Source organism: Zootoca vivipara, chromosome 12 (assembly GCF_963506605.1).
Source record: "Zootoca vivipara chromosome 12, rZooViv1.1, whole genome shotgun sequence".
In the NCBI taxonomy this organism is placed as follows: Eukaryota; Metazoa; Chordata; class Lepidosauria; order Squamata; family Lacertidae; genus Zootoca; species Zootoca vivipara.
In genome coordinates, this window is record NC_083287.1 from 53506085 (window position 1) to 53576141 (window position 70057).

General features: G+C 46.4%; 4 protein-coding genes across 6 annotated transcripts in view; 2 read left to right on the forward strand and 2 right to left on the reverse strand.

The window, feature by feature from the left end:
- Positions 1 to 675: 675 nt before the first annotated feature.
- On the reverse strand, positions 676 to 18563 carry GUK1 (guanylate kinase 1). Of its 2 annotated transcripts, none has more exons than XM_035129952.2 (8): positions 18400 to 18563; positions 6693 to 6806; positions 5759 to 5800; positions 5144 to 5240; positions 3726 to 3864; positions 2447 to 2531; positions 1707 to 1792; positions 676 to 854 (listed from the first exon to the last, which is right to left on the reverse strand). In XM_035129952.2, exons 1-8 carry the CDS (start codon positions 18434 to 18436, stop codon positions 819 to 821), a joined length of 636 nt encoding a protein of 211 aa, XP_034985843.1. In that variant the 5' UTR covers positions 18437 to 18563; the 3' UTR covers positions 676 to 818. The 2 variants fall into 2 exon arrangements, with proteins under 2 accessions (XP_034985843.1, XP_060136976.1); XM_060280993.1 differs by having other exon boundaries at positions 6689 to 6806; positions 18400 to 18544.
- Positions 16609 to 26074, forward strand: MRPL55 (mitochondrial ribosomal protein L55). 2 transcript variants are annotated; one of them, XM_035129954.2, is made up of 4 exons: positions 16609 to 16725; positions 19622 to 19800; positions 23365 to 23566; positions 25828 to 26074. In XM_035129954.2, the coding sequence occupies exons 2-4, from the start codon at positions 19775 to 19777 to the stop codon at positions 25975 to 25977; spliced, it is 378 nt and encodes a 125-aa protein (XP_034985845.1). In that variant the 5' UTR covers positions 16609 to 16725; positions 19622 to 19774; the 3' UTR covers positions 25978 to 26074. The 2 variants fall into 2 exon arrangements, with proteins under 2 accessions (XP_034985845.1, XP_034985844.1); XM_035129953.2 differs by lacking the exon at positions 16609 to 16725 and adding an exon at positions 18569 to 18684.
- A 2320-nt stretch (positions 26075 to 28394) lies between these two features.
- On the forward strand, positions 28395 to 47617 carry C12H1orf35 (chromosome 12 C1orf35 homolog). Its single transcript, XM_060280994.1, has 9 exons — positions 28395 to 28513; positions 31259 to 31456; positions 33221 to 33371; positions 33595 to 33640; positions 37057 to 37139; positions 38836 to 38908; positions 39736 to 39815; positions 40288 to 40437; positions 42154 to 47617. Exons 2-9 carry the CDS (start codon positions 31363 to 31365, stop codon positions 42482 to 42484), a joined length of 1008 nt encoding a protein of 335 aa, XP_060136977.1. The 5' UTR covers positions 28395 to 28513; positions 31259 to 31362; the 3' UTR covers positions 42485 to 47617.
- An 11336-nt stretch (positions 47618 to 58953) lies between these two features.
- The window catches only part of ARF1 (ADP ribosylation factor 1), a 19849-nt gene continuing 8745 nt past the window's right edge, over positions 58954 to 70057 (reverse strand). The window contains exons 2-5 of the mRNA XM_035129283.2: positions 64630 to 64812; positions 63363 to 63473; positions 61360 to 61484; positions 58954 to 60555 (exon numbers count right to left, since the gene is read on the reverse strand). Coding sequence (XP_034985174.1) covers positions 60394 to 60555; positions 61360 to 61484; positions 63363 to 63473; positions 64630 to 64777 — 546 coding nt within the window. The 5' untranslated portion in view covers positions 64778 to 64812 and the 3' untranslated portion in view covers positions 58954 to 60393. The remainder of the gene's footprint in view (positions 60556 to 61359; positions 61485 to 63362; positions 63474 to 64629; positions 64813 to 70057) is intronic.

The window sequence follows — 70057 nt, forward strand, 5'->3', positions numbered from 1 at the left end:
AGTCAGACTGCCAACCCCCAGCTGGCTTTCTTCTTCCTTTGTGCTGCATCACCCTGGTGCTGAAACTGTCGTTTTCAATTAGTGCAAGACACTGAAAGAGTCCGAAGTTTGCTAAAAATAACTTACTTAGCTGGGGCGACTTCAAGGAGATCTTGGCACAAGAGGCGGCATTTGATGGCGCTTGCTGATAGATCAATTAGCAGAATTCCCCTTTTAGCTCCTGTCCTACGATGTGGAACAGCCTTCTTATGACTGACTTGTTATAGTACTCAGCGTTGTCTAAGCACAAAATTGCCTGCCCACGCCAGACGTTACTGCCTGGATCATGCAAGGCAAAGCTTTTCTGCTCTAAAGTCCATTAAGGGCAAACATATGAAAATAAACGCCGGCCTGCTGGATAAGGTGGTCAGTGACCCACCTAGCCCAGCATCCTGATCTCACAGCAGCCAGCCAGATGCCTGTGGGAAGCACTCTGCTCACCTATGATTCCTGGCAAGAGGAATTCGGAAGCATTGCTGCCTCTGAAAGTGGAGGCAGAACATAGCCATTGTGGGACACCAATCTTTGCTACTATTTTCAGAGTACAGTAGTGGTCCATGCTGCAGCATAAGCATCTCGGCAGACTTGGAAAGCTTGCCTAAATTACACACGGAAAGTATGAAAACGCACAAAGACTGGGTTTGATATTTTCTTCTTTAATAGAAAGTGCCCTAAAAGAATTCCGTTATCAGGCTAAAAGGGAATGTGTGCGTGTCTGTTTCTAATTCACAAGCAGCAAAAAGACATCAGGAATGGTCTGCAAAGGTTCCAGCGGCTATTCATGATTTCTTGGATCCCTGCGCCTTCTGGATTTCCTATGAGGAGAACGAGGAGAAATGGTTACACGGGGATTTGTATGAACCTACACCGACATCATCTTCTGAGGCCTTTCTCCATGTGCCTCCTCCAAGAGAGGTCCGGAGGGTGGCAACACGAGAACGGGCCTTTTCTGCGGTGGCTCCCCGTTTGTGAAATGCTCTCCCCAGAAAGGTTTGTCTGGCCCCTTCATTATACATCTTTAGGTGCCAGGTGAAAACGTTTCTCTTCAACTAGGCTAATTGACATCCAATGCCTTTTAAAAATTGGTTGGGGAGGAGCGGGATAATTGGGTTGTACTTGTTCTTACTTTTATTATGTATGTTGTGTTTTTATATTGTGATTTTATGCTGTAAATTGCCTACTGCCCTGAGACTTGTAGGTATAGGCAGTACTATTTTAATAATAATAAATAATATATAATAAATGTTCAAATGCCTTTATCACTTTGGTCAAGGGACATAAAATAGGGAGAAGCATAACATACTGCAGCCATCACATGCTTCAAGCTAAAGGAAGCTGCTGGCCGGCCCTGCAGAGAAAATAGGCACTGCGAAGGAGGAAGGGTGTTGGGTTGGGTGGTGAAGGGGTGGAGAACCTGACACAGGACTTTAAAGCAAGTGAGCCATGAGCTGAGACAAGGAAACCCTTTCCAAAGGAGTAGGCAGTGTTTGTCTCTGGCAGCTAAAACAGAAGAGAATCTTGTGGCACCTTAAATACCTAATGTACAAAAGATTTAGTGGGCTGTAGCCCACTTCATCAGATGCAAGAAAACGGATCATTCCATGACCCAGGAAATATCCGTACAATTCAGACAGAGAACTGTGTTCCGAAGAAGTGAAATAGCTTACCACTGCAAGAATATTTTTCAGCTCGGTATATGCTTCTTCCAAATCATTGTTAATGATGATCAAGTCGAAAAGCCCAGGCTCCTTACCTGGCAAATTGAAATGCACACACACACACACACACACACCATTAAACCAGAAGTCAGAAGATCAGAGACAGGCAAACCAGACAGACCCTTTCCTGTCTTTGCTCCCTTCCAGATGCAATAACAAAAGTGACTAAGCCAGTTCAGCATCCCAGAAGGGCCCTTTCCCCAGACACTGGGCAATATAGATTCTGCCTCTTTGTGAATCGGAGACTGACTTCTTGCTGCCAGCTGCCATGGACTGCTTTCACCATTTGGCATTTTCCAGAGGAAAGGCACTGCTGTTGCCTAGTAAGACAATTCCAAACCACTTCCGGTGGACCTGTGTTAAGATGTTAAGCCCTTGCAAGGCACCCCCCATTCCCCTCCAGCAGATCCCGTAAAAATGTACAGGGGAGGGGAGGGGAGGGGGGATCTGGGGCACAAAAGGCCCCTATCCACCAAACACAGCTCAACTCCGCCCTCATGCCTTCATTACTCTCCCTCTTGCAATCTCTCTCCATCGTATATGAGCGCCGCTGGTTCAGGCTAAAGGCCCATCTAGACGAACATCCAATTTCCCACATTGGTTAACCACGGATGCTGGTGGGAAGCACACAAACAGGACGCCAGACTAGGACAACAATGCACATGCACACCAAACTCTAGTGTACTCACTAAGTTCCATATCGATGCGAGCTGCGTTCAGCCGCTTCTGTAAACTATCCTCCGTTTCCGTCTGTCGGTCCCGTAACCTTTTTTCCTAAAGGTTTCCAAAGGGGGAGGAACAAGAACGAAATTTATACCCTTATAATGAACGGGGTGGGTCCATTCTTCTCACCTCTCAGGGCTCCGTGTTGGCACAAATCCCTCTAGGTCTTAGGCAGGGAAGAAACAGTGCCACGGAGCCGCTGCTTAAATGCCATGTGGTGCACTTTGGTCCTGCCTTCTGTTTACATCAGTGGCCTGCCCGATGCTTCCAGGAACCTTGCAAGCAGGGCACGGAGGCAGCCGACTCCCCCATTATTGGCTTCCAGTGTCCAGTGGTCTTTAGAAGCCCACAGACAAGGAAGTCCCATTTCACTGTCTTAAATCAGTGGCCACTGTGGATTAATTTAACAGCCTACGAAAGCTACCCAAGACAGCGGCCCTCACCGCATTTTGCCTTTCTCACAGAATTCGTATTAGGATATAAAACCAGAATTCAGAGCCGGCCCTACTATTAGGCTGAGTGCCCTGCTTCACTTAACGTTCAGCCTGATGCAGAGTTCTGTGGAGCTCAAGAGCGTGGTTGCTATTCAGTGACGCTTCGCTTGGCCCTAGAAAAGGTGATGGCCAAATGTGGATTTTGGAATTGTTGCTTGGACCCAGGTGGCGCTGTGGGTTAAACCACAGAGTCTAGGGCTTGCTGATCAGAAGGTCGGCAGTTTGAATCCCTGCAACGGGGTGAGCTCCTGTTGCTCGGTCCCAGCTCCTGCCCACCTAGCAGTTCGAAAGCACATCAAAGTGCAAGTAGATAAATAGGGACCGCTCCGGCGGGAAGGTAAACGGCGTTTCCGTGTGCTGCTCTGGTTCGCCAGAAACAGCTTTGTCATGCTGGCCACATGACCCGGAAGCTGTCTGCGGACAAACGCCGGCTCCCTCGGCCTATAGAGCGAGATGAGTGCCGCAACCCCAGAGTCGGACACGACTGGACCTGATGGTCAGGGGCCCCTTTACCTTTAGTTGTTGCTTATTTTACTACGTAAAACTCTGTGCACGCGGACTTTACATCACATCGGGGGTCACCACTGCAGTGCCTGCCAAATGCTGTTGGGACTCCAGCTCCCATCAGCCCCCGCTAGCGTTGGCAACACTAAAAGATGGCGGGAGTTGCAGTTTGGAGGGCACCCTGTTGCCGACTCCCAACCAGGTATCAGTTGCAGAGAACTGTAGCTCACCCCCAAGCCACACTCACCAAGACTTCTATGGACGGGGCTTGGACAGAGATGTAGATGGGATTAAGGTCAGTTCTCTTGATGTTCTTCACACCCTGCATGTCTATGTCCAAAACGCAGATCTGGTTCTGCGCTTGCACAGCCTGGATAGCTGCTTTGCTGAGAGGGAGGGAGGGAGGGAGGGAGAGAAGGTGGTTAATGATCACAAAGTGGAGGTGCCTTTTTTTAAAAAAAAAATCCAAGAACGGTCTCGCAACAAAAGAGGCAGCTTTGAGGATCAGCACCTTGAGCTCGTTGGTGTGTTTCAACCACCTCTAAGAGTCTCAAGGACATCTGGCTGCAATGATCAGCCTCACCTACATTACATTCTAATGGGGATTAAATGGGATGGGGAAGGAGCTCTTTGAAGAATAAGGCAGGATATAAATGCAAGAAGGAGGAGGAGGAGAAGGAGGAGGAGAAGGAGAAGGAGGAGAAGAAGGAGAAGTAGTAGTGCAGGAATAAACATATGGAAGGTGGGGTAATGGGTGGGAGATCCTGTTCACAGCTTACTCTCTTTCTCACGACGCTAGTTTAACTCTAAAGCTTTAGCTCCAAATAATAAAATCTGGTTCTTTTCACCATCAGTGCAGGGCAGCCTTCTCCATCTTGCTGCGCTGATGGGAATTGTAGTCCAAAACATCTGTTGGGCATCAAGTTGGGGAAGGCTGGTAAAGGTCCTCAATTTTTTTTTAAAAAAAATCCTTCCAGTAGCACCTTAAGAGACCAACTAGGTTTGTCATAGGTATGAGCTTTCGTGTGCCTGCACACTTCTTCAGATACACTGCATGCCCACGAAAGCTCATACCTATGACAAACCTAGTTGGTCTCTAAGGCGCTACTGGAAGGATTTTTTTTTCCTTTTGTTTTGACTGCGTCAGACCAACACGGCTACCTACCTGTAACTAGTACTATGAAAGGTCCTCAGAAATTAGATGACCCTTGGGTGGAGCTTCAGACAGGGGGATTTTCTTTTGTCAGGAAGAGGCCCAGTCACAGCTCACAGTCACAATCTTTGCTTTCTGTCTCAACCCACTGGGGACAAGCCATGACGCAGCATTTGACGCATGTGAGATGTCTCCAAAGCCAATCAGATTCCCATCACCCTCAGTTTGGACAAGCTGTGAATATCCATCTTGTCCAACAAAAACACTGGTTTCAAGGTTCATTGTGCCCCTCCGGACAATCTACTTTCACTAGGAAGGTGGAAAAACGGGCAACAGCAATGGGGGGGGGGGTGTCCTATGTTCAGGACACTCGGGTCCCTTTTTGTTGTTGAAATTCATAGTTTCTTGTTTTGTTTCTAGCCATTGTGGTTGCCGAAATTGAAAACAGGGTAGCAAAGAAGAACAAAAGAGCAAAATCTGACAACTATTCCTGCCCAACCCAAATCACATACCTTGTTCCGTACAAGTTCCCAGAAAATTCTGCATTTTCAATGAACCCTCCAGCGTCAATTTGCTTCTGCATCTCTTCCCTGGTCACAAAATGGTAATCTGTGGGGGATGAGGGGGAGAGGAAAATGAGGTTTCTACATGCCAATTTTGTTAGTGCATGCACACCTGCCCCCAGAGACGCCGCACCCCAAGCAGTGTTAGAAATTAGCCAGGCGCATTTTGCGACTGGGCATGGGTCCAATTGCGACCACACGGAGATCTCTGGGTGGCGGGTTGGCGACTGGGGGAAGCAAAATGTCACTTAGAGAAGGATCTAATATATCTGTTTTATTCTGGGTTGTTTTATTTGAGGTTTCAATGTGTTGCAAACCGTTTTGAGATTTGTTCTCTGAAATATAAAGTGGTATAGAAATGAAAATCATCATCATCCCATGTGTGTGTGGGGGGGGGGGGGGGGACGGCACCTAGACATTCCATTGTGGCAACCGCAACCTCTGGTAGGCCTAACCCACCCAGCCCCACCCCTAACCAGCCTAGAACCAGTCGTTTCGTTAGAGGAACGCTTTTGCTAATCTCCCGTTTCCTGTGACGGTGGTGACTAGGACCTGGGCACTGACCTTTTCCATTCACTTCTCCGGGTCTCGGTTGCCTTGTGGTATCTGCAAGCAATAAATATTTTTAAAAACGCACCATTAACACACGTTGCATGTTTCGCCAAGTGGTTGGGAAACCCAAAAAAGAAAGGAACGTGCCTCTCCCTCTATGGCCCCTGCAATGATCGAAAGAGCCTTCTCTCTGTTTAACTGAAGGCTTTGACTTCTTTTAAAAATACAAACTGCCAGGCCAAGGGACTGACGTTGCTAGTTCCTCTGCCCCACTTTTTAAAGCAGACAAACAGGCAAGAGAGCTTCAAAGGAGAAGGTGGTGGGCTCTTTTCAGCGGAGATTTTTAAACAGAGGTTGGATGGCCATCTGCCAGGGATTCTTCAGCTGCAATTCCTGCTTTGGAGGGATCAGAGAAGCTTCCTCTGAAGCACAAAGCGGTATATATATTAAAGGTAAAGGGACCCCTGACCATTAGGTCCAGTCGTGACCGACTCTGGGGTTGTGGCGCTCATCTCGCATTATTGGCCGAGGGAGCCGGCGTATAGCTTCCAGGTCATGTGGCCAGCATGACAAAGCCGCTTCTGGCAAACCAGAGCAGCACATGGAAACGCCGTTTACCTTCCTGCTGTAGCAGTTCCTATTTATCTACTTGCATTTTGATGTGCTTTCGAACTGCTAGGTTGGCAGGAGCTGGGACCAAGCAACGGGAGCTCACCCCGTCACAGGGATTCGAACTGCCGACCTTCTGATCAGCAAGCCCTAGGCTCAGTGGTTTAACCCACAGCGCCACCTGGGTCCCAGGTATATACATTACCTTAAAACTAATCATAGTAAGCGCTGGCTTACTATGGGGGGCAAAGCTCGAGGACCTGCCAGTCTTCCTTGGGACAACCCTGATGTGAACACACTGCTTCACCACCAGCCCAGCAGAAATGAACTCACTCACGGGAGACGCTGAAGCCGAAGACGTTCTCATAATCCTTCAGGAGTCTCTTCAGCAGGGTGCTTTTCCCCGCACCGGACGGCCCGCTCAGGACAACTGGCCTTGGTCCCGTCATAACTGCAGGGAAGTTGTTTCATCGTTAGAAATGTATGCTTTCGGTTACTTGGGAGATTGCTTATGGATGCATAGCACTAGAACTTGTGGACATCCAAGGAAGCTGAAGGTTAAAAGATCCAGGACAGAGAAAAGAAGCCAATAAACTAGGGAACTAGGCAACGGCCACCATCTTGGATGGCTTCAAAAGAGGACTGGACTCATTCCTGGTGGACAAGGCTATCAGGGGCTATCAACCATGATGGCTAAGCTGTCTCCATGGTCAGAGACGGCCATGCTTTTGAATACCAGTTGCTGGAAACCACAGGAGGGGACAGCGCTCATGTGCTTGTGGCTTCCTACGCGCATCTTGGTTGGCCATTGTGAGAAAAGGTTGCTGGACTAGGTGGGCCATTGCCCTTATCCTGCAGGCTCTTATTACCCTCTTATGTATTCCTGTAGCCTCCCCGAATGATTATGTAGAAATGTGGGATTATAAAAGCGCTCTGCGTGGGTCTACCTTTGAAAGTGACTCGGAAGCTACAACTACTCCAGAACGCAGCTGCCAGACTGGTGATTGGGAGCGGCTGCCAGGACTATATAACACTGGATCTACTTTGGCTCCCCGTATGTTTCCAAGCACAATTCAAAGTGTTAGTGTTGACCTTTAAAGCCCTAAACGGCCTTGGCCCTATATACCTGAAGGAGCGTCCCTACCCCGTCATTAAGCCTCAACACTGAGGTCCAGTTCTGAGGGCCTTCTGGCGGTTCCCTCACTGCGAGAAGTAAAGATACAGGGAACCAGGCAGAGGGCCTTCTCGGTAGTTGCACCCACCCTGTGGAATGTCCTCCCCTCAGAGATGTCAAAGAGTTAAACAACTATATAATTTTCCGTGGACATCTGAAGGCAGCTCTGTTTTGAGAAGCTTTCAATGTTTGAAGCTGTATTTTTTTGGAAGCTGCTGGGGTTGGGGAAACCCAGTGGTTGGGGTATCCTATATAATAAAGTGCAAGTGTCTCTGCGTCCAGATTCCCTGTGTCCCTGTGTCCGCGCTACTGCGCATGTGCCCCACGGACACAGGGATTGGATGCAGAGACTGCACGCACACACACACGCTCTCCCCACCTCCCCACCTACCGTTTCCCTGTGGCCGCCAACCGCTGCTCCCAGCCGAACTGAGCGTTGGCAGGGGGGGGGGGGAGAGCGTGTGTGTGCGTCCAGCAAGGAGAGATCCCGCAAGCGCTTCTCCGAACCCCGGGATGTCTCCTTCCTATCGGCAGCTGGGGGAGAGGAAGGAAGGAGGAGAAAGGGCTGCTTTCTCCTCCTTCGTTCCTGTCCCCCTGCCGCCGACAACAAGGACAGGTCCCGGGGTTCGGAGAAGCGTTGCGCAAGTGCTTCTCCGAACCCCGGGATGTTCTAGCGCCCGTTTATTCAACGGGCTGAATTACACTAGTAATCATCATAATCATCATTTATTAAAGATAAGTGCATGGTAATAATAATCGATGATTTATTATAACGCCTCACATCTCTCCATGTCTAAGTTCTTCTGCACAACAGACAACCCTTCTAAAGAGGTACCACCTAAACCAGCTTCCCCCAACCTGGTGCTCTCTGGGTGTTTCAGCGCTACAGCTCCCACCAGCTGCAGTCAATGCAGAGGGAGGGGAAAGTAATATATTTTGAATACTGGGGAGATTTTCCCCACCCAACCCTGGCCATCTTCCTAGGAACTGCTTTGGGGAATATCAACATGTTATCCAGCTTTGGAGAGCCCACCAGTGCCTTTGGGACCTCAGCAGCCAGTACTCCAACCCCTGCCCTCCCCTCAGACCTATTCTCATGCTTAGCAACCACCAAACTTCATATTCAGGGCAGGAGCAAAAAGGGGAGGGTGGAGGCATAGAGACATGGGAAGATTGAGAGGTATGTTCTGACCGGAACAGTTAGCATCTGAAAACACAACCAAGGGTAGGGCATGGAAAAGAGGTGAGATGGTCTTGCTCTCTCACACATGCACATACAACTCATTTCGGAAGGCAACTCTCAGTCCGGAAAATATAGGAGCTCAAGAATGTAAGAGCCTGGCTGCTGCACCAGAACAAAGACCTATCTCATCTGTCCTTCTAATCTCACAGTGGCTAGCCAGATGCCAACATGATCCCCCCACAACTGGTGGCACCCAGGGGCGAAATGACTGAGCAGATAGAGACTGTGTTCATGCTCTTAATTTGCCATTGTACTATCCATCCATGCTCTACAGCCCTTTGCTTACCTGGTGCATTTTTAAAGGAAACACAGATGTCCCAAGAGCTATAGCTTAGCTGATGGAGCTTAAAGTCAAAGTGTATTAGCCTGAACGATTCAGCCATAAAGAATGCCCATCCAGTGCATTCTCCATGCAAAGCTGAAGTCGGAAAGCAAAACAACAACAACCTCACAGTGCTGCTTTCTGCCTTGCGAACAAACTGGATATTTTTATCTAGCATTTCCAATGCTTTGTTGCCACCCCCTCGCTTCACTACAAAAACCCTGGGAAACAGATTACAGCATTAGTACCATTTTACAGATGGGAAGCTAAGGCTCAGGAAAAGGATTTGCCCAAGGGCACTCATTTTGTTGGAATCTGTCTGCCTTGAGAGACAATGGAAGAGTGTGCCATCGGGAGTAAAGTCAACACTGTGGATAAATTGAGCCTTTGAACACTAAATTCTAGATTGCATCTAATATCCTACTCTTCCTCCCCAAAGAGCTCTTGGGGGGGGGCAGCATATTCCAGCTTGATATCTTAACAACCACCCTGTGAGGTAGGTTAGCATCGTTTTCCACATATTGTAGCTGGAGGATGAGGGCAAGAGAGGTTTCCCCTGGAAAACTGCATGCTTGCCATAATTTTAAAGCAATTTTAAACATATTCCCCTGACAAACTATCATAGGAACTGTGGTTTGTAAATGGAGCTGGACTTCAAACTGTGGGGATAAACTACAGTCCCCAGGATGAGGTGTGCAATGTGCTTTAGATACATGTACAGTGGTACCTCTGGTTACAAACACTTCAGGTTACAGACTCCGCTAACCCAGAAATAGTACCTCGGGTTAAGAACTTTGCTTCAGGATGAGAACAGAAATTGTGCTCCGGCTGCACAGCGGCAGCGGGCGGCCCCATTAGTTAAAGTGGTGCTTCAGGTTAAGAGCAATTTCAGGTTAAGAACGGACCTGCGGAAGAAAAAAATTTCTTAACCAGAGGTAATGCTGTATACTGCCCGAGTGAAAACTGGGATTGGGCCTTTTTGCCAACCAATTTTTTAAAATTGCTGTATGAGCACATCTCTCATTGTACAGGCATTACTACGAGCCTCATTACACCGTAAAGTCTTAACAAGTTTATTACAACGCAAGCTTTCATGGATTCAAGACCAGCATATGCCGCAATAAAAATCTGTTAGTCCTTAAGGCACCACAAGACTCTGTTGCTTTTGCGACAACAGACCAGCACAGTTACCCCACTCTGTATTTTTTTATAGCTTGCAACCTAGAAGCAGAACGTGGCAGCATTAAGTAACAGGCACAATATACTCTTATAGCAGAATGTCAATTTCCTAAGCACAAAATTCAGATTGGGGCATGGGGGCTCCGATCACAGACTGCAGAGAATCAGAGTGGGACTCTGCCCTTGGCATGTTAACTCTCTTCCCACTGTCACAGAGAAAGAGGCGTTAGCTGCCTTTTCACCCATTTGCTGAAGTTTAATATGCATTTAACTGCACACAGCCGCCCTAACGCTTCCAGAACAGAAAGACAACCTCACCACAAACAACATTCAGCAAATCGAACTAAGACTCAACAGCTACCACAATATGGAATATCTGTTTTAACACAGTCTTTCCCAACCTGGTGCCCTCCAGATATTTTGGACTACAATTCCCATCAGCTAGAGCTTCTCTCTTTCCCATTTTAGCACACCAAACATACTTTTATAGACCTCTATCGCATCCTTTCCTGGGTAATCTTTCCTAATTTTGTTTAACCCACAAGCAAATGTGTTAGCAATTCCTCTTAAAGGGTAAGCTCCACATCCTCAATCTTTTTTGTCGCTTGAGATCAAAGCTATAGAAAAGAGGAAGCAGTTGCCTCAACCCCCATCGTCCTGGATTTTTTATTTTTTTAAGAATTCTGTTTTTTAAACTTCAAATTGGCCCTTTACTCAGAAGCCAGACAAAGGTGAATGAAAGTGAGTCAGATGCTGCTGTCTTTTGGGTAGCAGCTGCAGACATCCACACCACGCCAGCACTCCCAGTGTTTTTCTCACATCTTACCTTTTTGCTTTTCTGGGGGTCCTCCTAAAAATCCCTGATAGAGTTTTGCTTCTTTGTCCTGTTCTTTTTTTTTGAGTGACCAACAGATCGATCCTGACGACACAGGGAAAGGGCAGCGCAGGTAGAACACCTGTCTTATTTGTGAGCGCCTAAAGTCTTACTAATTTCCAGCTCTTTCACCTTGAGACAGCCAATGAGAAGCCACCGCCCCCCCCCAAATCCCTAATCACCTCCTGTGGTTTCCTCCACACTCCCTCCTCCTGCTTTTCATAGCTTAAAAGATTCAGCCACACCCTGAGCTTAACTCCGCGGAGCGCACCTTCGGCTTCAAAGCAAACGCTGCCGTCGGAAAGGAGTTTTAATTGAATGCATATCTATTTGTCAAATTATTTATAATATTTCCACCCCGCTTTTTCCACAGCCGGGGGAAAGCATTCTCTTAAACACACACACAAACCTACAATAAACACTGTATTTTCATTTAGAATCACAAGTGAGAAACGGTACCCACAAAGGTCCGACTTACACACTGCTCAACTGTCCTTATTTATCAGGGACAAGACAGTCTCAATGTCCTGGGGTCCCTGCCCCCCCCCCCCAAATACACTGTCATCCCTGTTTTGGCTACTGAGGAAAGTCAGAGACGATAGAATTGACTGCAACACTTCAGACTGAAGGTGGTAGAACTATAATTTTAAGCTCTCCTCCACATTTAAAAGCAGCAGCAACAACGAAAACATAACCCAATTCCCTGGGAAACAGAAATCTAGCACAGCAGGGAGAAAGGTTCTGTTCCAGCCCTTTGCCAGATGTGCTTGCTTCCCAGGTACAGGGAGATCTCATGCTGTGTCTCCAAAATGCAGCACAAGGCCAAAGGCAGTCTCTTGCTCTATCCCGCACCCACCCACCCACCTGTGAGGTGGAGAAGTATTCTAGAAGCGCATCAGAAGATTGGTCTAAGCACCATGCAAAACAAGCCCCAGTCCTCCTCTCCATCTTCAGGATCAGAGATAATATACAAATAAATGTGCAGTGCTGTGTCGGACGCCATAGGGTGGTAGTTAGGCGAGTGCTGAACCCGAGAGATCAGGGTTCAAATCCCCACTTAGCCATGAAGCTCCCTGGGTGGCCTTGGGTCAGTCTCTCTCAGCCTAACCTACCTCACGGGGTTGTTGTGAAGATCAAATGGAGAGAGAGGGAGTGGTTCGTGTGCCACCTTGAGCTCTTTGGAGGAATGGTGGGATATAAATGTAGTCACAATTCCCCACAATTGCGCTGGGCATCTGAGGCTCTCTGTGCACCTTAAAAGCCTTGCACAACTGAAGGCTCCTTCTTGAGGGGCGGGGGGGGGGGGGAAGCTCAACAACTTTTAAAATATGGCAACCTTCCCAATCAGCTTTCCAATCCTCAGCTTGCCTCACACAACACCTCCCCACGAGATGTGCAGAAGATTTTCTCCACAGCCAAAGTGACAACCACCCTTTCCCACAAAAAGCTGGACTCCGAGCATTCCGCCGCCAAGAGCTTGTCCCAAGAGGCCAGAATTTCTGCAGATAACCAGTGTAGGATGCTTCCCTGCCACAAGTCCAACACAATGCAGACTGGCTTGAGAGCAGTACATGTGAAAAGGATCTAGGAGTCTTGGTAGACCACAGACTTGACATGAGTCAGCAGTGTGATGCAGCAGCTAAAAAAGCCAATGCAATTCTGGGCTGCATCAATAGGAGTATAGCATCTAGATCAAGGGAAGTAATAGTACCACTGTATTCTGCTCCGGTCAGACCTCACCTGGAGTACTGTGTCCAGTTCTGGGCACCACAGTTCAAGAAGGATACTGACAAGCTGGAAGGTGTCCAGAGGAGGGCAACCAAAATGGTCAAAGGCCTGGAAACGATGCCTTATGAGGAACGGCTTAGGGAGCTGGGTATGTTTAGCCTGGAGAAGAGAAGGTTAAAGGGTGATATCATAGCCACGTTCAAAGTTATAAAAGGATGTCATATAGAGGAGGGAGAATGGTTGTTTTCTGCTGCCCCAGAGAAGCGGACACGGAGCAATGGATTCAAGCTTCAAGAAAGAAGATTCCACCTCAACATTAGGAAGAACTTCCTGACAGTAAGAGCTGTTCAACAGTGGAATTTGCTACCAAGGAGTGTGGTGGAGTCTCCTTCTTTGGAGGTCTTTAAGCAGAGGCTTGACAGGCATATGTCAAGAATGCTTTGATGGTGTTTCCTGCTTGGCAGGGGGTTGGACTGGATGGCCCTTGTGGTCTCTTCCAACTCTATGATTCTATGATTCTATGAATAAATTCATCCAAGCTGCTTCCAAGACCCACATTTCCGCAAATGTTCTAGGAAGTGACAGAGAGAAAGGGGAAATGGATGGGAAGATAGCAAGAATTTTGGGTGGAGATTGCGAAATTGACCCGTCCAGCTCAGTACTGTCTACACTGACTGGCAGAGTTTCAGGCAGGGGTCTCTTCCAGCCCTACCTGGAAGTTGAATCTGAGACCTTCTGCATGCAAGGCAGATGTTCTACCACCAAGCTACGGCCTTCCTCATAGATTACACTGGAAGGACAGCAAAGAAGGCACAATATAAACATAGGAAGAGATCAACAAAGCACGTTCTGGGCATCACGCAAGCTTAGAGGAAGAAAAGACAGAGCAGCTTGGCATTGGGAGAAAAGAAGATTAGAGGGTGGTTCTCATTCTAGCCTCAAGAAAGGTTGCGTGATTAGGCACTTCTAATCACCAGTCCTATTTATAGCCTTGTCCTTTTTGTAAAGTGCACCTTCCCCAGAATTTCATAACGTGGGGCCAAAGGGCGGCAAAAAAAGCACATTCGCTGGTTGAAAGGTTAAAGCCAAATGACAAGAACCAATGGCTATTTTGAAACTCAATTTGCAACAGACCACCACTGGCCTTCTGAAGGACTTTGCTCCTCTTTGATCTTGTAACAGGAAAACAGCGCATCAGAATCAGGCTTGTGAAGAAGTTAATTGCAGGAAGGCCTGGTATATCTCTGTATGATTTCAGCAAGGATTTCCCAACTCCCAAATGCTTAACAGCAGCAGCAGCCGGGTACACTTGCAGTGGCCTGCAGAAGGCTAAGCCAACTGAGAAACCCTGCCAGGGGACTGATGGACTTATGATGCCATGCCAAGAATGCCCCGTGTCTCCTGCCCCAGGCTTCAGACAAGCTCTGTACAGGCCTGGAGTGGGCACATGCGAGTAGTGGGATACACCAGAGGCAGCAAGTGTGTAGAGTTGGAAGGGATCCTGAGGATCATCTAGTCCAGGCTTCCTCAACCTCAAAAGCCAATGCAATTCTGGGCTGCATCAATAGGAGTATAGCATCTAGATCAGGCATCCCCAAACTGCGGCCCTCCAGATGTTTTGGCCTACAACTCCCATGATTCCTAGCTAACAGGACCAGTGGTCGGGGAAGATGGGAATTGTAGTCCAAAACATCTGGAGGGCCGAAGTCTGGGGATGCCTGATCTAGATCAAGGGAAGTAATGGTACCAACTGTATTCTGCTCTGGTCAGACCTCACCTGGAGTACTGTGTCCAGTTCTGGGCACCACAGTTCAAGAAGGATACTGACAAGCTGGAACGTGTCCAGAAGAGGGCAACCAAGATGGCCAAAGGCCTGGAAACGATGCTTTATGAGGAACGGCTTAGGGAGCTGGGTATGTTTAGCCTGGAGAAGAGAAGGTTAAGGGGTGATATGATAGCCATGTTCAAATATATAAAAGGATGTCATATAGAGGAGGGAGAAATTTTGTTTTCTGCTGCTCCAGAGAAGCGGACACGGAGCAATGGATTCAAACTTCAAGAAAGAAGATTCCACCTAAACATTAGGAAGAACTTGCTGAGAGTAAGAGCTGTTCGGCAGTGGAATTTGCTACCAAGGAGTGTGGTAGAGTCCCCTTCTTTGGAGGTCTTTAAGCAGAGGCTTGACAGGCATATGTCAAGAATGCTTTGATGGTGTTTTCTGCTTGGCAGGGGATTGGACTGGATGGCCCTTGTGGTCTCTTCCAACTCTATGATTCTATGATTCTAACCTCGGCCCTCCAGATGTTTTGGCCTACAACTCCCATGATACCTAGCTAGCAGGACCAGTGGTCAGAGATGATGGGAATTGTAGTCTCAAAACATCTGTTCCATATGGGGATCAAACCTGCAACCTTGGTGTTATCAGGACCACGCTCTAACCCACTGAGCTATCCAGGCTTAGTATAATTGGCTACTTTCTACACACATTCCTCTCTATCCTCCATCTAGAAAAGATTCTTTAGATTTCCCCCTACCCTGATTTTAAGCAGTAGGTTTCTAGTCCTCGTGGCTTTCTAAGGGAAGCTGGAAACGGTGAAGGCAAAACACGGCAAAAAAGGATAAATTCAATGGTTTTAAACTTACAACGCATGAGAAGGTGCCGTCCTTATGTATTCATACTGCCCAGCATACCCAAGAGATGCTTTTGTAATTAGATGCTCCCTCCACAGCAAGCAATAATCTCTTCCTGTCACCTCACAGCTAAGCCACTCAAGAACACTGCTGGACGTTTCCATAACTGGCTGGCTAAACCTAGTTATCCAAACACAGGCGAGAAGACAAACCAAATCCTGATGAATGGAAGGCATGGAAGACAAAAGACTCTCAGTTCTTCTTTGGGCGATCTTTCATTGGTAAAAGGTATGGAAGAAGCAAGACACAACAGGAGTCTATCCTGCTGCTCAGAAAGGACTCTAGCCATTTATTGCCTGCTCAAAAACTGCAGTGGAAATAACAACCCACAGTAACACTCTGTGTGGTGCTGGACTCAGTTGCCTAGTCATTATTACTAACAAATCTGGCTGGAAATCTACCTTATTGCCTTTCTGCCAGCTTTTCTCTTTCATCTTCAATCTCAGCCACTGGCTGAGTTACAGTGACATAATGGAATATTCACAAACATTCCAACTGTGAAAAGAGGAGGCAATAATAATCAGTTATGGAATGCTTCACATCTGATGCAAGTGAAGAAAAAGAAGCCTGGCTGAAGGGGGGGGGGGGAAACACACATGAAGGGTTGCATGTTGGTAAGGCTTCGAGATCTTAGAAGGCTAAGTGGCCAGGAACCCCAAAAGCCAAATGGTGCAATGTGAAGATTCATAAGTCATACATGATTAGTTATATCCCTGGCAGACAGGAGGGCTGAGAATGAGGGAAACAAAGGAACTGAGAGATGAAAGCCAACTCTATACCAATTTGAAGCAAACAGCCAAATAATCAGTTCTCTAGTTATACACAAAACTGTTAAGCGTTTAGAAGTTGTGTAAAGATCAGGACAGTGAAGACTACACATTTAAGTAAATTAAGAAGCAGTGAAAACTTGGCTGTTTTTCTACTTGAACTAGCTCCCAGTGGCACACAGCCAAGGCTCTAGTAATAAATTTGTTCCAGCTTACAAAGGCTGCACACGTTTATAAGCTATGAACTAGCTACTAGCGGAGCAGGGCGTGTGTGTATTCCCCAGCAGAGGGCAGCAGTAATTGGACATTTCCTGCTTCAGTTGTTTTCATGCAGTGCTTAATGGAGTTATGTATATGGAAATAAAAGTCATCCTGCTCAAATCACCAGACACGTGAGTATTAACCACCAACGGCATGCATAAGATACTTCACTCAGTTAAGTTTGAAATGGGCACTAAGTATTCTAAACTTCTATGTGATTTCTTGAAGATAACTGCAGATACACAAACCTTCAGAAGATAAATTAATATGCAGATTCACCTCTGTGGGGGGAAGACTTTTGGTGTTGTTAGCTTCCAGAATCGAGTTTATTATGAGCTACTTTGAGCATATGCCAATTTCGTACATTGGATTCTGTTAATTCCACACCCCTTAGCAGTTTCATTTTCATTATTTGTGCTATACATAGCAGAACCTCTGTTTAAGGAGAAACCACGTACACAATAATTCCTCTGGACATCTGGCAGGGAGATTGTTTCTTCTTCTTCAATTACAGTGGTACCTCTACTTACGAATAACTCTACTTACGAATGTTTCTACTTATGAATGGAGCTCCGCCCGCCATCTTGGATTCGGTTTAGATAGGATTTTTTCTACTTACGGATTTTTAGATAGGGTTGCTTCAACTTATGAATTTTTTCTCCCAATGCATTCCTATGGGATCCAACTTACAATTTTTTTCGACTTACAAATGTGCGTTCGGAACGCATTAAATTCATAAGTAGAGGTACCACTGTAATTTCAAAACTCTGACCAGTAACCAAGACCATTCTGAAAGCTGTCAGGGGCAGAGTCCATGCCTCCAATTACTTCCAAATCCTGCTGCCATAAATATTATAAACCAATTCATCACAACTTTTCTTTGCTCCCTGAATAGTATTAGGGGTAAGGAGATGCAATGTCACGCAGAGGAGCAGATTTGACAAGGAAGCCTCTCCCTTGGTCTGTTATTTCAAATATTTAAATACCACTTTCATTCTGTTTTTAAGTGATGGTTTCCATGGGAAAATCTTGGGGCCGATCTGAACTCTAAAACCAGGAGTGACTTTGGCTAACAGGGCAAAATGCAAGCAGGGAGAGGCGCCCTCACCCCTGAATCTTCTTGCTAATTACGCGGTTCAAAATGTGCATTTTGCATTGTTTTATTTTGAAATATTTAAGATATCTTAAGTTTCCTGTTAATTATGTTGCTTTGAATGTATACTGCACTTTACTTTCTTCAGTAATGTTTTTATTCTGGGTTGTTTTATTTGATGATTTAATGTAAGCTGCAAACCGCTGAGATTTCCCCCCCTTAGGAATAGAAAGCGGTCCAGAAAAGAAAGATAACAACACAGGGTGGGGGGGGGGGTGGGAAGACGTGTTGAAAGTGATAGTGCAAAAGCAGGGAGAGGAGAGAAGGTTTTTTTTGCAGCAGCAGCAGCAAAGTCCTTGCAGCGGGGCAGGAAAGCGGCGGGAGCAGCTGCGCGGAGCTCTCCAAAAAGGACCGCAAGGAGGAAGGCGGGCGGGGAACTCTTTAGGAGTGACACCGGGGATGAAAAGGGATTGGAGTGCCCGACAGCAAGGCCCAGCCGGCAAGCAACCCCGACACCAAGGAGGCTTTAAAGAGGGGAGAGGAGGCGGCTGAGGGGCAACGCCCGCGAAGCGCCGGGGAGCGAGAGCGGAGGCAGGAACCAAGGCGAAGGGTCGCGGGAGCAGGAGGGGAAGCTTTCGGTGAAACACCTTTGAGGCCAACGGTTGGGGCGCGTGCGGGGAGGGGGAGGCCGAAAACCGCGCGCCGCACTCACCTGACAGCGCGCGGCAGAGGAAGCGCCGCCAGCGCATGGGGAGAGGGAGCGGAGCCGTTTCCCCCGAATGGTGACTCAAGAAGGGCGGGCCGGGGCAGGGCCGGGCCCTGCCGCCGCCGAGAGCAAACCCCGCCCCTTTACTCGGACCTCGCCCACGTCATCGCCGCGACGACGCCCTCTCCATAGTCCGCCCGCGCCGAGTTTCGCGATGTCGCTGGGTGATGACGCAAGGAAAGGAAGGGTTCCAAGAGCGCCGGGTCGCGTGAGCGGGACTCTTCGGAGCCTGTAAGGAGGAGCAATCCATTGGGTACAGAGTAGCGGGGGGGAGGGGGAGGGTTTAAAGTCGTCTCAGTAGGTCAAACCATTCAGAAAGAGGGAGCCGGAGTTTTGGTGGCGCGTGAAGGCAAGTCTGGGAAACAGCGAGGATCGAACCATCTGCAGGCGGAGGCGCGGGGAGAGCAAGGCGGAGCCAAACCATTGTTGGACCTAATGGGGGGGAGGGAAGCAGTTGAGATTGGGGGCGAACCATTCTCGCAAATTAGGGGGGAAATCAGTGGTTCAGAGGGCCAAACCATTTGTGGAGGGGGGGAGGCATGGTCTTGTTTGATGTCTGACCTGATGCTCACGTCTCGTCTCATTTTCCTGCATTTTCCCTCTCCAGTAGTGTGCATTTCTGTATATCTGCCTATTCTATCCATTGTACTACCTGCATTGCAGGTGGTTGGGCTTAAAATGATCGGGGGGGGGGATTCCTTCCGATTCTACAATTCTGTGATTTGGGCTCCAGTCGCTGCAAGCACTTGCAGTGGCAGCTGCATGCTTTGCCTCTGCAAATACTTCCATCCCTCGATCCAGGAGAAAAACCCCACCCAGGCTTTGAAGGGGGAAGTGCTGGGCATTCGGAAGGCACCCAGGCTGTGATTCCAAAGCACCGTGAGAAGACCCAAAGTATCTTGATTGCTAACAGCATAAGAACTGCCTTGCAGGATCAGATGCTTTTGGAATGCGATGGTTTTGACGGGAGGCCATATGCTAGATGTTTCCTCCCACCTGTTGTTCAGAGGTTTACTGCTGCCTGTTCTAGACTGTCTCTTTTTAGCTATCTCTGCTAAATCTCTATATTTAATAAGTATTTTATATTCCCTTCCTACTCTGATTCATATTTTCATTAATTAAGCGATATATAAACTTGTCAAATAAGAATAAACATTTCTCCCTTCAGTCGTTGCCATAAAGAGCAGCTGTGGCCCCTTGGGTGATGTTCCGTAAAGATCGTTGCAGTCTTTGCTCATCGTGAAAGCTGAATCCTTTGCCTCGGAATCGCTGGAGATTGGCGTTCGTTTGCTAGGCTTCAGGGACTGTGCATGAGCTCAGAATGACGACTGTAATCAGGACTTTAAGGTATACCTCTTCTTATTTAGTGGGATCATTGTGCCTTGTGCTGTCCACGATCTAGAACTGATATGGCCCCTTTCCGCAGTGCTTCTTCCATCCTTGTACATATTCCATGAAAGTACATTGTTTTTCAGTAGATCAACAGTAAGCCTGCAGTCTCATGCATGCTTCCGAAAACCTTTTTCTGAAAACCTTTTGCTGGACGCGGGTGGCGCTGTGGGTTAAACCACAGAGCCTAGGGCTTGCCGATCAGAAGGTCGGCGGTTCAGATCCCTGCGACGGGGTGAGCTCCCGTTGCTCAGTCCCTGCTCCTACCAACCTAGCACTTCAAAAGCACGTTGTCACAGGCGCGGTAGCGGCTACTCTAGAGTAACGACTCCTCAAAGCGTTGTCTTTTCATTCTTTTATTTAGTGCTGATTATTTACAGTGCAGAGCAGTACTATGTACATGTTGTCAGTTAGGGGTCAGAACCTCCGAATGGAGATTCGCGCGTTTTCTTCCAGCAAAGTAGTCTAGGGATACTGAATCTCCGCCCCCGTCGTTTCCTGCGCAATTCCGGGGTCGGCGGGATCGGCCTTCTTCCCTTGCTTCCCACTTCCCTTCCCACACTGGGCATGGGCTCCGCTACCTTGCCTGAGCCTCGGTCACCACTTCCTGAGTCGCCGCTGGAGGTATCCCCCTCCCCACTTGCACTAGCGCTGGGAGACGAACTGGTACTTAAGATGGGAGGGACCTGCCTGTAGCTTCTGTCCCTCACACACGTCAAAGTGCAAGTAGATAAATAGGTACCGCTCCGACGGGAAGGTAAACGCCGTTTCCGTGCGCTGCTCTGGTTCGGCAGAAGCGGCTTACATGACCTGGAAGCTGTACGCAGGCTCCCTCAGCCAATAAAGCGAGATGAGCGCCGCTACCCCAGAGTCGGTCACGACTGGACCTAATGGTCAGAGGTCCCTTTACCTTTACCTAAAAGGTAAAGGACCCCTAGATTTGACTATGGGGTTGCGGCACTCATCTCCGCTTTCGGGCCGAAGGGAGCCAGTGTTTGTCCACAGACAGCTTTTCTGGGTCATGTGGCCAGCAGGACTAAACTGCTTCTAGTGCAATGAGAAACCGTGACGAGTGCCAGAGCATACAGAAACGCATGGAAATAGCAGGAGGGAAGTGTGTTCTTGCACTCTGGGCCTGCTTGTGGGTTTCCAATGGGCATTTGGTTGGCAGATTCTGGATTAGATGGGACACTGGCCTAACAAAGCAGGTCTCTTCTTATGCTTTTCTTATGCTATGAACCAATCTGGACCCTGCACTCATCATCTGAGGCCCTTCTTCCTGTACCTCCTCCATGAGAAGTCCAGAGGGTGGCAACACAAGAACCAGGGCCTTTTCTGTGGTGGCTCCCCATTTTTCAGAATGCTCTCCCCAGAGAGGCTTGCCTGGCGCCTTCATTACATATCTTTATATGCCAGGCAAGAACATACCTCTTCTCCCAGGCCTTTGGCTAATTAAACAAGCCATGGCCTTTAAAACTGTGCAGAGGCCTTACTGTTTTCGTTTGTTGCTGCGGTATGTATTTTGGTGTTTTTATATAGTAAATCACCCAGTGTTCCTCGGATGAAGGGCTGTATAGAATTTTAATAAATAAAATGATAAATAGAGAATAATTAAGTGCTGCACAGGTGTTAATCTGACTAAAACAGCAGTTCATTTGCACATGTTTGATCCCAGGATCTAAGAACCCTCTTAGGGGAAAAAGAGGCTGAGGTTTGTTTTCCTCTTGTTTCTTCAAACAAATGAGCCAGAGTGAATTCGGATAGGTATTGGAACCAGCTTCAGAGCCAGGATTAAATTTTCAAAGCTGTGTCCTCCGAGGGCTTTTAATATATATGAATAGAAATTGCCCCCCTTTCTTGTTACTGAATCATCACCTGAAAATGCCAGCCAGGTGCCTGGAAAGCACATTCAATAATAATAATAATAATAATAATAATAATAATAATAATAATAATAATTAATAAGTCGGTAGCCAGCTGATAGAGGCTACCCCAGGGCTAGGTATTAATTCACATTGTAGCTTATATATTTTTCCAGGGTACTTTTTTTTTATAAAAAAAACAACCTATTATTTCGGTAACCTTCATGACAATCCTGCATGAGAGGCTGAATGAGTACAACTTGCTTTCAGTGGAGAGAGGAACTAAATTGTGACAAAGCTGTGCCTTACCCATAGGTACCAAATTCTATCCGAAGACACCCTGCAACCCCAAATCCAAAGTCCGCTTGCATCTGTTTTGTAAGATACACGTATCGTAAGATATATTCATATTGTAATCCCAGAATGACAGTAAATTTAATTAATTAAATAAAGAGGGATGGGGGGGGGAGAGAGTACAGCTTATATAAAAGAGGCATCTACCCACCCACCCACCCCCTTCTGTAGTTATCATCTCATCAGTATTTGATGGCATTACAATATTTTCTGGCTTTCTACACACCCTCCTCCTCCTGCAACCTGGACTAGCATTCTTAAGAGCTAGCAACTCGCTGCATTTTAAAACGAAAGCTGAGACGCCAGAGACACTGAAATCTTATATAGATTTCATGTTCCTTATGGTGCCAAGCCAAACTGCCTGTTTACTAAATCACAGTATTTTTCTTATCAGAGTTGAGTTCTACTCGGAGATAACTTTTTGTTGTTGTTTCTGGTATGTACCGTTTCCCCTTTTTTAAGACACCGCCTTGTAACTTTTTTTCCTCAAAAAAAACCCACACAACAACACAGGGTGGCTTACTTTTGGTGGGATGTCTTATTTTTTTATTACCGGTATGGTTTTTACGGCTCAGGGCGCTGCTGGGCTCTCTTGAGTGCTCGGCGCTGCAGCAGCCACCGGTTCCGGGCGGCAGGCATCCTTGGCTGGGCCAGGCGGAGGCCGCTGGCTCAGGCCCTCCGCCCGCTGCTGCAGGGCGCTCCGAGCTCCTTGGTCGGGCCAGGCAAGGAAGAAGCAGTGAGCCCAGTGGTAGCGGCAACCACGGAAGCGGCAGGGACGGCGGTGGACGAGAAGGCAGAGCACAGGGATGCAGCCAGCAAGGCGGGAGCGTGATCAGCTGTTAAGCGGAGCTCTTGGAGCGCCGCTTCACAGCTGATCGCGCTCCTGCAGTGCCGGCCGCATGGAGTGACTCTGTGAGTGGAGGTGCCTGTGGGGGTTGGTTTCCGCGGCGCGCAAGTATGGCTTATTTTCGGGGTATCCTATATAATAAAGTGCAAGTGTCTCTGCATCCAGTCCCTGTGTCCGCGCTACTACAGCTGGGCTCAGTGGAGCGCCCACTGCTAAAGGGAGGGAAGGCCGTGGCCCCGCCGCTCCTCTCACATACCAGTATGTTCTAGCGCCCGTTTATTTAACGGGCTGAATGACACTAGTGTCTTATATTTCTCAAATGCTTAAAAACCCTGCCATGGCGTACTTTATGACTACGTATTAAAAAAGGGGAAACAGGGTATATATGGTTCTTAAAGAGTCTCTGAGTGTGTCAGTTTTTGCATGGATTTTACAAGTTCTTCTCTGAATCGGTTTCAGGGCTTTGCGGTTAGAAGCCTTCTCCGGACTCCTTCCCAGGACTTCTGGCCTCCACACATCCACCCAGCATCCCAACTCCAACCGGACATCCATCGCTTGCATGGCCCGGCAGAAGTATGCCCGGCTCTATCCAGTGTTGCTGGTCAGGCCTGACGGTTCTACGTTCTATATCCGTTACAAGGAGCCAAGGCAGATCCTTTCGGTTAGAGTTGCCGTTTAATATGCATTCAATTTATAGTCCCCCTGTTTATGAGACGGTCCCAGCAGCAGGACAGAACATTAAATACAACCAGAACATAAGAAGCAGGATCAGACCAATGGCCCATCGAGCCCAGCATCCTGTTCTCACCGTGCAGAACATTAAACAGTATGCAGGCAACGCCATATAGGTTATACACAACCGTAACTGGCTATAATAAAATGCATGAACTAATACAGAATGAATAAGGCAATTTCTGTTATAATGTACGTAGGAACAACCTCTGTCAGAGGGGAGGGCACAATCCCAAACTTAAAGTGTTAATAAGGGTCACAGTCCCTTATCTTATTCGTTTGGACTGTGACCCTTATTAACACTTTAAGTTTGGGATTGTGCCCTCCCCTCTGACAGAGGTTGTTCCTACGTACATTATAACAGAAATTGCATTATTCATTCTGTATTAGTTCATGCATTTTATTATAGCCAGTTACGGTTGTGTATAACCTTTATGTGTTCGTAACTGAGGTCTGTGTTGTAGTCTTGGCAATGCCATATATACAAAACAGAAGCATTATTATTATTATTATTATTATTATTATTATTATTATTTTATTATTATTTTAGAAGACATCTGAAGGCACCCCCTGTTTAGGGAAGCTTTTAATATTGAATAGATTATTGTATTTTTATATTCTGTTGTAAGCTGCCCAGAGTGGCTGGGGAAACCCAGCCAGATGGGCAGGGTATAAATAATAAATTATTATTATTATTATTATACAAGAGACAAACAAGTGTCTGCAATTCAGTAAGGTACAGATAGGCAGCAAGCTATAAGGAAAACAAATGACTGGCAGATTACCGTAATTCAGCTTCTACCAAAGACCTGGGCAAATCTAGTTTTTTGCTTGGAGAAAGAAAAGGTCTTCCAGGTGTCTGAGAGAGCAGCAGATACATACTTCCCAAAATGCATTTAAGAATCCCGGGACTAATAGGTCCTGCGTTTGACCTGAAATATATTGGATGCCCACTATGGTGGTAAACACTTTGTATTCTAGGCTTCTCCTTGCAAAAATAATTCCCCACACATAGAAAATTATTAGCATGTCAAGGGGAAGGTTTCTGGCCTCTGCTCCCTTCTGACATGCTAGTTTTTTCCTTACGTGTAGGAAACAATTTTTGCCTGGAGGGAACATTAAGCCATTTGATTCCTCCCACTAGCATTCTGAACAGTCCAGACACAAGTTTATCAGGTTCCATTAGGGCAGGACACTGGTCAGATTTGTGGGGCTGTTACAATTATTGTGTGTAAATCTTTGAGAATTGTTGATTTAAAAAGTATACCACATAATATAAAAAACCTCTAAGCATTTTACATTAAAATAATAGGAAAATTCCATTAAAATTCCTCAAAACTAGGTAAGAGCAAAACACAGCTATATATCACAAATGAAACTGAATACAGTGGTACCTTGGTTTAAGAACACAATTGGTTCTGGAAGTCTGTACTTAACCTGAAGCGAGCTTTCCCATTGAAAGTAATGGAAAGGGGATTAATCCATTCCAGGCGGGTCCACGGAGTACTCAACCTGAAGCGTACTTAACCCGAGGTATGAGTGTAATTGGTTCTGGAAGTCCGTACTTAACCTGAAGCGTACTTAAGCTGAAGCGAGCTTTCCCACTGAAAGTAATGGAAAGTGGATTAATCCGTTCAAGGTGGGTCCGCGGAGTACTTAAACTGAAAATACTCAAACCGAGGCGTACTTAAACCGAGGTATGACTGTAGTGTGATAAATAAAAATTAAGAGTCAGTAAAGTCCAGACACCAGGATACATCTTCACACACTGCAAGAGAAGATCACTAGAGGTGTGTAAACTGTTCAAGGAAAACCTTTTGAACGTTGCAAATCATCTACCATATGCGTCCAAGAAGCTGCATACAGCTTGAAAACCGCGGGCATTGATTCTGATCATCCATGAGGGTGCTGAATTGATTGCACGCCAGGACTAGTAACTTAATAACAGAATAGTCTTTTGGTTTCTAAAGGGATTTCTCAGTGTCTTTTCCACAAGCTGCAGACTTAACATTTGAAGCAGCAGGCATTAAATGCTTCTCTTTCAGTAGCACCCCAAGGTGCTTGCCTCAGTAAGGGTATCCCTGCTGAGTTTCTAGAGCTGGTAAAAGGAACAAGACCCTCCCTGCGGGGGAAACATGGTGATTCTAGGGGTGTTGACAAGTTTCTATGTATGCATAATTCTGTTTTCAGATACCTGTGGACATCAACACCCTCCCTGATGCCGAAAGGAGAGCCCGCTTGCGGAAACGGAGCACCACCAAGCTTAAACCCAAAGAGGAGACACGTTTCGAAGACGACTTTAAATTGGACGATTACAGAAAGTTTTGGAAAAAGAAATGAGATCCGCCACCCAGGGTGGAAAATCAGTCACAATCAGATACTTAATTTTACTTTTTAAGTTGTAAAAATGTCCACAAATAAAGAGATGTCTACCGTTTCCTTTGTATTCCTGTTATTTTCTGGACTGGCTATCCATAACTGGCTAAGTGTGATTATTGCCGTGTCTTGTCATCCAGTGGAAGATGTTGATTGATTAAGACTGGCTTCAGTCCTTTGCACAGTTACCTGGGGCGAAATTCTATTGATCTCGAGGCTGGCTTCTGAACGGACATGTATAGAATTTTATTGTTAACATACATTTGAACGAAGGTTTTGGCTATGATTCAGAAGAAAAGGTAAGCACCATCGTGGAAGAGGCATTTCCTCCTATGCGGAAGAGAAAGGGGAAAGCTTATTCTCAAAGAACGTTGCTACTGCTCTTGGTTTTTGCAAATACAGTATGTCCTTGAAAATCATTAGCAGTGCAATCCTGTGTAAATTTACACAGATTATTAATTTTCACCAGGGTTTGTAACTGCAGCCTAAGATTACCCTAAAGTCTGCTGTCCAGTTAATTGGGGACATCTTACTCAAAAGGCTTTGAATCAATAAACATTAAGTTATTCCTTATTATTATTATTACCATTCATTTAAATGCTTCAATTTTTTCTCCCCCTCAGTATGTACAGTCACTTAATTATATTTTTTAATGGGCACAGGGTCCTTGAATAACTTTCTCAACACCTTACCATTCTTTATGGCTGGACTTCACCTGTTGAGTTTGCCTGTAATGCATCTGTTAAAAGCACAAAACTACTTTCCATCGAAGGAGGCGAATCTGGCAAAGAACGTAGGAAATGGCCTTGTTCTGCATGAGATCAGTGGCCCACTTTGCAGGGCTATAATAGGACCAGATGCAGAGGAAGACTGATGCTTTATTAATGGGGTGTCAGAAGAGCTGGGCCCTTTTTATTTTTAGGCTACGGGGGAAGGAACAAGATTTTGCTGAAATTAGGGTTTGGAGGGAAATCGGGAGTGAATCATGGAATTGAAGAGTTGGAAGGTATCCTGATGGTGATCTAGTCCAACCCCCTGCAATGCATGACAGATGGCCATCCAACCTCTCAGGATTAACTGATTTCATTGCTTCCCCTTTCACTAACCCAAATACTGGCTCTTGTGCATTTAATAATTATACAGAATTTTAAAATAAAATAGGTGGGTAGCTTGTGTAGGGTTGCCAGACTCAATAGAGGACAGGACTTCTGTGCCTTTAATTGCCCTGCTCTCTTTTGAGTCTGGAAACCTTAAAGAGAAACCAGCAGAACCTTTGCTTGGAAATTTAAACAAAGGGTTTGCTGGTTTCTCTTTAAGGTTTCCAGACTCAACAGAGAGCAGGGCAATTAAAAGCACAGAAGTCCTGTCCTCTATTGAGTCTGGCAACCCTACGCTTGTGCAGGAGCAACAAAACTCTTACTGAAATGCTCCTCTTCTGCTTCAGATGGAAGATTTGTCAGCTGCTGTGCTTCCGCGTGCTCTTTTGTAAAAAATAAAAAATGAGATTATTAGTTACTGCTTGTTACAGGTAGGTAGCCGTGTTGGTCTGACGTAGTTGACTATACATAAGGGTCTGGTGACTTCTGTTTCAGTGTATCTGAAGAAGTGCGCATGCACACTAAAGCTCACACCTATGACAAACTTAGTTGGTCTCTAAGGTGCTACTGGAAGGAATTTTTTATTTTATTTTTTGTTAGTTACTGCTTGTAATTGCTGTACTACACAGTTCTTTCACAGAGCAATACAAACAGATCATAAAGCCTTGGGGAACTTGCAGTTTTAATTTTAACCAGAGGGAAGGAGGAAGTGCGGGTGATGGAACGGGTGAGGCAGGAGATCCAATGTTACTTCAGTGTTTTCAGAGTTGCAGGGTTGGAAGGGACACCGAGGGTCATCTAGTCCAACCCCCTGCAAAGCAGGAATCTCAAGACATGGTGCCTCCCCCAACCCAATTTGAAACCACACCTTTCTCCATGTGGGGATGAGGGCTTAGACAAGCTTGTCTATAAACAAGACTGTTTCTAGCAGGCCTGATTGAAATCAACAGGCAGGGAGTTCCAAAGAGCAAGTTTTCCCAAGAATGAGGGTTACCGCCCCCCCCCAATTCCCCCAATGCAGGGCTCCTGTGCCTCGATAAACCTGCAGCAAAGGCCACTGACTTCAAGCCACTGAAGTTTCCCGCACCGTCACCGCATCCCCATGCCCAGAGAGGCTCATATTAAGTAGTTATGAAGACTGCACAAAGCATCCTGCGGTTGCTAAAGAGAGCTGGCAACCCCCTCCCAGCAACTTGGTACGGCCCGTATCCCATCCCCCCCCCCACGGGCACGCGGCGCGATGGTGCCTCCCAAAGCTTGCGGAAGTTGCTGCCGGAAGCGGGTTCTGCGTGCAGCACGTGAGTCGCAAAGTGGAGGAGTTGCTTTGCTTTGCAGAAGTGGGAGGGGGAAGGCTGGCAGTTAAGAGCAGCCCCCCAAGGACAGAATGGCCGGAGTGTGAAAAGGTACGGTTGGGGGGGGATATGGAGCGCGTGCATTTGTGTACATTTGTCTTACGTATCTGAAGAAGTGTGCATGCACACGAAAGCTCATACCAAAATAAAAACGTAGTTGGTCTTTAAGGTGCTACTGAAGGAATTTTTTTTATTTGTATTATCTGTTACTCCTGCATTGCTGGGGGGTTGGGCTAGATGACCCCAGGGTCCCTTCCAACTGTGCTGTCTGTGTCTGTCTGTCTATCCAGTGCTTTTTCCCCCTAACAAAATGTTTAGGGGCACTCTCATTTTGACTCAAGAAAATCCCAATTTTATAGCTCAAATCGGGAAAAATAAATGCAGTAAATGGACAAAAGTGCAAAGGTTCAGAAAATGTTTAGTTTTGTGTACCCCCATAAAAAGCACTTTATCTATCTATCCATGCAATCTGCCCGAAAACAAGCCCTGCTGAGTTCAGTGGGTCTTACTCCCAGGGAGGTTGCAATGCTACGAATACTGACTTGAGAGCTATTAGTAATTAGGAAGAACTTCCTGACAGTAAGAGCTGTTTGGCAGTGGAATTTGCTGCCAAGGAGTGTAGTGGAGTCTCCTTCTTTGGAGGTCTTTAAACAGAGGCTTGACAGGCATATGTCAAGAATGCTTTGATGGTGTTTCCTGCTCGGCAGGGGGTTGGACTGGATGGCCCTTGTGGTCTCTTCCAACTCTATGATTCTAGCTGTCAGAACTTGGTGGGACTTGTTTCCGAGTAAATAAGCACAGGCTTTCCCTCGTCAAGACACTTGGGTATCTTAGATTGTAGCTTTCTTTTTTATTCCCCTCACCTCTTTCTTGGCCTTGAGAAACCGTGCTTCATCCCACTGGGTTGTTTATGATAATCAACAAACACGGTAGAGATGGAGGGAAGTGCTTTGCAAGCAAATCACACCCACATCCACACCCCCTCGTGCTCTCCAGATGGTTTGGGCTGCAGTACCTACCAGCGAGCGCTTATTGAAGCCTGCTGTCAGAAGCAAGACACTGGGGCAGGCATCCCCAAATTTCGGCCCTCCAGATGTTTTGGACTACAATTCCCATCTTCCCTGATCACTGGTCCTCTTAGCTAGGGATCATGGGAGTTGTAGGCCAAAACATCTGGAGGGCCGCAGTTTGGGGGGTGCCTGCACTGGGGTTTCCAAGCTGCCAGATTTGTACTAACCTGCCCAGATTGTTGTCATTTAAGTCAGGCTGTAGAGGCAGGCGGCGAAGTCACGTATTTGATGTTTTTTACCTTTGGAGTTGTTGCTGTATTTAATATTTGTTGTTGTTTTAAATAGACTTCAGAGTGAGTCGCTTCTGTCTGAAAAAAGAAGAACAGCTGAAACATCTTCTTTTCATCTTAGGGATCTGTGTGCTCATAAACACTCTAAGCTTCACTTCTTAAAACAAAGCCTTTTCCCTTTAGAAAGGGACGGCACACTGCCTGTGGCCATATTGGTTTTGCTGCAAGGGCTCTTTGTAAAGGTTTGCTAAAGACACAAGATCCATGTAGCTTAGCACTTTGTGACTTGTTTTGGGGGTTGTGTGGCTAAGGCTTGGAATGCCTGTTGTGTTAATTTATCCAGAGTAAGCGTGGGGGGACCCAGGTGGCGCTGTGGGCTAAACCACTGAGCCTAGGGCTTGCTGATCAGAAGGTCGGCGGTTCGAATCCCTGTGACGGGGTGAGCTCCCGTTGCTTGGTCCCAGCTCCTGCCAACCTAGCAGTTCGAAAGCACATAAAAAATGCAAGTAGATAAATAGGAACCGCTACAGCGGGAAGGTAAACGGCGTTTCCATGTGCTGCTCTGGTTTGCCAGAAGCGGCTTTGTCATGCTGGCCACATGACCTGGAAGCTGTACGCTGGCTCCCTCGGCCAATAATGTGAGATGAGCGTGCAACCCCAGAGTCGGTCACGACTGGACCTAATGGTCAGGGGCCCCTTTACCTTTACCTTTAAGCGTGTTTTGATTATTGGCCTTCTTGGAAAAACAAACAAACCCAGTTCTTATATTGATAACATTATTTCATTTACATCATAGAATTGTAGCGTTGGAAGGGACCCCCGAGGGTCCTCTAGTCTCACCCCCTGCAATGCAGGAATCTCTGGGTGGGATTGAACTACCAGCCTTCTTGTTAACAGCCATGAATGTATGCAAGGTGTCCTGAAAGATGGGATATGCACATTGAAGCTATTTTTCTTAAGAGTAGTATTCAGCCAAGTGAATGGATCAGGGCTGGGGAATCTCTGGCCATGAGGGGAAGGGGCACAAGTGGGTCTCTGGGTCTCCGGATCTGACCCCTGAGACTCTCCAAGGCTGCACCCCCTCATCGGATCTCCTTGGCACCCTCCTTGGGCATATGGGCCTGGCTGAAATTAGCCCTTGAACTCTGATGACGCCCCTGGCTCGCATGGATAGAGGAGGGTTAAGCATATGGGAGCAAACTAACATTGGCTGCTCCTCCCATTTTTTGCCTCTGGAACTCCCCACCACTGGTATGTGACCTCCTCCACCTCCGAAAGATTACAGTACTAAGAAGGGAATGTGGCCTTTGGGATGTCTCTTCGCACCCAGGCAGTATAGAAGTTTTGCAGCTTAGAATTCACAGCTCCCTGGGCTCTGTCACTAAGTCCACACAAATGCAGTGAGCAAAGTCACGGCCACTTTTGAAAGCACAACAGAATACTAAAACTGTAACTATTTCTTAAGCCTGTTGCTTTCTCCCGTTTTCCATGTCCAGGCTCCTGAGGATTGGAATCTTGAGCTCCCTGAGGATTGGAGTTCTACTTTAAAAGGAAGGAAGGAAAGAAGACGTTCCGGGCTCATTCTCTCCCCTCCTTCACCATGTTTGGCTCCTCCCGAGGGGGCGTGAGAGGAGGGCAGGACCAGTTTAACTGGGAAGATGTAAAGACGGACAAACAAAGGGAAAACTACCTAGGTATGGAGATGACCCTCTGTTGTCTTTTGAATACTGAAGGATGAACTAGCTCAAACAGTCAGCTATTTGGATCCCTTCTAGTCGGGATTCAGCCCTCATCATAGGACTGAAACTGGCTTGGTCGCACTGGTTGATGATCTCCGGTGGGCTAGAGACAAAGGTGAGAGCTGTTTCCTAGTCCTGCTGGATCTCTCAGCGGCTTTTGACACCATCGACCTTTACATCCTTCTGGACCGCCTAAAGGGGTTGGGAGCTGGGGGCACTGTTATGCAGTGGTTCCGCTCCTTCCTCCTGGGCCGTGTTCAGAAAGTGGTGATGGGGGATGAGTGTTCAGACCCCTGGGCTCTCACTTGTGGGGTGCCTCAGGGTTCTGTCCTCTCCCCCATGCTTTTTAACATCTACATGCAGCCGCTGGGAGAGGTCATCAGGGGGTTTGGGCTGGGTGTTCATCAGTATGCGGATGATACCCAGCTCTACCTCTCTTTCAAATCAGAACCAGTGAAGGCAGTGAAGGTCCTGTGTGAGTGCCTGGAGGCAGTTGGAGGATGGATGGCGGCTAACAGATTGAGGTTGAATCCTGACAAGACAGGAGTACTGTTTGTGGGGGACAGGAGGCGGGCAGGTGTGGAGGACTCCCTGGTCCTGAATGGGGTAACTGTGCCCCTGAAGGACCAGGTGCGCAGCCTGGGAGTAATTTTGGACTCACAGCTGTCCAAAATCAATTCTGTGTCCAGGGCAGCTGTCTATCAGCTCCATCTGGTACACAGGCTGAGACCCTACCTGCCTGCGGACTGTCTAGCCAGAGTGGTGCATGCTCTAGTTATCTCCCGCTTGGACTACTGCAATGCGCTCTACGTGGGGCTACCTTTGAAGGTGACCCGGAAACTACAACTAATCCAGAATGCGGCAGCTAGACTGGTGACTGGGAGCGGCCGCCGAGACCACATAACACCGGTCTTGAAAGATCTACACTGGCTCCCAGTACGTTTCCGAGCACAATTCAAAGTGTTGGTGCTGACCTTTAAAGCCCTAAATGGCCTCGGTCCAGTATACCTGAAGGAGCGTCTCCACCTCCATCATTCTGCCCGGACACTGAGGTCCAGCACCGAGGGCCTTCTGGCGGTTCCCTTGTTGCGAGAAGCCAAGTTGCAGGGAACTAGGCAGAGGGCCTTCTCGGTGGTGGCGCCTGCCCTGTGGAACGCCCTCCCAACAGATGTCAAAGAGGAAAACAACTACCAGACTTTTAGAAGACATCTGAAGGCAGCCCTGTTCAGGGAGGCTTTTAATGTTTAATAGATTACTGTGTTTTATTTTTCTGTTGGAAGCCGCCCAGAGTGGCTGGGGAAACCCAGCCAGATGGGTGGGGTATAAATAAATTATTATTATTATTATTATTATTATTATTATTATTATTACTATGTGCTGAAATGACTATGAGTCTGTGTGAGAAGTCCTTAGTTTGAATCGCTCCCTCCAGCCACGGACTGGCTCGGTGGCCTTTGGCAGGGCATTCTGTCTCTCCCCTCTTTTCTGCTCTGCAATGCAGAGGAGATGAAATTCAGTTCCACAGTCTGAAGGATTTTGGTGTGGCAGAAGTGCCGGGGGCTAAGTGGAGAGGACACTCATTGCCAAACGGCCAATATGTGAACAGAGGCAGCCTGAGCTTTGGACCTTCGCGTCATCTTGGTAGAGGTCTCTTGGCGCTCACGCACTCTCTAGTCCTGCTTTGAGCTTTGTTTTCGTTTGTCTTCTTTTAATGTGCAGGGAACTCCTTGATGGCACCCGTAGGCCGGTGGCAGAAGGGGAAGGATCTCACGTGGTACGCTAAGGGGAAGAAAGGTGACGCGCCTCTCTCCCGGGAGGATGAGCTGGCTGCTGTCCGGCGGGCAGAAGAGGAGGCGATGATGGCAGCCTTGTAAGTCGCCTGGCTATGTTTGCTGCCCACAGGTGTAACAGCAGCTGTGAACATCCCCTCACCCAGTTGAGAAGAGCTGCCCTTCCTTCTAAACCCGTGATCATCAAAGCCGAGAGATTATTTTCCTTTTTATACCAATGTATACATTTATCCAAATAATTTTTATTGGTTTTCTAGTCCACCTCTGCCAGATTTTGTAACTCTCATTTGTATTTCTTTTAAGGGGTTATAAGAATGTGAAGAAGCAGCCGACAGGACTAAGCAAAGAGGTATTTATATATCTCTCTCTATATATATATATTTAAAATGTTTGTGTGGGAAATGTGTGTGTGCGTGTGTGCGTGCGCGCGCATGTAGTAAACATGCTTGATCCCAAAGCTCAGAGTATACATACATGAATACGAGGGTTGTTAACTTATTTAAGTCCTTTTGGTTAATTAGTCAATAGCTAGTTAATCAGTTAATGGATTGTATTTCAATTAAAGTGCTTATTACTAAAACCTCAATGTGTTCCTTTGAAGACGATGAAGGAAGGGCATGTTACAGAATCTAGAGAGCGATAATATTTATAATTTGAAAAATACAAATATAGAAGGAATAGTGTCTTGATAATATTGCATCAACTTGGAAATTCGGAAAAGAAAAAAAAGAACGATGGTGTTTACTCATTAGAATGGATGGGCTTTATCGGTTTAAGGTTTCATTAACAAGGTGGCAGTCCTAATTAAAGCATAGTGACTTAACAATGAGGAAACGGTCCAAGCGTCTTCTCCCTCGCTTCACCCTCTTCCCAAAGCAGCTTAACTCCTGGCATTAAATGCCAGCCTTTGCTCTCTCAGATATTTTGCAGGTCAGAAGAGGGGTTGGGGGGGGGAGGAGCTTGCTTGAGGTTCTCCCACAGGTATGCTCTTTCTAAAGCAGAGGTTCTCAAACTTTTTTCTCTGGGCCACACGTTCAGAATAAAAATGTGCTCGTGCTACCCCGAATTTCTGATAAGAAATACAATGGAAAACAAAAAGAAACAGCTCCCTGCAGTTCTTGGATTTACAACACAGAACACAGCTACTTTATAATATGATCGTGGGACGTCCTTAAAACCAGGGTTTGGCAAACTAAGGCCCGCAGGCCGAATACGGCCCGAGGGGGGTCGTTAAACCGTCCCCCTGCCCTTGCCGCCTGCTCAGTCAGTCCCTGCATGGAGCTAAACCAGCACAGCACAGCACAGCACACCTTTCGGGAAGCAGCCACGGCTTCCTGTTGGCTTCAGAAAGCTCCTGCAGCCAATAGGAAGCCACAGACGCCTCCAAAAGTCAGCGGGGAAAGAGCGACGGGTGCATGCGCATGGGTGCACGCGCTCCTGCGTGCAGGCAATCTGGCCCACCGGCAGAAAAGTTCCCCGACCCCTGCTTAAAACAATGCAGCTGCATAAGAGCTTAATCTTTTCCAAAATATAATTATAATTATGGAAGATGGGAGACAGTGTAAGACAGGAGTGCCTGGCGTGCTCTGGTCCATGGGGTCACGAAGAGTCAGACACGACTAAACGACTAAACAACAACAATTATAAACCAGCCTCTTACATACGTACCTTAAGTATGCATACAAAGTCAGAGAGATGTGAGTCCACTTCTGCCAGATAATCTAATTTATTGTTGTTGTTTAGTCGTTTAGTCGTGTCTGACTCTTCGTGACCCCATGGACCATAGCACGCCAGGCACTCCTGTCTTCCACTGCCTCCCGCAGTTTGGTCAAACTCATGTTCGTAGCTTTGAGAACACTGTCCAGCCATCTCGTCCTCTGTCATCCCCTTCTCCTAGTGCCCTCAATCTTTCCCAACATCAGGGTCTTTTCCAGGGAGTCTTCTCTTCTTCTCATGAGGTGGCCAAAGTATTGGAGCCTCAGCTTCACGATCTGTCCTTCCAGTGAGCACTCAGGGCTGATTTCCTTCAGAATGGATAGGTTTGATCTTCTTGCAGTCCATGGGACTCTCAAGAGTCTCCTCCAGCACCAGAATTCAAAAGCATCCATTCTTCGGCAATCAGCCTTCTTTATGGTCCAGCTCTCACTTCCATACATAACTACTGGGATCTAATTTATATTACGTCCAATTTGAGACAAACTAACTTTCATCTCCTCATCAACGCCAAGAAGAAGATTTTCTCTTTTCTGATCTCGATAGTATACTACACTGAAATGTTTTGATGTTTTCTTGATTGCTCTTGAATCTTGCTGCCGCTCTTGCCATCGTCTCCCGCCACACCCTTTGGGAACCAGTGCTCTATAGGAAAAGGAATGGGAACCTCGAGCACACAGACTGAATGCAACCCTCCCCATCTCCCTGCCTGGCCCTTGAAACTCTCCCACCCTCCCAATTGCTGCAGCCACCCCTTGCTGCTTTGCACTTTATGTTTTTGCCCAAGTGTCATTGAAGAAATATCAACAACCTCAGATATGCAGATGATACAACCTTGATGGCAGAAAGTGAGGAGGAATTAAAGAACCTTTTAATGAGGGTGAAAGAGGAGAGCGCAAAATATTTTCTGAAGCTCAACATCAAAAAAAACAAGATCATGGCCACGGGTCCCATCACCTCCTGGCAAATAGAAGGGGAAGAAATGGAGGCAGTGAGAGATTTTACTTTCTTGGGCTCCTTGATCACTGCAGATGGTGACAGCAGTCACGAAATTAAAAGACGCCTGCTTCTTGGGAGAAAAGCAATGACAAACCTAGACAGCATCTTAAAAAGCAGAGACATCACCTTGCCGACAAAGGTCCGTATAGTTAAAGCTATGGTTTTCCCAGTAGTGATGTATGGAAGTGAGAGCTGGACCATAAAGGAGGCTGATCGCCAAAGAATTGATGCTTTTGAACTACCAGTATGATGCTGGAGGAGACTCTTGAGAGTCCCGTGGACTGCAAGAAGATCAAACCTATCCATTCTGAAGGAAATCAGCCCTGAGTGCTCCCTGGAAGGACAGATCGTGAAGGCTGAGGCTCCAATACTTTGGCCACCTCATGAGAAGAAGAGAAGACTCCCTGGAAAAGACCCTGATGTTGGGAAAGATTGAGGGCACTGGGAGAAGGGGACGACAGAGGACGAGATGGTTGGACAGTGTTCTCGAAGCTACGAACATGAGTTTGACCAAACTGCGGGAGGCAGTGGAAGACAGGAGTGCCTGGCGTGCTATGATCCATGGGGTCACGAAGAGTTGGACACGACTAAACGACTAAACAACAACATTGAAGTCCAGTAACTCCTCTGGATTGTTGGATAGAGAGCGGGTGTGTGTCTAAATAAACTCACCTGCTGCACATCCATTGCGCTGCCCACTATTGCCTCTGGTATGCGGCCCCCTGGAAGGTTACCGATCAGGGAAGGCGGCCCTCAGTCACCACTCTGTTCTATACGAGGTTATCTCTGTGCTAGCATTACAGAGATTCCAGCTAGCGAGCCAGGCCAGGGTCCTGCAATCGGCTCCTGTCCCAAACTGTGGCAAAAGATGCCTGGGTTCCCACCTTCCCTGTACTGCTGAGGATGCTGCAAAGGGTCTAAAAGGAGGAAAGACGACTTAAACTCAGACCTGTTTTTTATTATTCATTAGATTTGTACACCACCCTTCACCCAGAGATCCCAGGGCATTTCACAAGGTGTCCTCTAATTCCTTATCTGCAAATATCTTTGCAGGATCTTGCCGAGGTCTGCAAACGTGATGGAGCAGAGCGTGACGAGAAGGCGGTGGATCGTGTGTTGGGCCTGGGGAGTTCAAGGTAGCTGCTGCTGCAATGGACTCGAGCGGCCCTCCCAAAGGACCAATTATTTGTCTGTCTAGCACAGGGGTCCCCAGACTAAGGCCTGCGGGGCCGGATACGGCCCGAAGGCATCTTTTATCCGGCCCCCGCCACCCACTGCCGCAGCCCGCTCTTACCGGTGTGGCACAGCTGCCCACTTCCGGGTCGGAAAAAGCGCCCAAAATAGCTTGTGCGCATGTACAAGCGTCATTTCCGGTGCACTTCCGGGGCAGAGGAGGCCCACGGACATGCACACAAGCTATTTCTGGCGCTTTTCCAACCCGGAAGTGCGCCAGAAATAGCACATGCGCACGGACGCACGCTCCTGCACACTCCCCCGCTCTCCGGCCCAAAGTCGGGTAAGTTTGGGGACCCCTGGAAGCGGCATTGCTAATCCTGCAGACTTTACGCCGTGCGCATGCCTTGTTCTGTGTACATCTCCATAAGTCTTTAAACCAGAGCTTTCCAAATTGTGTGTCGCAGCATGTTAGTGTTTCGGCCGCAGCGTGTAGGTTTGTTATGCAAACGCTCCCCACGCTTTTCCCGGGGCTGGAAAGGGGCTAGTTTAACCTCTGGTTTGATAGTAAAACTGAATTACTGTGTGAAGCATGCCTAAAAAGTGTGAAAAATTTGGAAAGCTCCATTTTAAACCCTTGAGGGTCCCTTCCAACTCTGTGATTCTATGATTGTGTTTACAGTGGTACCTTGGTTCTCAAACTTAATCCATTCCGGAAGTCCGTTCCAAAACCAAAGTGTTCCAAAACCAAGGCGTACTTTCCCATAGAAAGTAATGCAAAACAGATTAATCCATTCCAGACTTTAAAAAAACAACCCCTAAAACAGCAATTTAACATGAATTTTACTATCTGTCGAGACCATAGATCCATAAAATGAAAGCAATAATCAATGGACTGTACTAGAAAATAAATAAGACAGTATTGTAGATGATAAAAATTAAAATTATAATTTTTTCCTTACCTGCACTGATAATAGTCATTGTTTGGAGGGGGGGGGGCTTTATCCATTTCCGCAGTCACACAATCAATCAATCAATTGGTGGCTGAACTGGGTTCCACACAGTCACAAAAACAAATTAACTAAAAAGCCTCAAAAACAAAAAAGCAAAATAAATAGCAAAAACAAAAGCGCCAAACTTAATCCGTTCCAGAAGTCCATTTGACTTCTGAAATGTTCGAAAACCAAGGCGTGGCTTCTGATTGGTGCAGGCGCTCCAGAAACAATAGCCAACAGCCGCATCGGATGTTTGGCTTCTGAAAAATGTTCGAAAACTGGAACACTTACTTCCGGGTTTTCAGCGTTTGGGAACCAAGGTATCACTGTATTTATTTTTTATTTATTCGAGTTCTTACCCTGCAACTCCCTCCAATGGAGCCCAGGGCAGTTACATGTAGAAGTCACAAGAGGTTTACCCCATTTTAGCTACTGTTGATTTCAATCATATTTTGAATGCATTTAAGTAATCAGTTTTTAACTTCTTTATATATATATTGAGAATTTTAATGTTTTTTAAAAATATTTTTGTAAACCACTTAGAGGTTTCTTACATTCGAGCGATATATAAAATTTGTTAAATAAGTGAAATTATATTGCTTCATAGGAACTGATTAAGGAACGAGAAACGACAATGATATCCCACTCTAACTTTTCCTTTCAGGTGTGACGCGAGCAGGATGATGTTTTCCAAAGAAGACAAAGAAGCTGCCAAAATGGGCCTTTCAGTCTTCACGGTAATTTATTGACATTCCCTCTCCACCTCCAGAAAGTGAGGCACACCTTAAAGATGTCGGATGCCACTGGCCACCACCCCATTCTACATTTGTCTGTGTATTCCTAAAATATACCCGTTTCCCTTTCCATTGACATACGCCCACTGTGGTGTACAGAAGATTAAGAAATCTAAAAGCATGCAGCTTGAAACACATGTATAGGAATCACAAAATACTGTTGTATCTGCTGGGAGATCACATTTTGTTAGGCTCCCTTTTTTTGTTCCCTTTGTCGTCATTTCTAGATCCTCCACTACTTTTCAGGGCATATTACGCCCCACGAGGAAGTCCACAAATTCCAAAGCTAAATATAACATATGCAAGCTACAATATGTTCACAAAAATGGTCATTTGCTGTGATACCCAAATAGATAAAAGTTACTGCAAACCATGGTTTCCTTCTGCACCCAAACTGGAAACCATGGACTGCACCACTTCAGGCTGGTTGGGTGTCTGTTTGAATGTTTGAATTCTCCCTTTTTAACTTAGGAAAAAGAAGCTGAGTGTGTTGGGGAGCATGCTAAGCTGACCTCATTCTTGCAGGCATGCCACTTTTCTCAGTGTAGAGATTATCATTCCCGAGGGAGTGTTGCAACATGCATCTCTTCCCCTTCCAGCCTGAAATGATACAGTCCTGCAAAAGCTTTGCTGCTTGACTTTCCAGATTGCATAAACTGAGCAGAAGGGCTCTTTCCCATTGGAAAAGCTGCTCTCTCCTCCAATAAGCATCTATAGGTCTGGCAAAGATTCCTTCATTCTTGTGTCTTGTTTTCTCTCTGAAACCCCAGCACCATCGAACAGCAAGCAGTCCAGAGGCTTCGGCTACCAAAAAGAAACCGGATAAAGAAGAGGAAACACGAGCTGCAGAGTAAGAAACCTCCCAGGCGTCCTCTTGTCTCTCGGGCCTAGGGAAATCATAGAATTGCAGAGCTGGGAGAGACCCCAAGGGTCATCTAGTCCAACCCCTTGTAATGCAGGAAGGTCTTTCTGAATTCAAGGAGGAGGCCCTCAAACTGGGCAGGATTCTGAGGAGAATGAAAGATGGGGTTTTATCCAAACCTCCCCGCTAGCATATTAACTTTCCATGGGGTTAGCTCAGTTGCTAAAGCATGAGACTCGTAATCTCAGAGTCATGAGTTCGAGTCTCACATTGGGCAAAGCAGTCCTGCATTGCAGGGGGTAGGACTAGATGGATCTTGAGGTCCCTTCCAGCTCTACAATTCTATGATTCATGCGCAAAGAACTTTTGGCATGTAAGCAGGTATAGTCCTATCGGGACAGAAAAGGTTGTTGGGGGGGGTAGAGATAGAGATTCAGTCTATTACTCTCTTGCCATGCAGGCCAGAGCCCAGCAAGAAATCCAAAAAGAAGAAAGAGAAGAAGAAGAAGAAAAAGCACAAGAAAGAAAAGAAAAAAGAGAAGGAGAAGCACTGTAGAAAAAGAGAAGATTCTTCCTCCTCCGCCACCTCTTCTCCAGACGACAGAGAGAGGTACCTCAGTGGGTCTTGTGGGCAACAGCCGTGGGTCTTCCATAAACAGCTAGGTTATGAGAACTTGGCAACACTTAGGAAGTTGCCCTTTTCTGAATCAGGCCCCTGGTCCGCCTCGCTCAGCATTATCTACACTGAGTGGCAGGATTTCAGGCAGAGAATCTGCCCAGCCCTACCTAGAGATGCCATGGCTCGAGCAGGCGCTCTACCCACTGAGCTGCACTCTTCCCCTTTACTGATAAACGTATATCTTATAGGAGGAATTGGAGCCACCCCAAATGGCTAGAAAGCCAGAAGGAAAATATGGGGAGCTAGCGATATATGGGGAAACCCAGCCAGATGGGCGGGGTATAAATAATAAATTATTATTATTATTATTATTTGCCACTGTATTAGTTACAGGTAGGTAGCCGTGTTGGTCTGACGTAGTCGAAACAAAATTTTAAAAATTCCTTCCAGCAGCACCTTAGAGACCAACTAAGTTTGTCATGTAGACCATTTGCAGTCGTTAACGGTCATCAACAGCTACGGTATCAGTCTGTCAATCACCCACTCCCTCCACCCTTCTGAGTAATACATGATAAAGCTATCTTTAGCCATCTCACCCCTTGCTTTTTCCTGCAAGACCAATTGCAGTCGTTAACAGGTTTACCACTCCTATCAGCCAATCACCCATTCTCACCACCCTTCCTAGTAGAGAAGAGAAGAGTTTGGATTTGATATCCCGCTTTATCACTACCCGAAGGAGTCTCAAAGCGGCTAACAATCTCCTTTCCCCTCCTCCCCCACAACAGACACCCTGTGAGGTAGGTGGGGCTGAGAGACTTCAAAGAAGTGTGACTAGCCCAAGGTCACCCAGCAGCTGCATGTGGAGGAGCGGAGACACGAACCCGGTTCCCCAGATTACGAGTCTACCGCTCTTAACCACTACACCCCTCCCCACCCTCTGACTATATATAAGCGTCTGGGGACTTCTGCTTCAGGGTATCTGAAGAAGTGTGCATGCACACAAAAGCTCATACCTATTATGACAAACTTAGTTGGTCTCTAAGGTGCTGCTGGAAGGAATTTTTTAATTTTGTTTTGCCACTGTATTGTCGCACTTTTATAAACAAACAAACAAACAAACAAACAAACAGTGTGTGGCTCAAGGTCACCCAGTGAGCTTGTTGGCTGAGCAGGGATTCGAACCCTGGCCTCCCAGTTCCTGGTCCAACACCTTAACCACTGCACCACCCTGGCTCTTTCCTTGAAAGGTGTGGTGGTAAGCATTTTTCCATTGCAGAATTGACATGGCCCATGGCATGAGATATTTTGCCTTAGTACAGGTTGTAAGAGCAGCAGAACATCTGGGATAACTTCCTTTTCTGAGGGACGAGCCATAGCTCAGGGGTTGGAGCATCTGCTTTGCAGGCAGAAGGTCCCACGTTCAGTCCCCGGCATTTCTAAGTAGGACTGGGAATGTCCTCTTCCTGAAACCCTGGAGAAATTCTGGGCAGTGCTGAGCTAGTTGACTCGGCTTAAGGCAGCTTCCTGTTTTCCTTGCAGCCTAGGAAGCTTTGATCCATTGCGAATAGTACCTTGCAGGCATGCTGCAAGCCGGGATGAAGCCTTTTCCCCCCTCTCCCTCTCTTGCTTCTGACCCTTTCTGTGCTTCCCTGGGAACTGCTGGGCGTTCTGATGATCTGACCCGGCTCTCCTCCTCTGTCCTTGCAGAAAGAGGCGACCTGCCTCGCCTCCTGAGCGCCATCCATCATCCTCCCGGCAGGCTGGAGCCAGCCGCCGTGACAGCCATTCATCACCCGCCCAGGAAGAACAGAAACCACCCAGCAGGTGGCGCCGCAGCCCAGCCTCCTCCAGCAGCATCAAGGAAGGGACCCCCGCCACAAAGACACAGGCCCCCAGCCGTGGAAGGAGGGAGTGTCGAAGCGGCAGCCGGTCCCTGTCTCCTAGGGGCAAAAGCACCGGGCCCCACAAGCGTCGGAGGAGCAGGTCCCCCACATCTATGGGAGCCAGGAGGAGGCACGACACAGATTCCGATGACTGAGCCTTCGTCTGGAACCAAAGAGGCTGCAGCCTTTGTTTTGGGGCCTCTCTCCTTGGCTGCTAACTGGAACTAAGTCACGGCTAATGCAAATGTCCCAGAGGTCCTTCTGGAGTCTAGCAGGAAGTCAGGAAGCCCCCCACCCCAAATAAACGTTTGTACCTTAAATGCCTTTGTGAGAAACACACCTCAGAGTTTAGGCAGCTGCCTAACAGACCCCTTTAGAAGAAGTACAGTGGTACCTCAGTTTATGAACACAATTGATTCCGGAAGTCTGTTCATAAACTGAAGCGAACTTTCCCATTGAAAGTAATGGAAAGTGGATTAATCCGTTCCAGACGGGTCCGCGGAGTACTCAACCTGAAGCGTACTTAACCCGAAGCATGGGTGTAATTGGTTCCGGAAGTCTGTTCATAAACGGAAGCGTTCATAAACTGAAGCGAACTTTCCCATTGAAAGTAATGGAAAGTGAATTATTCCGTTCCAGATGGGTCCGCGGTGTTCGTAAACCGAAAATTTGTAAACCGAACTGTTCATAAACCGAGGTTCCACTGTAGTGCAGCTGAAGTGATAGCTCTTCCGACAAGGGTTTTAAAACGCTAGGAGCGAAACTTTGAGTTGTGCAGAGCTCTTTCTCGGGCATAGTTTTTTTTTCGAAAGGGAGGCGATAAATTCCCAGAGCAGCTCGTGTGCTAAACCATAGGAGAAATGTAGAAAGCAGATATTATATTGATGTGTTACACACACTTACACTCAGGTCCCCCCCCCCAAAAAAAAGCTGTAAAGAGGGTTGTGCGGGATAGATCAGAATGCTTTATCAAAGCAAGAAGAGCTAAGTATATCTTGGAGGCTGTACTGCTGCAGAAACACCCCTCTCAAGTCCATGAAGCCTAGTTTGCAGTGTTTTTATTATGTTAGAAGAAGAAGAGGAAGAGTTTGGATTTGATATCCCGCTTTATCACTACCCGAAGGAGTCTCAAAGCGGCTAACATTCTCCTTTCCCTTCCTCCCCCACAACAAACACTCTGTGAGGTGAGTGGGGCTGAGAGACTTCAGAGAAGTGTGACTAGCCCAAGGTCCCCCAGCAGCTGCATGTGGAGGAGCAGAGACGCGAACCCGGTTCCCCAGATTAGGAGTCTACCGCTCTTAACCACTACACCACACTGGCTCCCAGAGTGGCTGGGGCAACCCAGTAAGATGGGCAGGGTATAAATAATAAAATTATTAGTAGTAGTCGTATATGACATAAAAAAGTAGGAGTCTAAGCTGCCCAGGTTCCTTTTTTGTTGATGCCTAGGGATCGCTTCCTTATGCATTAGCAACAAAAGGATTTTGTGCTGGCTTAAAGACTTAAATGCATTTATTGTGGCTGAAACCTTTGTCAGGTGCATGAAATGGTCCCCTCGACATGTAGGCTATCTACCTGCATCCAAAAAAAGCCACCCACTGATGTGATCCCTTCGCATAACTCTTGACAAAGGGGGCTCTGGCCCACGAGCCCCCAATACGCCATACAATAAAGGTGTTAACGGCAGGTCCACATCCTGCATTTAAAGTGCATGCGATGCGCATTTGAAGCACCTGTCTTCCCCCAAAGAATCCTGGGAACTAGCTTGTTAAGGATGCTGGGAATTGTAGCAGCTCTGTGAGGGGGGATCTACAGTTCCCAGGAGTCGAGGGGGAAAGACATGTACAGTAGTCATTTTATTTTTAATAAAAACACATAGACACGTACTGTACAGAACTTTAAATGTGCGTTGGGCGTCTACTTTAAATGTTTGGTGTGGCTCTGCAATTAGTCTTTAAAGGAGCAGGTAATCCTTGGTTTTGCTGCAGCAGGATTACCTGGTTGTCGCCTTTCACTTACATGGCAAAGTACTCTAAAATTAGGGTCTTGCCTAAAGGGTCTTGCCTGGCGCTCACCTTGGTGTAACCACACAGCCTTGCCATTCTCCCCTGCCAGCCCTGTCCAGGTAAACAGCAACGAGATGGCGGGGGGGGGGCTGCTCTGTGGCTCTGCCCCCAACACTAGCCGGGTCTCAACACACACAAGCAGTAGCAGCAGCAGCAGCAGCATCTAGAACTTGCTGCTTGCATTCCTTTCTACCAAGGGAGGAAGGGACTGGACCGTTTTCTTAGCATTTGTAAAACCAGTTTGTTAAAACCGCCCCGCCGTGCCACCAGCTGTTTGTATCTTGTCATTGGTGTTATTTCTACCTTTACAGTATTTTTAGGTTTATATTATATACTGCCAAGTATGGTAAAATGAATGAAACCCTTTTTTAAAAAAAGAGAAGAAGAAGACGGTTGTGTGTAACGCCCGGACTTCTTTCCAGCTTCTCGAAGCCTCCTTTTTACTTTGCCAAATTGATTTATTCTGTTGCTCCGTGTCCCGGATGACCTCTGTCCCCCGCTAAGCTTTGCTCACCTGGGTATCCAGGATGTGGTAAGCAGGGTGTGTCTCCCTGGGAGTGTCTCGGATTCCTCCTTTGGAGCTGCAGTGCACTGAAAAGGCGAAAAAGCGGGGAGGGGGTGGCTGCTCGCTGCCTTTTGCAGGTAGGTGAATGGGTGGCCTTTCATGCTGTTGCTACTTGCACAAACAGGTGAGTCGTGGCACAGGGCAAGATGCTATTCCTCACTCTGGCTGGTGGAGAGCAGTAGTCGGGGAGGGTCAACCTCAGGCTAGGGTCCAACCAGGCCTCTTTGGCCCTTGGAAATCTCTCTAGGCCACACAGCCCACTGACGCCTGCTTCACTCTTCGAGGGTCCTTGCCTTGCTGGAATGTTTCCTTGGGCTCTGGTTGCTGCACTGCCGGTGCTTGGACTAGATGGGCCTCGCAGTCTCTTCCAACCCTATGATTCTATTCTTAAAGGTAAAGGGGCCCCTGACCATTAGGTCCAGTCACAGATGATTCTGGGGTTGCGGCACTCATCTCTTTATTGGCCGAGGAAGCAGGCATACAGCTTCTGGGTCATGTGGCCAGCATGACTAAGCTGCTTCTGGCGAACCAGAGCAGCACACGGAAACACTTAACCTTCCCGCCAGAGTGGTACCTATTTATCTACTTGCACTTTGACATGCTTTCGAACTGCTATGTTGGCAGGAGCTGGGACTGAGCAGCGGGAGCTCACCCCATCGCGGGGATTCGAACTGCTGACCTGATCGGCAAGCCCTAGGCTCTGTGGTTTAACCTGCAGTGCCACCCGCATCTATCATTCTATTATTAGCCTCGTGCTAGCCTTGATGGAGACTTCTCAGGACACTTGCCTCAAAGCAGGCTCAGGGTTTTTTGTCTTTGTTATTATTCGAAGCTTAGATTTTAAAAGAAGAAGATTGCAACTCCCATCAGGGAGCAGGGAACCAGGCAGAGGGCCTCCTCGGTGGTGGTGCCCGCCCTGTGGAACGCCCTCCCATCAGATGTCAAGGAGAAAAACAGCTACCAGATTTTTAGAAGACATCTGAAGGCAGCCCTGTTTAGGGAGGCTTTTAATGGTTAATAGATTGTTTCATTTTTCTGTGGGAAGCCACCCAGAGTGGCTGGGGAAACCCAGCCAGATGGGTGGGGTATAAATAATAAATTATTGTTATTATCAGGCCCAGCCAGCATGGAAATCAGATAGAGATGCTGGGAGTTGCAAACCAACTAACTCTGGAGGCCCCCACATTGGCTAACCCTGAGTTAAGAGTCTCCAGGTTGGAAGTTGTGACTTCAAACTACATTGAGGCTGCTGCCCTTTACCTGCTTAATTGGGAGTAAATCCTGTTGAGCTCAGTAGACTTGTACAGGTGAAACTCGGAAAATTAGGATATCGTCGAAAAGTGCATTTATTTCAGTATTTATTTATTTCAGTATTTCTTTTCCTTTTAATTTTTACAAATGCTTTCTTTTGGAAATTCCACAGCAATAAAACAAATAGTTACAATAATACAAAAATAAACATCGCTATTGCATTTCGTTAATTGCATTCCATTTATACCGTAATTCACCCGCCTAACGATGAATTATTAAAATTACAACAAATAATGGCTTGACATATCTTGCTTTGCATGTCATGCATCTATCTCATATATTGGTTTCACCTTTTAAGTTGCTGTTCACAAACTGCTGTTCTCATCAGGATTCTTTGCAGGGAAACCGTAACACTTAACTTTTCCCAACTCAGCCCAGAGCCTAGGAAAAGGTGAGGTGGGTCACTGCTGGGAACGACTTGAGAAGGACAAGATATCTTTACTGGGGCAGGATGGTGGTGGATGGAAATAGCCCTGCTTTTGAGCCTCAATGAAATTGGTACCTATTTTCATTGCTCCGTCTTGGGTACCTTCTGCAGTTTAGTTAGGATGCACTTTCGAGGAAGAGAATGTATTTTTAAAAAACAAACTGCCCAATTGCTTTACAAGGGGATGCTTGCAGGGCTGTAAACGCATGGAATGGGCCTCTCTCTTAAAAACATATTTCTTTGGCTTCACTCGGGGTGTGTTTGGGGCCCTGAGTTTCCTGAGAAAGGAAATGGGGGTAAGGTGGAAAAACCCTCTTGAAGCACAAACAATAGCTCAATAAACCCTAACCCTGCATAACAAAAGCGGGGTGAAGGGAGGACCCTCTCACCTATGTGTTAAGTAGGGGGGGGGGGTCACCAGTGGGAAACAAGCTTTATGGGCCCTGCCTGGGGGTTATAAGCCCCTGGGCAGAGAGAGAAAGAGAAGCCGAGGCTATAGCTGTGGGAAAAGAAGCAGCAGCCACTGTGAAATCGCAGCCCTTGTAAAAGTGCAAAACGGAAGCAGCACACACATTTTGGAAGTTGCCCGATGAGGGCTGAGCTGAGATCCTAGAACTGGAGAGTTGGAAGGGAACCCAAGGGTCATCTAGCCCAACCCCCTGCCACACAGGAATCTCAGTGTAGATTTTTGCTTTTTAGTCTAACCAGAGCAGGGTAGATTCAGGTAGGTAGCCGTGTTGGTCTGACGCAGCCGAAATAAATTTAAAAATTGTCCAGTTGCACCTTAGATGGGACCCAGGTGGCGCTGTGGTTAAACCACTGAGCCTAGGGCTTGCTGATCAGAAGGTCGGCAGTTCAAATCCCTGTGACGGGGTGAGCTCCCGTTGCTCGGTCCCAGCTCCTGCCAACCTAGCAGTTCAAAAGCACATCGAAGTGCAAGTAGATACATAGGTGCCGCTACAGCGGGAAGGTAAACGGCGTTTCCATGTGCTGCTCTGGATCGCCAGAAGCGGCTTTGTCATGCTGGCCACATGACCTGGAAGCTGTACGCCGGCTCCCTCGGCCAATAATGCGAGATGAGCGCGCAACCCCAGAGTCGGTCACGACTGGACCTAATGGTCAGGGGTCCCTTTACCTTTACCTTAGATACCAACTAAGTTTGTTGTAGGTATAAGCTTTCGTGGGCACGCACACTTCTTCAGGCACATGAAGGCTTATACCCAGAACAAACCTAGTTGGTCTCTTAAGGTGCTACTGGACAATTTTTTAATTCAGAGCAGGGTAGTTCACAATCATTTCAGAGTTTTGGTAGTTGCGAAGTGAATTGGCTTCCGGAATGGAGAGTTAGCCAACTCAGTGCTCTGCTCCATTCAGAGTCCCTGACCCTTGGCCAGGCTGTCTGGGGCCAATGGCAGCTGGAGTCCAGTGACATCTGGAGGGTCAAAAGCTCCCCATTCCTGATCTAGAGGTGTACCGATTGGAAAGCAGACCCCTGCATCCCTAAGTCTCTGGATGTTTGGGATGGCCAACTCCCGTCAGCCCCAACCAGCATTATATAGATGAGCATTGTCATTAGGTAGCAGGGAAAGTGGATCAGAGGTAGAGTAACTGCTTTGCATGCTGAAGGTCGTAGTAGGTTCAATCCACAGCATCTCCATATAGAGCTGGGAATGTCCCCTGCTGGAAATCTTGGGAGGGCTTTTGCCAGTCAGTGTTGACTAGAAATTAGCTAAATATTAGCAAGACAAAGGAGATGGTGTTGGACTTTCGGAGGAAGAGAGGGGAACTAGCCCGTTGTGTATCAGGGGAGGGGGTTGTGTGGAGAGTCTCTTCCTTTAAATTCCTGGGAGTTTACCTTAGTGAAGACCTCACTTGGAAAAACAATATAACTCAGGTGGTTAGGAAGGCCCAACAGAGACTCCATTTCCTCAGGGTCTTGCGAGAGAACAATGTTAAACAACAATTGATGACCTCCTACCCGTCCACAATAGAAAATGTCCTTTCATCACAGTGTGGTACGTTGGCTTGACAGCCATGGACAGAAAGTCTTTACAGAGGGTGGTAAACACAGCACATGATATCATGGGCTGTCCCCTGAGCTCGCTAGATGACATCACAAGGGATCGTGGCCTTAGGAGAGCGAGAAAAATCCTCAGGGACGATTCACACCCCGGCCAGCACCTCTTTAATCTTCTACCTGCTGGCATGGGATATATAAGTTTAATCAGTTGTACCAACAGGCTAAAAACCAGTTTCTATCCATTGGCTGTTAGGCTGCTGAATGGAAAATAATATAGTGCAACTGACTTTCAGGGTTGGTGTGTTGTGCGACAAGAACACAGAGTGCAATGAGATTGAGTGTTTTTTTGGGGGGGAGGCTCAGTTAATTGTACACAGGTTGCACATTGACAATAAAGGTATTATTAGATGAACCAGTCCTTCCTTGGAGGTTTCTAAGCAGAAGTTGGATGGTCGTCTGTCATGGATGCTTTAGCTGAGATTCCTGCATTGGAGGGGGTTGGACTAGAAGACTCTTGGGATCCCTTCAAACTCTATAATTTCATGACTCAGTATAAGGAAACTTCCTACTGTTCCTATATCACAACAACCCAATAAAATCAATTTCTGCATTATAGCATTAACCTGTTTCCCCTGCTTCTTCCGCCTCTAACCTGTGTGAGTGCCTGGAGGCGGTTGGAGGATGGATGGCGGCTAACAGATTGAGGTTGAATCCTGACAAGACAGAAGTACTGTTTGTGGGGGACAGGAGTCAGGCAGGTGTGGAGGACTTCCTGGTCCTGAATGGGGTAACTGTGCCCCTGAAGGACCAGGTGCGCAGCCTGGGAGTCATTTTGGGCTCACAGCTGTCCATAGAGGCACAGGTCAATTCTGTGTCCAGGGCAGCTGTTTATCAGCTCCATCTGGTACGCAGGCTGAGACCCTACCTGCCTGCAGACTGTCTCGCCAGAGTGGTGCATGCTCTGGTTATCTCCCGCTTGGACTACTGCAATGCGCTCTACATGGGGCTACCTTTGAAGGTGACCCGGAAACTACAACTAATCCAGAATGCAGCAGCTAGACTGGTGACTGGGAGCGGCCACCAAGATCACATAACACCAGTCTTGAAAGATCTACATTGGCTCCCAGTACGTTTCCGAGCACAGTTCAAAGTGTTGGTGCTGACCTTTAAAGCCCTAAATGGCCTCGGTCCAGTATACCCGAAGGAGCGTCTCCACCCCCATCGTTCTGCCCGGACACTGAGGTCCAGTCCTGAGGGCCTTCTGGCGGTTCCCTTGTTGTGAGAAGCCAAGTTGCAGGGAACCAGGCAGAGGGCCTTCTCGGTGGTGGCGCCTGCCCTGTGGAACACCCTCCCAACAGATGTCAAAGAGGAAAACAACTACCAGACTTTTAGAAGACATCTGAAGGCAGCCCTGTTTAGGGAGGCTTTTAATGTTTAATTGATTACTGTATTTTATTTTTCTGTTGGAAGCTGCCCAGAGTGGCTGGGGAAACCCAGCCAGATGGGCGGGGTATAGAGAAGGCGAATTTGTGTTTTTCTACTTTGCTCCAACGCTCCTCCCGAGGTGCTTCATCTCTGCCTAGCCTGCTGCAGATCACCATGTTGCAGTTCATGATACTTGAACTATGCCTGCCCATTCATGACTTCTTTGGCTGGTGTAAGTAAGCTTGCAGAAAACATTGTTGTACTGCTACACTGATAGGTCTGGGCAAAGCATTCTGGCCTCCACTCAGTTTACAAGAAGTAATGATGACATCATTTAACCCTCCCTCCCTCCCTCCCACCCACCCTCCCTCCCTCCCCCTCCCACCCAACCCCATCCCATTCTCAGTTCATGCATAAATCAATGCCGAGATACTTTATGCAGCTCAAAGGTCAGGAAGTGATTCTGACGGGTCTCTGTTCGGACAAAGACCTCAGCTCAGAAGGGCGAGAGTCCCTGAAGCCCTTGAGCTTGTGAGTGATGGGTTCACAAGCCCACCTTCCCAGCCCCCAGCCTCACTCCATTGTTGGAGGTTGAAAGGAAGCTATACGCTGTCAGAAAACCAGACCCACTTCCTTGGGGCACATCGGGGCTAGGAGTTCACAGAACTGCTGTGGAGAGAATGAGACGGGTGACACACACACACTCCCTGCCAGTTTCTCCTGCCATCTCACCCGCAACTTGTGACATTTGCAACAGTCCTGATCACAAAATGTGTGTATGCGTATTTTCCTGAAGGGCATATGGGTTGTCTCCTATGCTCATCCCATTCAGAGTAGACCCCCTGGAATTCACAAGCCTACCTAGGTTGGTAATGATCATTTCAGTGGGTCTGCTACTCTAAGGTCTGTATCTACACCTCCTGTTGGGTGCAGCTTTATGTAGTGGTGTGACCTGCAAAACAGAGTTATCCTGCTTGGTGTCCTAGCCAGCCAGCCACATCCTTTTGCGAGATGCTCTGTTCTATTTCCTCTCCCACCTGCTTTTCCATTTCCCCTCTGCTAAGCATGCTCGGTCCTCGCTGAGTGATTTCGGGGGTTCCCCACACATGCACACCCCAGAGTTTGCCCCCTAACGTTAGGGAAAGCATTAGGACATTACGATGCTCCCAGCCCATACTACAACTCCCATTGGCACCGGCCAGCATGGTGGGAGTTGTAGTCCAAAGCAGGTGGAGGCCCCCCAGGTTATGGAAGACTGACCCAGGCTATTGTTGGCTTTGCCAACCTTTGCTCAGCTTGTGAGTATTATTATTATTATTATTAAAATTTGTATACCGCCCTATATCCTCAGGACGGTTCATAGGATAAAATCACAATATAAAAACACAAAATGCATAATCAAAAACAACCCAATAATGTCGCCCCCCCCATTTTAAAAGTGCATTGGATGTCAATCAAGCCAAAGGCCTGGTAAAAGGTGTACAATTGCCTGGTGCCTAAAGGTGTGTGATGAAGGCGCCAGGCGAACCTCCCTGGGGAGAGCATTCCACAAACGGGGAGCCACTGCAGAAAAGGCCCCGCTCTCATGTTGCCATGCTCCAGACTTCTCATGGTAGTTCCCATCGCCCCTGGCTGTTATGCATGCTGGCTAGCGATGTTGGGAGCTGTAGCCCGAAACATCTGGAAGGTACCAGGTTAGGGGAAACTGCAATACAGAATGATAGAGGCAGGGCTGTCACCACTAACAGCTGGCTTCCTTTGGTTCCCATCCACAAGAAAAAATTGTGAGAGCGGTTCTGAATTAGAATCATAGAATCGTAGAGTTGGAAGAGACCACAAGGGCCATCCAGTCCAACCCCCTGCCAAGCAGGAAACACCATCAAAGCATTCTTGACATATGCCTGTCAAGCCTCTGCTTAAAGACCTCCAAAGAAGGAGACTCCACCACACTCCTTGGTAGCAAATTCCACTGCCGAACAGCTCTTACTGTCAGGAAGTTCTTCCTAATGTTTAGGTGGAATCTTCTTTCTTGTAGTTTGAATCCATTGCTCCGTGTCCGCTTCTCTGGAGCAGCAGAAAACAACCTTTCTCCCTCCTCTATATGACATCCTTTTATATATTTGAACATGGCTATCATATCACCCCTTAACCTTCTCTTCTCCAGGCTAAACATACCCAGCTCCCTAAGCCGTTCCTCCTAAGGCATCGTTTCCAGGCCTTTGACCATTTTGGTTGCCCTCTTGTGGACACGTTCCAGCTTGTCAGTCTCCTTCTTGAACTGTGGTGCCCAGAACTGGACACAGTACTCCAGGTGAGGTCTGACCAGAGCAGAATACAGTGGTACTATTACTTCCCTTGATCTAGATGCTATACTCCTATTGATGCAGCCCAGAATTGCATTGGCTTTTTTAGCTGCTGCATCACACTGTTGACTCATGTCAAGTTAGATGAAACAATTGTCTGACTCCGTATACGGGCTCCTCCAGAGTGGTGTTTTTTTTGGATGGTTGTATTCTGCAAAGTGTCACTGATGCAACAGTGGCAGATTTAAACTGGACCATCCGCACACCATTCTATGTTATTAGTTGCTCTGTGATGCTTCCCCAGTGTTACTACTGCACATTATTGCCACCTGGGGGGGTCACTCTTGCGCAATATCAAAACAAAAGCAGAGCAGAAAACTAAATAAACATGGCACGCTTGTGGAATAAAAAGTTACAGGGGTTCCGGCAGGAAGCTATGGGCCATAGAACTGATTGGAAACGAAGCAATATGTCGCATTTCCCCCCCCCCCAACATTTCTCCGATGAAAATAGGGACAGGATATTCCAGGATCAAATCAGAAACCGGGATGGCTTCTGTAAAACCAGGACTGTCCCTGGAAAATAGGGACACTTGGAGGGTCTGTATGCCGGCCCCAAAACAACTACAGACACAATGAGTATTGGAAGTGGGATTGTAGAGTAACTGCCCCAGTACCATCATAAGCAAAGTTATCATGAAAGCACCATGAAAAGGATGTCTGAAGGTGCCCTAAAAGCAGGTTCCTGTGTCCTTAGGAAGGTACCTTACGCTGAGTCAGACCACTGGTCTATCTAGCTCAGTATTGTCTACACTGACTGGCAGAAGTTCTCCAGAGTTACAGGTGAGGGACATGCTAAGGAGGTGGTATAATGATATAACCTAGTAAGAAGTAATGTGCAATAGGTGTCCTATCCTTCTGCTATCTCTTTAAATAGCTGTCTGGAGGTAGGGGAGTCGCATTAATGTTGGGGGGGACAGGGAGCCCCAATAGCCATGGGCAAAGTCTCTTCCTTGCTCCATCCTGCCTCGAACTGCAGCCGGATGGCTTAATTTGGAGTGTCTCCCGAGCTCCGACAACCCCTAATTATCTTCATTTCCTTTTCTCTCGCTCTAGCCCAACAGGTCACTCCTCAGGCAGAGAGGATTAACCTGTGATCATACATCATTACTTACTGCGTGAAGAAAATCCACCCTTTGCCTTTTTCCTTCTTCCAGTTGACATCAACCATTCAGTGGGTCAGGCTACAGTTATGTGTATACATAGGGCTGCCACTTATTTTTTACTTTTAGGAAGAACATAGAAGCTGCCTCAACTAATAGCATGGAATGATTATTATTATTATTATTATTAATAATATAATTTATTATTTATACCCCGCCCATCTGGCTGGGTTTCCCCAGCCACTCTGGGCGGCTTCCAACAGAAATATTAGAATACACTAATTTCTTAAAGATTAAAAGCTTCCCTAAACAGGGCTGCCTTCAGATGTCCTCTAAAAGTCTGGTATGTATTTATTTATTTATTTATTTATTTATTTATTTATTTTATTGCTGGGGGTGGGGTGTGGGACTCTGCCAATATCACAGTGCCGTTATACAAATATTTGGTGTGAGTGCATTTGGAACACTGCAGGATATTGCAGAGCCGGAAGAAGTTCAGAAAATGGCAAGCAAAATGAACAAGGGCCGTGCAGCAACTCTCCTATGAGGAACGGTTGTAATATCTTTAGCTGAGATTCTTGTATTGCAGGGGGTTGGACTAGATGACCCCTGGGGTCCCTTCCAACTCTACCATTCTATGATTCTATGATCTGGTTTTTTTTACTGGTATGGAAAGAATGTGTGTATACATAATGGAGGTGTATCAAATTAAGGATGGGTAAAGAGGATACCAGGGACGCGGGTGGCGCTGTGGTCTAACTCACAGAGCCTAGGGCTTGCCGATCAGAAGGTCGGCGGTTCGAATCCCCGCAACGGTGAGCTTGGTCCCTGCTCCTATGCCAAAGTGCAAGTAGATAAATAGGTACCACTCCGGCGGGAAGGTAACCGGTGTTTCCGTGTGCTGCTCTGGTTTCGCCAGAAGCGGCTTAGTCATGCTGGCCACATGACCCGGAAGCTATACGCCTGCTCCCTCGGCCAATAAAGAGAGATGAGTGCCTCAACCCGAGTCGTCTGCGACTGGACCTAACAGTAAGGGGTCCCTTTACCTTTAAAGACTGAATGCTGGAAGATTAAGGACAGGGAAAAGAAAGCCCCCTTTCAACACACCCTATAGGTATGGAATTCACTGCCATGAGAAACAGTGATGGCCACCAGTTTGAGTTGCTTTAAGAAAGAACCAAAGCCATGGAGGATATCAATGGCTACTAGCCACAATGCCCATTCACTGCCTCAATAATGCTTCTGAAAACCAGTTGCTGGAAATTGCGAGAGAGGAGAGCATTCATGTCCTGTTTGCAGGTTTCCTTCCCATGGGCTACTAGCTGATTACAGCGAGAAGACGGTGTTGGACTAGATGGGCCACTGACTGGCCTGGTCCAGCTCAAAAGGCATTCTGCTTCCTTGATGAAGTTATGACACAGTTGTATCAGAAGATGGCACTGTGGAGTTGCGCCTGCTGAAACCTGCTATTGGCAAGGCATCCCGGTTTAAATTGCCTTGCCAGCTTTAACAAAGCACCTTGCTAAAACCCTGAGGACTAACAGCTTTTTGTTGCAGACTACAGTCCACTTCGGTGGGACGCAGGTGGCGCTGTGGGTTAAACCACAGAGCCTACGGCTTGCTGATCAGAAGGTCGGCGGTTCGAATCCCTGTGACGGGGTGAGCTCCCGTTGCTCGGTCCCAGCTCCTGCCAACCTAGCAGTTCAAAAGCACGTCAAAGTGCAAGTAGATAAATAGGTACCGCTACAGCGGGAAGGTAAACGGCGTTTCCATGTGCTGCTCTGGTTCGCCAGAAGTGGCTTGTCATGCTGGCCACATGACCTGGAAGCTATACGCCGGCTCCCTCGGCCAGTAAAGCGAGATGAGCGCCACAACCCCAGAGTCAGTCACGACTGGACCTAATGGTCAGGGGTCCCTTTACCTTTACAGTCCACTTCATCATACTTTAGTCCACGAAAGCTTATGCCATAAGAATGTGTTCATCTGGGCAAGTGCCACAATAGTCCTGTTTTCCCCCCTGCAAGACTTTGGGGAAAACCTTTTATGATGGCATTAACAGTCCTCCCTGGCCTAAATGGATGTGCGGTAGAGGCAGGGTGGGAAAGTTTTTCTACTGATGGTGAATCCCGGCTCTTGCGGGGGTGGGGAGAATAGGCAGGGGTGGAATTCTGCCCCCTCCCCTGTTAAATCCTACATAATTTCATGGGCTGTGGGCTATGCATGCAAATCACCATCATGCCCCCAAGGAATGTGCGACCAGTTTTGGGAGGCAGATAGTTTTGGCAGTAAGAGGAGATTTCACTGCGGAAGCAATTGCAGGGCGGTGTTGGAGGGGAGAATTGGGGGTCACAGGGTGTGTTTCTTCTGATCCCATTCCCCTCTACTCTACCTCCCTCCCCCCCCCACACCGGTGAATCTTAAGACTGTAAGGAAGAGCCCAATTGAATAAGAAAAAGCTTTCATCTTGTCCAGCGTTTTGCTAAGTTAAGTAAGGAGGCATGTCATCTGCTGCTTTGTCATTCCAAAACCGAAATAATACCACTTTACAATTTATTTATTTATTTTGGTAATTGTTAACTATGGCTCTCTTCTTCTAATCCTTTGTTGTTGAGACTTTTATAAATGTAGGAATCCCGTAACAAGATTTGTCCTTCACAGAAATGGAACACTCACAAAACCAGACACACACACACACACACACACACACACACAGAGGGATGCAGGTGGCGCTGTGGTCTAAACCACTGAGCCTCTTGGGCTTGCCGATCAGAAGGTCGGCGGTTCAAATCTCTGTGATGGGGTGAGCTCCCGTTGCTCTGTCCCAGCTCCTGCCAACCTAGCAGTTTGAAAGCACACCAGTGCAAGTAGATAAACAGGTTCCACTGGGGCAGGAAGGTAAACGGCGTTTCCGTGCACACTAGTTTCCATCACAGTGTTCTGCTGTGGAAGTGGTTTAATCCTGCTGGCCACACGACCCGGAAAGCTGTCTGTGGACAAACGCCGGCTCCCTCGGCCTGAAAGCAACATGAGCGCTGCAACCCATCGCCTTTGACTTAACCATCCAGGGATGCACGTCAAAGTGCAAGTAGATAAATAGGAACTGCTACAGCGGGAAGGTAAACGGCGTTTCTGTGCGCTGCTCTGGTTTGCCAGAAGCGGCTTTGTCATGCTGGCCACATGACCTGGAAGCTATACGCCGGCTCCCTCGGCCAATAATGCGAGATGAGCGCACAACCCCAGAGTCGGCCACGACTGGACCTAATTTTCAGCGGTCCCTTTACCTTTACCTACCCCCCCCCACACTATTACAGGCTGAATTCCTCCAATGAAGTGATCAGACAACCCACTGCAGATCAGGAATCATTCAATTTTTTAAGTGGACTATGTTGGGTGAAAAAACACCTGCTAGCACATTTGCAAAGCTAAGCAGGGCCCCATACGGTTTCAAACTGGATTGGGGAACCACATGTTGCGATTCCTTCATTGCAGGGGGTTGGACTAGATGACCCTCAAGTTCCCTCCCAACTCTGCAATTCTGTAACTCTTAAGTAGCATTGCTGCACATCCCAGGGCAGCATGATGGATAGGAGCGTGAGTAGTGCTTTGGAAGTCCCTGGTTCAAAGCTCAGATCAAGCAAGTCACTCTTAGCCTCCGCCTCCGACTTGCAATGTGAGAACGACTTGGGACCTGTGAAAGTCCAACTTCAAATTTCTCCCGAAAGGAGCCATCCAAACTGGATGTGTCAAAGGCAGCAGAATGGCAGCTGTTCAATGTAAGGAAGGTGAGAGCATGTTGCAGACACTGACGAGGTCTGACCTACTTAGACCTCTGGACTAGTCAATGAAGCTGAATGTCTGAACGCCTAGGATAGACACTGTGCTTGGTTCCTGCTTGAAGGCTTCCCCTTGGGACATCTGGTTCACCACTTTGAGAAGAGGATGTTGGGACTAGACTTGAGCTCTTAAGTTCTTTCATGTCAAATAACTTTAGAGTTTTAAAAGACCCAGTGAAGAAATAAAGCAAGTGTTATTTCGAACACCTGGTTTACCGGGCGAAGAGGGAAAATTTGATCACTTTCTGAATGGCTTCCTCGCAAAGCCAGTTTGGACTGAATGGATGTTGAGAAACACATAAGCAAATGTACTTGCTTTTGCATCAGCAAGCTGTTGGGAACATACCCTCAAATCAAGGGGGGGGAAAATGGGTTTATGCTAATTTCCCATGCTGCAATGCCACATGGGGTATATCTTACAGAATGACTTGAAACACCCTTTCCAAGGGCTGAGTTAGCGGGGGCATGTGCGGTTATCAAATAGTTGTCAACGCTCTCAAGACATCACAGAAGCCTTGGGCAATAGCCCAGAATGGACAATCAGTTTTTAACTGTATGTAACTGAGAACTAAGGGAATCGCCTTTTGCCAACGAACACCAGAAAAAAACATCATCATTGTGCATGTTTCAAGTTTTATTCCATAAATTACATAGGACCCCAACTCACAGGACTCCTCTAGCTCAGCTAAGGCTGTAATTGCACCTCCCTTCATGCTTCAGAGGTTTTGGAAGGTCCTCCTCCCATGCTGACGAATCCATTTAACGAAGGTTGCCGTATTTCAAAAAGTGAAAATCCAGACATTAAAGTTGTTTCTTCTTCTTCTTTTTGCCAAAGCTGTTGTTATGCCCAAAGTTCTTGAGCTTTCTTTTTGCAATATTGAGTTTTTGAGCTATTTTTTTAGTGAAATTCGCCAAAATCTATACTTCCCAACACAGGCTGCCATATGTCCGAATTTTCCTGGATTTGTGCAATTTCCACCTGGAAGCTGTTTACGAGGGCCGAATACTGGCTACGTCCAGGAAATTCCAGGCGTATGGCAACCCTACTTAACGGTTGCAAACATGTTTACCTAGCTGAAAGCAGGTTTTTGGGGAGCCCCTGCTCAAGGAAGGCAATTCCCTAATTCAGCTATTTACATAACGTGTAGGGTCATTCTTGAAGGGTGACTAAATAACACAAATTTAAAATTATCCAGTGTATATGCCTCATTTGCTTTTTGAACAGTTCTGGCCCACTAGCCTGTTCCTGCCAATACTCTGCCCACAACCCATATGGTAACTCACCATATCCCATAATATGTTCCCAAGTAAGAGTTGAACTGGTATGTGGCAGATTACAAGAGGGGCATGTTCCATAGCATTCACAAGTCTGCTTTAAGATGATATATATGAGGGGGAAAAACAGCTTTACTCTAACTTTGTGGACTTCTTCTTTACTTCAATATGCAGGAGCTCAAGGAGGTAGGAAGGGAACTGGAAGTGGCTACTCAAAAGCAAAAACTGACGAGCGCAAACACTATGAAAGGCTTTATTCAGTATGTATTTGATTATGGAGCCCAGCAAGATGGAACAGGCAAAGCATGAAAACCCCAGGAAATAGTTAAGAGATTTTTATTCTAATAGCTTTAATTACAGTGCTTGTTTGTCGAAATGAAAACTGAAAACAAGTATACAAAACAGTTGATTACTGTGTATTGAAAGCAAATAAAGAGATTTTCCACAACACTAAACAAACCAGTTCTGATAGTTCCTCAAGTTAAAGTTTAAACAGCTCCAGCTTCTTCAGTGTTTTATCAAAATACAAAAGAAAAAAAAAGTTAAGAGGTCCTCTTGATGGCAAATCTGAACCTTGCAGTATGAGGGATGCGAAGGGGTTTCCACACATATACAGATATGGGAGTGTTCCAAAAAATGGCATCAAACACTTCTAGAATGGAATGAAACTCCAAACTCTCATGCTTTTAGTATTCCCCCCCCTAAACACTACATTAGGTGGCTTGGATGGCATTTCTTACTTAAGTACAGTACTTGCTGATGACAGAGCTGAGCACTGCTATGGGCTGCTGTACTCTGTGGAAATCATGTGTCTTCTGGAGTCCTGTAGTTCTACATGAGAAAAGTCCAAAACACTTGGGGAGGGGGCGACAACAGAACAGGTAAAGGATGGCATCCAAATTAGACGCAAGAGGAGAAAAACGTTCTTGCCCAAATCTGAGAGAGCACTAGAGGGTCATAGTGTTTTTTACATGTGCGCCAATTTCTCTTTAAGTCTGTGGCCTGAACTGAACCGAACTCTGACTTTAGGAGATCCCACATTCACGAAAAACACAAAAGAGGTTGTCAAGCACAGGAAGATCCAGGATGCCGCTCATTCCATGGATCTATAACATGTTAAATTGCTGGTATTCAAGTTGTTGCAGAACTCACAATGGACATTTTGTTCAAGTGTTTCAGCTCTCCTTCTTTCCTAAAAAAGAAACTGACATCTCCAGGCTAAAAAACAGCCACCAAATCTGGCCTCCCCACAGACCTCGCGAGCCAAGAGGGATTGTATTCAGCTCTAGCGTACAACCAGACAACTGGCAACCTTTCTCTGAATCCACTTCAAATCCCTTTCCCAGTACTAAACAGCGAGTTGATTTTCTTTATAATAAAAAAGCTGAGTAATATTGCATAGGAGTACCAGAAACTGTCTCATTGGAAACAAGAACTATTTACATTAAATAAGAAACCTAAACTGTTTTCAGGCTTGGATTTGCCACATGTACAGCATGGTGGAGGACATCCTGTGACAAGAGAAATGAAAACAGCTTCCGGCACTCAATACCACAAAGTAGCATGGTTTGCCACATTAGAGTAAAGCGAAGGGTGGAGGAGGAGGAGGAGGAGGAGAAGGAGGAGGAAATAAGGAGGGGTGGAGAAAAGAGGGAAAAGAAGAGTATTTTTAGGGCTTCATTTCTGGTTTCGGAGCTGATTGGACAACCAGTCCAGTCCTTCATAGAGACCGTCTCCACTAGTGGCACAGGTGGCCTGGATATACCAGTTCCTGTGGCGAAGAGAATGCAGTCCTAGTTTGTCTGTGATTTCTGCTGCATTCATCGCATTAGGCAGGTCCTGAAAAATGGAAGCAATTTGCTTTAGAAAATGGATTTTTGTTTCCTTTAGAGAATTCACAGGGAGAATCTGCAACAAACAGTTCAAATGTGGCATAATGGTAAAATGTTGCATTGACCATTAACCTGTGCGATTTGGACTACAGTGTGTTATAGACAGAACCAGATCTGGTTCCCTGAGGCCAAAGACATCCTTGTACTCTCACATGGCTTGCAACAGTAGCAACTCGCCCTTCTCAATCCAGTGAGCACACAGAAGGCCCATAGTACAGAGTGGCAATTTTGAATCTGGCTGTAGTTGTAGCATGCAAAATTCCCAAGTTGTCTTAAGTGTGGTGGAGAAAAAGTGATGGAAAAGAGAGACTTGTAAAGGCAACAGAAGCAGATTCTCTGGGATATCCATATAATCATCTAAATTCAGAATCTGTCAGATATTTTTGGTACTTTTAAACCCCTACATAAAGGCATTGCAGTGCCACAACTCCAATTTGTTTGGAGGTACAGTAGTTCGGGAAAGTCAATAAAGAACCACACTTTTAGCATGGTAAAATTGTATGTTTTGTGTTGCAAGGGAAGTCCCGGGGGCTCCTTAATGCAATTGTGTCATGCAAGAGACCATATATTCTACTTCTGAAATCTGTCAGTAATATTATTTCCAGCCTACTGCCGACAGCAAGGCCCACAGACATAGGCATAACCAACAGAGTGTGACTGGAAGGTGAGAACTCTTACAGCCCACCATCACAACTGGAGGCAAAGGGAACCCTGGGAGACCATTCTGGCTATGCTGTTCACGATCACTTACCTGTTTGTTAGCAAACACTAAAAGGACAGCATCTCTGAGCTCATCTTCTGCCAACATTCTCATAAGTTCTTCTCGGGCCTCATTGACTCTCTCTCTGTCGTTACTATCAACCACAAAGATCAAACCTACAAAGGAAACAACAGTTGTTTACATGGACAGGCATGGAGACAGAGAGCCTTTCTGAAAGGAAGTTTTAAGTATGGAACTAGGTCTACTGTCATAAAAATGTGTCTATACCAATAGGCACTGGCAATCTATAATGTCATTTAAATCAAATTCACTGCAGTTACGGGGCCAAAGCTAACCACACAGCAATCAAGTAATAGTGAACTATGTGAAGAAGCCATTTACTCAATTTAGAAATCAAGTATTGCTTTTGATCAAGCCAATGGAGGTATATAATCTTTTGGAATCTGCTCAAAATCAAAGGCTATAACAATGATGGGATAATTCTGGACATTTGCAAACAAGGTAGGGAAGTACGAGTAGGAACCCTTTAAATAAGATTCTTGGGCTCTTAGAAAACTGTAAGAAGTGCCTACCAAAATTCTGCATGCCAAAGCCACAGATGAAAGAAAAAAAGATCAATATTTAGAGAATTGTTTAACATGATGGGACTTATTTTACCTCTACTTGTCAGTCAACAGATCCTAAGGTGGTGCTATCTAACCAAGTGTTCAAGGGAAGCCACCCTACAGCTAAGATCATCTTGTTTTTCCAGTGATTCTGAAAATTTAGCTCTCGGGTCACAGCAACGTTGACACCATAAGACAAAGCAGCCTCAACAAGGATTTAAAAAGCAGTGAGACAACAGGCAACAATGTCAAGTTATGCGTCTACATCACCGATGTAGCAGCTCCTGTGCTTAAAGGTAAACTGTGAAAGCAAAACACATGCTGATCTGTCACAGCCTTTGCTAAGTCTAATAAAACAGATACAAGATTTAATGCACACAGCAATAACCTCGCTAAAAGATAATGAAGCTAACAATCAAAAGGCCACCAAGTGACCTGAAAGTGGTTTTCATTATACACATTATATACCCTCAGTTACAACATGCTAGCAGGTTTAGAGAGTTGCCTTCAGTTTTCCCTGAACTTGTTCTATTCAAAAGAAGGGACACCTGGCTAGTGTTGCTGACATGAACACCCAAAACGGACCAGTAGTCCATGGGTTCAAATTGGCCCACAAAAGGCCTTCAATTGTTCTCTGGGGTGATATGGAGGAGTTACACACAGGTGCACAGCTACTTTAAACCAATGTATGGCAAAAACTACTGCAGAAGCTGGAGATGGGGCAATTGGGCAAGCTTGCTAGGTACTCCTTTTGTTTGGCTGCCAAGCAATGACACAAAACCTGAAACCAACACTGAAGGTACATGTACTGACCATGGCATACTACTGGAGCTTGGTTTTGTACACCCTGTGGAAAGGAATCATATAGAATCTAGAGATTAATTTTTGGGAACACAGAAGCTATCTTTTGCAGAAAGAATCAGAAGACTGGCCTATGTATTTTTACCCTCTTTACTGTCTGACAACAGCTCTCCAGGGTTTCAGACAGCAATGATCCTTGATCTCCGTTGGAGATGCTAGAGACGGAATCTAGATTTTTATTTTTATTTTTGCAGGCAAAACTATGGTTCTGATTTAGGGGAATGCAACTGTTGGCATATTTGCAAAGAAAACACTCCAAATGCAATTGCAAGGGTTATGTCACATATGTGAATGAACTAAGATAACCTAAGCTGGCGCAGAATGGAGATGTCCTATCTTGATACTTGTGCTAAGGAAAGACTGTCCCTACTGCAAGTTTCACATTCTGAATGACAAAGATCTGTGGGACAGAAAGACCTAAAGACATATCCCATCACACTCAGTACTAGATAGGTAGCTGACAGGTTTACTTCATGCTATCAACATAGTTATGAAGTAACTGAAGATGCCTGAGTGCATTTCTATAAATACAAAAACAGTATATGGTCAATACAGAAAATAGCTCACCTTGTGTATTCTGGAAATAATGGCGCCATAGTGGCCTGATCTTATCCTGACCACCTACATCCCACACTGTGAAGCTAATGTTCTTGTATTCTACAGTTTCTACATTGAAACCTGAAACAAAAAAGTGGGAGAAAAGTTGAGCAGTTAACAATGAAACAGCATGCTCATCCATATAACCTAAACTACGGTAAGGTATAGAAGGAAATGGTTAAATTTAATTATATGCTTCTTACCCCACACACAATCTCCTGACCAACTGGTCCACATTTTTAAAGCGTCTTAAAATGTATATTCAGAATATATACTAATACCTCATCAAATATATACTTCATAAGGAGTAAACAACTTATTTAACACAGATTTTTGCATCTGAAATGGCAAGTCAGTGAGCTACTATAGTCCAAAGAGCTGAATTGTATGGAAGGCCACACTGAAAACATATTGCCAAGTGAAGAGCCACTAGTAAGTTAGAATACGCAATTGCACCTAAATATTATTTGCATGTCATTTTCATAAGCATACTGGCCAATCTTCATGTATTACAGTGGTACCTCCAGTTGCGGATGGGATCCATTCCGGAGCTCGGGTCAGATCCTAAGGTTTCCGCAACCGGAGGTACCTGTTCTGTGTATGCGTGCGGCGCATACAGCGCGTCTGCGCATGCGGTGAAACCCAGAAAAATACTTCTGGGTTTGCCACTTTTGCAACCTGAGGTTTACGTTATCCGAGGGTAACGTAAGCCAAGGTTCTACTGTATTTCGCAATGCTGCTTCTTTCAAATGTTTGCCACAAGTTTTTAATAGATGTACAGTATGGCACCTCTCCTATGGCTAGTTTCTCATTTTAAAATGGAAATACAACCGACCAATGAGATAACATATTACATATCACAGTAGATATTAACCAAAGCAACAAAAATGGCTGTAGCAACATCTTAAACATTCATAGACATTGTCAACATTTTCTTCCCTCTACTATTCCAGCATTAGTCAAATCCTTTCTTGAAGAGAAGCAAATTAAGAAATATTGGAGTTTTATCTTGTGTTCTCTAACCAATGAATTGTAATGGATCTACAAACATGGTTAGAGCGACCAAATGCTTATTTCACCTGGGTAACAAGTGCATCATCACAGACATACGCAGACCAACCATATGCAAGTTTACTCAACAGTACTGCCAGTCTGCGTACAATTCCAATATTTATCTCCTTTTAAAAATGTTTAAAACAGTCACATATTTGTAAAGGGAAGCTGCTTAACATCTTACCTATAGTAGGGATGGTAGTTACTATTTCACCGAGCTTAAGTTTGTACAATATAGTAGTCTTTCCTGCAGCATCCAGCCCGACCATAAGTATGCGCATCTCTTTTTTGCCAAAAAGGCCTTTGAAGAGGTTAGCGAAAATATTTCCCATGCTTAAGTCTGGGCTCACTCACTGGACAAAGAAATCTAGGAGAAAATAAATTCAAAACAGTTAGTTCTGTACAGTGTGATGATCACACCCAGCTCAATCCTTAGATGTAAAAGCCCCCGGGAACTTAGCGAGATTTATTTCCAAGTGTTAAGTGTGAAAGGCCACCTCACAACAATGGGGGCTTAATGCAGAGCAGAAGTTTTAAGAGTGTGAACAGGGATTAGATTGGAAAGGTCATTTTCAATGGTGGGTTCTCAGCTTTGGATACTGCAAAAAGACCAACAGTAACAGATAGTTTTAACACAAGACACACAAAATGGGTTTTGTAGGACACTGCAAGTGGACTATCTTAACCAGTTCGGGGGAAGAGAAGAAAGAAGCTTGAGGAATTCCCACCATCCAGCTTGAATGGTAGCCCCTCCCTCTCCCATCACAGGGCCTTCTGCAGAAGCATTTTGTTTTGAAAGGAGTGAGAAATGGCAACTTCTTCTAAACAAATGGCCTTTTCCATTATACTGTATTATGTTTTTTAAAAAATCAATGCTTTTGTTCAAGACTCTTACATAAACTTTGTGAGGTCTGCCTGAAAAGGGTTGTATGAAATGAAATGTTTGCTGCAGTAAATGCTTTTCATATTCTTCAGTATATAGTATTCTAGAGAAACCATTCAAAGTGTACAAGAAACATATTTGTTTATACGACTGCTTCTCACAGATGTGAACATGAAATCCTTATTACATCAAAACAAAGAAAATGACCACTGGAGTCTGATTTCACAACTTATTCCTATTGATTTTCAAGCACTTTTTATTTTGTAACCAAACCTTGTAACAAGCAAGGCAAGGCACCAAGAAGGGTGAGGACACTCCCAAGTTACTCTGAGATAGCATAATAAGACTGTATTGAAAGTATTGTAGGCTACCAGGGAAGTCTTACAACTTGAAATACATTGCAAACCTAAATATACTGGATTGTATCTAACCAAGCAGTTCCATTAGCACAAGGACTTCCACTTGTGCACTAGTGCTCCCCCACTCTCCTTGTCCCCCACCCTGACAATTTGCAGAATAAATTTGGGGGCCACACAGGGGGAGGAGAGGTTGTGTTGCAAAGTCCTAGTGCTAAAATGACTAGCATCCAGGTTTTAAAATGTCTGAGTAAAAGCACAATGCTACCAATTTCCTGCATTTTAAAAATTGTCATACATATGCTATAGTAACAAGGAAGTTAGTATCATTAGCAGGAATGTCATAATAAAAGATTATTCCACTTTCCTTAACGGAAAAAAAATCAAATGTGCCTCACTAATCCACACCACACTAGGCACCACTTCCCCAAAATTATGATTGACTTGATAATTTAGAGATGGAAAAATCAGATTCCAGCAGCTCAATTCATACAAAAGGGTAAAACACCGTTTCAAAATTCAAAACAACAACAACCCAGCATCAACAGAGACTTAGGCAACTAAGCTCCTGGGGTTCTCCATCCATCCCAAATACTATGTCTCATAGAAGGCTTTAAAAGGCTGGGGGGGGGGGGAAGATGATGGCTACTTGGGGACACAGCTTCTACTTAGCCACACTTGGCAGACATATCGACCGCTAGCACCGCGGTTCAAGCACATGAAAAAGAAAAAGAAATTATATATTGGTAGCCATGTGGATTTTAAAGCACTTTCTTAGAACAGGATCATTGCTTGTCTTAAAAAAAACACATTACCTTTATTTAGCAACAGATTTCACTCTGGCAGCCAAAAAGAACATTTTATATACAGTGAGTCAACACAGGGTTCACACCTTTATTACACTTACACACTAAGAACAGGAGAAACATCGTGAATAGTTCATATTAGCAAAGCAGCTTTTTCCTAGAGCTTCAGTCATTCTCTGTGTCACCAGAGGAACAAACAACAATCCTTATTTGGTTAGAGGAAGGGCCTTGTAGGAGTGAAAAACAAGTCCTGCTTTCTGGCCATGGTTACTCCAGGACAGCTTTTAACTCTCTGCACAGCCCTTCCAATGCTCTGCAACGTATAAGCAAATTCACCCATGTTCTCTTTTGCTCCACAACTACTGTAAATACTAACCTAGCAGAAAATGCAATTATCTATATTATTGTAGTAAGTATGTATCAATGTTCTTAGCTCACTGGGAAATGGCTTTAAATCAAACTCAACTACCGTGTTTCCCCTTTTTTAAGACACCGTCTTATAACTTTTTTTCCTCAAAAAAACACACGGTGTCTTATTTTCAGGGGGTGTCTTTTTTTAAAAAAAAACGGTGCTACGGGTTTTGTGAAGCAAGAACTGTCTATGGATAGATCTGCTCTGGGCGCCGGTGCTGGAGCCCTATCGGTTGCAAAAACTGACGCAGATTGCAACGTAAAAGAGGAGATACTCAAGCCGTTGCATTGGGACACCTTGCTGGGGAAAAAATGAATATCTCCCCGTTCGCGATGCTTTTAAAGCCTTCCCTTTGTCCCCTTCCTGAGCTGACTCTCCAAACATTAATGAACTCCCTCCCCCTTGCCCTTCTCCCCTCTAAAGTGGCTGCCTGCCTGCAGGGACGATGAGGTGGGAAACCTCTTTGCCAAGTTACCATACAGCAGTTACGAGAGGGATGCGGGCAGACGGACAGGTTGCCCTCCTCGCCACCCCTCCAGGCTCCCTGCGCTCCACCGGCAGCTCCTCTTAAGCAGTGGGCGCGGGAAGTGATCCTGCCGAGGGATCTGGCTCCGGAGACTATGCAGGGGGTGGGGTGGGGCTGCTTCATCCAGCGGCAGGCTCGTAACTCCCCCCTCGCCGTCGCTAGGGCTGCCGAGGCTGGATCACGCCCCTTGTCCTGCGCCTGCGCTGCGCGCCAGGTTTTGCCCGATCTGGTTCCGCGAGTTCCTAAAGAACTGCGAGATCCAGATCTGCGAGTTCCTAAAGAACTGCCAATGCCGCCGCCGCCGCCGTGGCTTGGAGGGGCTCGGTGAAATTGCAGCCTGACGGCCCAGAGAAACAGCTGCAGGAAAGCCTCCAGAATCGTGTGGAAGGGCTAGCGGGCCTCCGGCCGCCGCTCTGCCTCAGGCCATACCGCCCACAATGTTCCGGCGGCGCAGCTCCCGCCGCCATCAGTCGCCCCGCTGCCGCTCTGCCTCGGGCCATGCGGCCCACAATGTTCAAGCAGCAGGGCTTCTGCCGCCGCTCTGCCTCCCGCCGCCGCTCTGCTTCGGGCCATGCGGCCCATAACGTTCCGGCGGCACAGCTCCCGCCACCGTAGTCGCCCCGCTGCCGCTCTGCCTCGGCCCCCTCCCATCTGGTCTCAAGCCTCTCTGAGGCTCCAAAGGGAAGCAACAAGGTACGTCTTATTTTCGGGGTATGTCTTACATTTCACGAATGCATAAAAACCCTGCCATGGCTTATATTATGACTATGCCTTAAAAAAGGGGAAACACGGTATGTTATCCTGGGAAATCACTTTTCTTTTGAAGACACCTGCTTATAGTGTCTCTTTCAGAAATTAACACATTGCCAAGAATATTCCGTGTTTTCTTACAAAACATATTCCACATGCTTGCTAGGAGTGCCCCAAAGATAATCAATCCATACATTTCACATTTTAGCTTTGCAAATTAACACATCCTATCAACTTTGTTAGGACAAGCTGACAGTATAACATGGTAGTCACACAATGTTCAGTTTCCTGCAGATCACTGTCAACACCACTCAACAGCTGCTAATTGGATTTCCAAAAGTATGACTCTCAAGAATGCTTCAGGAAACAAAGACACCTCGAAAATAACAAAGAAAAGATTGATGGCCAAAATTTAAAAAACTGCATTATCTTTATTGTTTTCTGCTTGAAGCTTAAATATTTTGAGATTAAACCCCTGCTTTTAAACATGTCAGACACTAAGCACATGATATCAAACTCACGAGAAGACTGCACGTAACAGGGGCTCAGTTACCTTTGCTTCAAATACCACCAAAGATATTAACTTTATGCAGCAAAAAAACAGAGGCCACCACTTACCTGGTGCCATGATTGATGGCATGAATCAACTACAGTACAAACATTTAGGGGAGTAGTTATTAACATCAGTTCAGCATAGAGTACAGTGTGGGAATCTTTCTTAGGAACTTCTATTCACTGCCACAGTGAATTCTAACTGCATGGACCCATCCTTAGATCAGAGGAGGGGAACCTGCAGCACTCCAGGTTCCATCAGTTCTAGGCAGCATGGCTGTATGATACAGCTCAACATTTAGAAGCCCACAGGTTCCCCAGCCATGGCTCAGGCAGAAGCTGCATGCAACACTCTTAATACCTGACTGTTGTGTGCCCATAACAGCTTATTTCACACAGTCCATACATATCATTGCATAGTTGTGTCTAAACTACACATGAAATCTTTGTAGTTCAATTGCCTCTGGCTGTTTACAGTATTTAAGATAACATCAAAACTAAAATATCTACGCATAATAATAATAAATTTATAATTTATTATTTATACCCCGCCCATCTGGCCGGGTTCCCCCAGCCACTCTGTGTACAGTTGTGTGTACGTTTATACTTAAAATCTCAACCCATAAACTCTTAATTTTACAGACTTCAGTAAGGCTAATCTGGAGTTGGAAAAGACTAATTTTCAGGTTCCACGGGAACAGGATTAACTAAAAATCATTATTATGCAATAGTCCATTGCAGCATTTCTTGACCATTTTGGAACTTTACAAAACTATAAATTAAGTGTAAAAATAATGCTATGGGGAGGATACTGTACTGGAGTACAATATGCAACTATTTCTGCCCTTCCCCAAACATTTCCACTGCCCTTTCACCTTTCTTTCTACAAGTCCAAGTAACCATTTCTTCGATACTTTGTCTCCCACCCCCTCACACACCTCATGACTACTAACAGCTTTCATTCCCCAAAAGAATGTGCAGAGATTTTACTATGCAGTTGTGTACCTTCAGCCTGCATGGACTACAAATACAAGATGGGCATTAGAAAAGGAATACCTTAACTTTAAAACTACACAAACTCACTAGCTAGCCAAGCTAGGCTAACCAATGTTTTCAGTATCATGTGCTGCTTGCTACAGAACAATTCCCTTGTGGTCAAGACTGTTTGCACACATTAATCCCCAACTGATACTTACAGGTTCTCCCCACAATCAGAGTTCTGCTTTTCAAAAAATAAACTAAAGAGTGCTTCAAGATACTAGCAGTGTCCTGGCTGTTCATGTAAGACGTGTAGACTGGCTAATGTGCATGGATGCAGCACAAGCAT

What these genes read in the sequence shown, in the direction of transcription:
- GUK1 (XM_035129952.2), bottom strand. Translation starts at nt 18,436, where the DNA reads ATGCGCTGGCGGCGCTTCCTCTGCCGCGCGCTGTCAG. An exon ending in CGGAGAAGTGAATGGAAAAG is followed by an intron (nt 5,241 to 5,758) that starts GTCAGTGCCCAG and finishes CATCCCCCACAG; the next exon opens with ATTACCATTTTGTGACCAGG. An exon ending in CCCCGTCCATAGAAGTCTTG is followed by an intron (nt 2,532 to 3,725) that starts GTGAGTGTGGCT and finishes GGAAACCTTTAG; the next exon opens with GAAAAAAGGTTACGGGACCG.
- MRPL55 (XM_035129954.2), top strand. Translation starts at nt 19,775, where the DNA reads ATGACGACTGTAATCAGGACTTTAAG. An exon ending in ACTGTAATCAGGACTTTAAG is followed by an intron (nt 19,801 to 23,364) that starts GTATACCTCTTC and finishes AATCGGTTTCAG; the next exon opens with GGCTTTGCGGTTAGAAGCCT. An exon ending in AGCCAAGGCAGATCCTTTCG is followed by an intron (nt 23,567 to 25,827) that starts GTTAGAGTTGCC and finishes TTCTGTTTTCAG; the next exon opens with ATACCTGTGGACATCAACAC.
- C12H1orf35 (XM_060280994.1), top strand. Translation starts at nt 31,363, where the DNA reads ATGTTTGGCTCCTCCCGAGGGGGCGTGAGAGGAGGGCAGGACCAGTTT. An exon ending in GAGGCGATGATGGCAGCCTT is followed by an intron (nt 33,372 to 33,594) that starts GTAAGTCGCCTG and finishes ATTTCTTTTAAG; the next exon opens with GGGTTATAAGAATGTGAAGA. An exon ending in GAGGAAACACGAGCTGCAGA is followed by an intron (nt 39,816 to 40,287) that starts GTAAGAAACCTC and finishes CTTGCCATGCAG; the next exon opens with GCCAGAGCCCAGCAAGAAAT.